The sequence below is a fragment of the Achroia grisella genome, unplaced genomic scaffold, assembly GCF_030625045.1.
Source record: "Achroia grisella isolate CSIRO2021 unplaced genomic scaffold, CSIRO_AGI_Agris_v1 utg483, whole genome shotgun sequence".
NCBI classification, from domain to species: Eukaryota; Metazoa; Arthropoda; class Insecta; order Lepidoptera; family Pyralidae; genus Achroia; species Achroia grisella.
The window spans coordinates 2,324,674-2,396,762 of NW_026712886.1; the positions used below are offsets into that span (position 1 = coordinate 2,324,674).

Genomic DNA, 72,089 nt, shown 5'->3' on the forward strand with positions numbered 1-72,089 from the left:
CTGATTTCCTAACTAACTTTCAATAGAATGAATTGGGTGCCTTTAACACAGGATGGAATGCAAATCATCTATCTATATATATATAAAAATGAATTGCTGTTCGTTAGTCTCGCTAAAACTCGAGAACGACTGAACCGATTTGGCTAATTTTAGTCTTAAAATATTCGTGGAAGTCCAGGGAAGGTTTAAACGATGATCAAATATGAAGGAATTGCATAGAGGATAGTATAAATTTTTTTTTCCCATAATAAATGTCAAATGGGGTGCTATCATAAATTTAATGCGTCACCAAACTTCAAAATTTAATTCTAGTTATCCAAAAAGATCTATTTCAGGACACTAAAGTCTTGCTGCTTGCGTCTGGTAGTCATGGAAGCTAGACTTTAGTGTCCTGAAATAGAAACTAAACACGAAATATAATGTGTCTCTACATTTCGTGATTAATTTTAACGAAAATACCGACTTATTTTTTACTTATAAATAAGCATGAGATCAGGTATCAGACCTATTTCAAGTCGATTTCACGTCTTCGCTTCGCTACTTGGAAAAAAAACAATCTCAAATAACGACTTTCGAGATATCCCTAAACTCCTATCGAATATCACTAGACGAATAAAAAACCACGCGTAATTCTATAGCTATTTGTTTTGCCTTTTGTTTTATAACGAGGGTGTCAGCTGAGCCCACGTCACGTCGTCGCGTCGCGCCCACTGAGGCTGAGCGAGGGCGACCACCTTAATATATATTAGGAAATAAGACGATTTATAATAATAGAAGCAGTAATTGCACATACCACATACATCAATGAGTAATATTAATATTGATTAAGTAATTATCTATTAAAAAACAAATTATTCAAACACGAGTTTCTTGGTTTTTCTTCTTGTAATGAGTGAATCAAATTATATTATTTATTAATTTAATTATTATATAATTACAATTTAAAGATTATAATGATATACTTTGTATTTCTAGGAGGTAATGTCTAGTAAAGTCTACACTTGATAATCTTAAATATATAGTTAAAACTAATTTTGTAATGCCAAACATAAATATGTTATTACTTTATGATACGATGTCATTCTGTGAACTGAATATTTGAGAGTGAGTGAAATGAACTGTCAAGTCACGGTATTCAGAAATTTCAATATAACCATTATATCATATTTTCTGTTACAAATATATTAATCTGCATTCAGTATTTGGCGGTAGAATAATAAAAATAGGCAACTCAAAAATGCTTATAATCTATTTGTTAGAACCTAAACTCAGACATTACTCTCAATAATAATAATAATCTCAGGACAATTCACACAGCGCCATCTAGATCCAAGTCAAGCTAGCTGTAGCTTGTGTTGTATGGGTACTAGACAACTGATACAAATACATAAATTTTTTTTTCGTAAATACATACATAATATGCATAAAAAAATAAATAGAGTTAAATAAACGATTTCTACATGTCATTGTTATATTTAGATAATCAATTCATGAATAAAGTGCGAAATGTCACAGTAAACGCGAGGTGAGAGAGACTAGACAGACGAGGAGGCAGCGACATCCTGCCGGCTCGTGTTTCAATCTCCGCGGACCACGCCGACAGATAAATAGCCCTGATACCGCCGAGGAGGCTCCTCCATTAATTACGGCTGGATTAACGAGCTCTAAAATAGTTGGTAAAAAGTGCTAACTCGTGAGATCGGCGCAAAGATGGCGCGCCCACCTTCGGACGGGGCTCGAACCGACGAGTGTTAAGTGTGCAACCGCGGCGCTGTCTCTTAGCGCCCACGGCCTAACAACGATAAGTAACTTTACATACACGCTCGCCGGCAAACATACACTAACATCGTGATACGAACAATGGACCGTGCAATGCAAATGCTATTCACAAATATTAACATGAACGTGACAATATTGTTGAGGTTCTAAGAAAAAAACCTCGACGGCCATCTAAAAAAGTGCACGCTAAAAGCTCTTGACGTTATTTGATACTTAGTTAAGTAAATGTAGGCACGTCGCGTCGCATGGCGTAGGAAGCGGGCCCTCCAGTGTGACTGTATACTAGTTGTGACCGTATAAACGTGTCAGATGCGGACGTGCTAAATTGAATTCTTGAACATGGCAGCATTTCTAGATTTATGCAAGGATCCCCGGGGGCTGCGGCAGGGTTGCAACATCGATTGGCCCCTATAAATGCTTTAGAAATAGATGCGTTGGATATTTCTACTATATTTTCTGTAATCTATACATATAAATATAACTGGAGTGTCTGTTTGTAATATTGAAATAACTGTTTTTTACTACATGCATATGAATATAAATACGGTACATACACCAAAATAACATTTTTTTTTTTTTATTTTTATTTGTCTGTTTGTTCCGGCTAATCTCTGAAATGGCTGGACCGATTTTGATGGGACTTTTTTTGGCAGATAGCTGATATAATAAAGAGTAACTTAGGCTACTTTTATTATATATATTTTTTTATTTTAGAAAAATAAAGTTAAATTCCACGCGGACGAAGTCGCGGTAACAACTAGTGTCACATAAAAGTGCGATAATAAACTTTCATGTATTACATTAATATTGTTGATATACTTTCGCATTTATAATATTATGTCATCTGTGACATTAGTAAGGATAGTAATATTAGTGATTATTACCATTTTGCTTAATTGTTTGTGTTACATATATGTTTGGTGGATTGCGAACCCTTCGTTCACTACCAGCGGCGCGCTGTACGCGCTGTACGCGCTGTACGCGCTGTACACGAGGGCGTTATCTACTGCGATGTATGCATGAGCGACCATTGCAGCTCCGGCGCCGACTGGCGCCCGCCTACCCTACGCTACGGTTACCAATCTATACATATAAATAAAATTGTAGTGTCTGGTTGTAACATTGAAATAACTGTGTTTTACTACATGCATATGAATATAAATACGGTACATACACCAAAATAACATTTTTTACAATTTTTGTCTGTCTGTCTGTCTGTTTGTTCTGGCTAATCTCTAAAATGAGTTGACCGATTTTGACGGACTTTTTTTGGCAGGTAGCTGATGTAATAAGGAGTAACTTAGGCTTTTATAGAAAAAAGTTAAATTCCACGCGGACGAAGTCGCGTGTACTTAGATAAACCAGGACAACTCAGTTTAAAAACAGGACGCAGTAATAAAGTTGCAGTAGTTAAAAGTAAATCAACATGTAGTGAATTTTCACTTCATGTTAATTTAACTACTGAAAGATTATTTAGTATTTTAAAGACTAATATTTTTATTACTTAAATTTCATGTCTTAAGGAAAGTGTATAACATGAACGTGGGTGAATGGAGAGGGATGTGGGAAAGATCATATGAATAAAAGGAGAGTGAGCTCAGATATGACGGCCGATAGAGAGCAGTGGAAGAGAAGGAACACAAATACAGATACAGACCACAGACACTCCAATTTTATTTATATGTATAGATGGTAATAGAATATGTACATAAAAATATTGATCTTATATACTAAATAACAATAGGAAAATGTAAGGTGGGGTGACACAGTTTAAACACGGCAGTGCTTATTAGACAATATTGAGTTTGTCTTACTAGACATTATTAAATGCAATCATTCAATCATTGATCTATCTAGGTAACTGTATCCCACGCGGTACACATGCAGACAAACGAAAAGTCTATCTAATTCACAACATATACCAACGTACTTTAATTTCCCTGTCACATGCAAAACTAGTTGATACTACGTCAGAAACAAGTTTAGTACTTAGTTTAGTTAGTACTCAAGTACTCATATATACGCTCAAATTTCGGCTAAACGTTAACATTTCAACCAGAGCTTCAAAAGTTATTAGGTAAGTATACTAAGACGTCGGTTTTTTTAATGGATGATACTGAAATGGTGCATCCGTATGCTCTAACAGTTTAAGCTGGCAAGGCACCAGTGGAGGCTGATAAGATGAGCATAGTGACGTCAGTTAACCCTTCCTGATATATTCACCAGGAATTTATCACAAGGAACCGCCTGAAGAATAATGTCACATAGTACTTTGCTAGCAATAGTACACAGTACTAACAATCCCCCATAAGGTCTCCCCTCCGATCGATCCCCAGTCCAATTCAAATGGAGATCGATATTACGACGGCCTGAGCCGAAGTTCGAACGCGTAGCGGTGCCTCCGTAAGGTTTAATATGACTAAATTTATTGACATTTCAAAGCTTGAAAGTGGAATTTTATTATATACTAGCTACACACCCCGGCTTCGCACGGGTACATGTATTTATATAAATAAACTTTCCTCTACAATCACTCTATCTATTAAAAAAACCGCTTCAAAATCCGTTACGTAGTTTAAAAGATTTAAGCATACATAGGGACAGACAGCGACAGAGACTTCATTTTATTATGTAATGATGAAACTCACGAGGCCATCTGTGAGTTAAATCCTTTCTATTCTGTCCCTTGAAACTAATGTACGGTGTTCATATTACTTCTCTGTCTCAGAAAGTGGAATTTGCGAGATCGAGGACAAAAGATATTTATATCTCACTACTCCTTCGGGAAGGACCCGCGCATGTACGTATGTACTACAAAAAGCTTCAGTAATAATAAAGCAATGATATTTTACTTCGGTGCAAAGTGACTTCCTGTGTCGGTCTGCTGGCTGCCGCCTGCTGGCTGCTGGCTGCTGGCGTCCTTACAATGACCATTTGTCATCACTATCGCTAAGTTACATCGCGTTTCGAGTTGAATGACAAACAGTCTTTTATTGAGAGTTTCGAGGTTGTTAAGTAATATTTGCCAGTATTAGATAATCAATCTTTATTTGTTGAATCGATGACCTCGGCGGTGTAGCTATTTAAAACCTTCCAAAGGTTGCCGTTCGATTCTCCGGAATACAAACATTGTATTCATAAGTAAGATTCTTTGTAATGGTTTGGGTGGTATTCTTTGTAAATTATGTATATTATAAACAAAACTACATCATTTTAGTTCGGTACTAAAATCATGTAGTTTGGTTTATACATAAATACTAATAGATGGCGCTGTGTGATGATCGGTTGTGATATACTATTATATAATATGGTATTTATACTTCTTACTTATTGCCTTTGTTATATATACGCGGTGTCAGGACTGTGGCATATCATTAATTAATCTACAACAGTTTGATTATAGAAAGAACCTGAAATTGACATGGCAACAACATACGTAATAATTAGCTATACCACAGATAACATAATATTACATAGCTATACCTACGTACCTGCGATGAATTGTATTTGTTAATCTAGACATCTATAAATAAAATTGGAGTGTCTGTTTGTAATATGGAAATAAGCGTTATTTACTACATGCATATAAATATATATACAGTACATATACCAAAATAACATTTTTTATAATTTCTGTCTGTCTCTCTTTCGGTTTGTTTGTTCCGGCTAATCTCGGAAATGGCTGGACCGATATTGACGGGACTTTTTTTGGCAGGTTACTGTTGGAATAAGGAGTAACTTAGGCTACTTTTATTTTAGAAAACAACAAGAGGGAACAGCTAGTTTTAAATAAAAATGACAATTAAATAAGTAATTAATTTTTTCATTACTTTCAAATCGTTACTTAGTCTTTTAAACTACTCTTTTAAGCTTTTAGGAATAAATAGAGTAATTCATGATAAAGGTTTATATGTACAATACATGTACACCCGTGCGAAGCCAGGGCGGGTTTTTTTTTATTAAATTTATTTGTTTCTCTACTGTTTTTATTATCCCATTTTTTTTGTATTATAAATATATTATGTAGTACATCAGCCGCGATTTGATACGGCCAAAGTTTTAATTGTATAATGTGTTCCTCTGGAGGGGATGTTAAATTATCGAAATAAATACATATATATTATAGTTATATACATACGTAAATGAATAAATATATAGCCGGGGCGGGTAGGTAGTATGGTAATAAATTGAAAGAATTCTTATTGTTTTGGAGTTATTAATCAATTTGTGCGGTTGTGAGCAGCACGTGGGGAGACGCCCTCGAGTGTTGCCTGTACACTACGTTATACTGCCGTCGCGGCGGCGCAGCGGTGCTGCCGGTGTAAATAAACGGCAAGGGTTGCCGTCTGGCCGTCATTATGTCACCGTAGCAACATAACACCATATAATCTCTCTCAACTACATTTAAATTCATAACAGCGACCCACATCATCGTTTACTTAACAACTGGCCGCGGTCTCGCTCATGCGTCTCATTAGTCAACACAGTTCAATATTTATTTAGATATTTCACCTAAATTATTTTTATATTTATATAAATTTACATTTAATACTCTCTCGTAAGTAGTTAGGTAGGTAAAACGTACTGATGGCCACGGTGGTCCAGCGATTTAGCACGCTGCTGCGGGTTTGATTCCTTGCACAATGCAAATATTTTGTATTCATGATGTGTCTGGGTCTTTTCTATGTATTTAGTTTAAAATGTACTCATAACACATGCTCTGCTTAACTTGGGACTATATGACTGTGTGTGAATTGTTCAGAGTTATTATTATCATTATTAATTATTATGCTCTTGCACGAACAGATGACTTTTATGCCATGATTAGAAAAACAACTGCATCTCTATTTATCAGAATGCGTTGTAACTCCAACAACATTCTTCTTTTTTTACTATTAATGGGTTTGCGCTTGGCTTGCGATAGATCCCCCATCCAATTCAAACGGGGATCGACATTACGACGGCCTAAACAGAGGTTCGAACCCCTAGCGGTGGTGCCCTCAGACTAAAATCGTATCCGTCAGGCAGGAGCTGGCCTTCAGCCGCTCCATAAGTCCTTCCTTTGGTTTGGAGTGACATCTGCACTCGCCCCTAACGTCCGGTGAAGCTGTAAAGGCCAGCTGCGGCCAACAGCATAAGAGTAGTCCGAAAAAAAAAATAGATTAGAAAAATAAACTAAAAAATGGGCCATTGATGCCAAAATAAACATCTTATTATTATTTATTTTATTTACTTATTTATAAAAACTTCATGCACAAATATAAAACAAAATAAAGGTGCACATGGCGGACTTAACACCATAAGGCATTTTCTCCCAGTCGACCATAGGGCAAACAGAGATTAGTGGGCGGTGCATTTAAGTAAATAATAACATGAAATAAATAATAAAAGGAGAAAGGTACAATTATAATAAAATACATATATATATACATATACATTCAAGTACATAATAAAATACATTTAAAATTTATACATATATACAAATAATCATAACAAATCAAGAGTGAAAGCGGGAGATAAATTAACACTATATTAATGTATTCATTTAATTACAAAAGTCGTTGGAAAGATGTTTTCTTAACTTGGATTTGAAGGTAAATTTGGTAGTACTCGATTTAATGTCAAGGGGCAAAGCATTCCAGTGTTTAATAGCCTGAAGCATGAAAGATTTAGAGACGAAGCTCGTACGATGAGCTCCTGCTCATGCAAGAGTAGATTCCTAGACGGACGAAGATTACGGTGAGAGATGTGTGTGAGAGATAATGTTTGGATCGTATAGGACTGAATACAATGTACACAAGAGGCGAACAATTCTGCGTTGGCGGATCGGAAGCCATTTACGCTTAGAACGATAAAGAGAGATATGGTCGTACTTGCGAAGACCGAAAATGAAACGGATAGCATTATTAAGAAGACGATCCAATTTATTTAAGAGGTCCTCATTCATGTCAGAGCAGCACACATCAGCATAATCAATAATGGGGAGCACGAGGGTTATTATTATTATATTACAGGTTTAGAGATCAACACATTGGAACCGAAACAAAGTGTAATAACTAAGTTGTATCTATTGACACGCTGTGGTACTTACAGCTAGTACTAATAATGTAAAAGCATTTGACTGGTCCGTGTTAGAGTCGAGTGAGCGTGGAGAGGTAAATAAGAACTAGAGATAACGTTTTTGTACTACGCACAGCAAACGACCTGATAACAAAATCAATATTATAATTTGTGAGCTCCTCGTATTCTCTGGTTCGCACTCGCAAACATCTATACACACAGACAGCACATTGGTATTTAGAATAGACTGCGCTCCGGACACATTCTATTAAATAAATTTGCTTATTTCATGAAAAAAGTGACATCCCCTAATTGTGAAGCTGTGGGAACAATCTGCACCATATTTTAATGGAACGTGTTCGTAATGCATCTAAAAGAGAATATATCATCCATGCTCTAAAGTTAAATAGGTTGAACATTCATGTCAGTATTCTATGAAATATTGGTACAACCAACTTCCGATGAAGTTGTTATTCTGAATTGTATCATATTCTATCTGTAATAGTTAACAATCATCTGGCAATTCTTTTGTGGACTCCCGCGATACAGGTTCGCCTAGTGATAATTCGCTCCAAGGATAATCAATTTTTCTAAGTTTTCATACGGTTTTATGGGTACTAGCTAACAGATATAAAAATTTAGATACAGTTTTTTAGTAAATACATACATACATAACATTCATAGGAAACACCAAGACCGATACAAACAATCATACTCAATAGTATAAATGTTTAAATCGTGCGACGAATCGAACCCGCGACCATCGGAAGTAAAGCGGTATGATAATCCGCTACACCGAGGAAGTCATTAGAAATAATACAGAGAGATAATTTTCGTATGAATTATATATTAATATACAAAAGTATATATTAAAATACTGTAAATGAAGCGTGATTTATCTATAAGTATATAGGCTTTCGCGTCTACATAGTATATTAAGCTCTTTTCTATATGAATAGTTAGAGACGAAAGGTGTACTGTACTGAACACATGGAGGTGTCTTCTGCAAGTCATCATAAATATCAGAAGTTAGTTATTGGACGGTAAGCCATCGGTAACTAGGGTTGCCGACCATAGGTTTATATTAGGTTTCTATGTTGATTGTCGCATGCCTAATCCTATTTATTTTAAATCTAATTTATTTATTTAAAAGAACAACACACAAGTTTCTTGCTCTTTTGTCTTGTGATAAGTCTGCATTCCGAATGAGCGGTAGATTAAATAAAATGTGACTATTAAAAGTGCTTATATTATGTTTATTTGAATAAAGATTATTTATATTTCTATTTATGTTTCAACCTTTACTGTGATGCAAAATACTCATTATGGCTACTTAACGATTTATAATTACTGAACGAAATGTTGAAAAGGGATAATGGAAACGATTTATAATTACTGAAATGTTAGATGTCAATTGTGAGTTGTGACATTTGTCACAGCTCTAATGTTAAAACAACACAAAAATACGTTTTTAAAGCAATAAAAACATGTAATTTGAAAAATAAAGTATTTTTTTGTAAAAAAAAAGTTGGCAACCCTATCGGTAACAGTAGCTTGAGTTTTACGACTGTCCTTCGCCGTTGTAGCGGCTACTGAGAAAACTCGACCGCCTCTTTACCACCAAATTTTTATTCCACCAATAAAAAGAGTCGTCAACTTTTATTTTGGATTCCTGTAACTTTTTTATGTATTTAATAATATATATGATATGTTAGACACTTATATAATAAAAAATATCAAAACAAACTTTTTTTTATAGAACAGGGGACAGACGAGCATGTGGCTCACCTGATGGTAAGTGATTACCGCCGCACATGTGCACCCACAACATCCAGGAGTTGCAAGTACGTTTTGGGCCTTTTAAGGAATAAGCCCTTTTCTTGAAGGTTTCAATATCGTATCGTTTCGGAAATACCATTGCTGGAAGGTGATTCCACAATGTGGTTGTGCGTGGCAAAAAGTTTCTAGAAAACCGCACTGTGGAGGACCGCCAAAACAAACTAATGAGAAAGAAAAGACTTCAATAATCGTCTTTAAATAATATAATATTACCAGCTGTACCCGTGTTTCCGCCCGTGTTATTTCAATAAAAAATGAAGCCTATATGTTATACTGATGCCTAAGCTATATTACTATAAAGTTTCATCAGAATCTGTTGAGAAGTTTTTGCGTGAAAGAGTAACAAACATCCGTACTCACAAATTTTTGCATTTATAATATTATATTAGGATTAATGTGTTTTTTGGTTACTTTTTCTAAACCCTAGTGGATTACAATTTGGGTTATACGACTACTTTTTAAATATATAAATATACATTCTAATACAACATGCTGTTTATGTTCAACCTGGCCAAAGTCAGAACGGCCCGCTGTTGTCAATTTAGATATAAAAACCTAGCTAGTTGTATTCTGTGCTACAGACATCATCATATGCCTAGCTACAACTACTCTACCATTATCCATTATCTTGGCCGCTGCCCATTCATTAAAATAAACGAGACTCGGAGATATCGCATTTTTATGAGCACTTCATCAGACCACGGGTCATTTCACTTTAATGTATCAAGATCTATTCTCTGAATACAGAAATTGAGCAGCAACATTAAATACAATTTACAAGAACAAAAAAAGGACTTGAAATAATTTATACATTTAGTTATACAAGGCACAATACGGTACATAGACCAAATTTTTTTTTTTTTACAATTTTTGTCTGTCTGTCTGTATGTTTGTTCCGGCTAATCTTTGAAATGGATGGACCGATTTTGACGGGACTTTTTTTGGCAGGTAGCTGATGTAATAAGGAGTAACTAAGGATACTTTTATTTTAGAAAATTAAAATTAACTCCACGCGGACGAAGTCGCGAGCACAGCTAGTTTGAAATAAAATGGGAAGATATTTAAATGTTTGTTTTATCTCATTTTATTTATATCTCATCTTGTTAAAGGACTGGTTCAAAGTGTTTCTTGAATTTTAATAAATGAGTTTCATTTGAGGATTAAGATAATTTAAGTGCCGTGCACAGGTTCCAAGTTTGTTGTGAATAAACATGGTTAGTAGTTTGTAGACAAATTAACTGATAGGATTAACTACTTTGTCTCTTGACAGTGCTTGAATTTGTAAATATAAGAAAATAAGGTTCATTGAAATCATATTATTTATACAAATATTAATTATGTTTGTTAATGGTGTATACTATAACTAGAGAGATTATTTTGGACTTCCATTTGATAGCATTGACTCTTGTCACCTATCATCTAGCCAAATTACTGGCATATATCGATTTTGAGGGGAAATGTTACAGTTACCGGGTACATGCGGATACTTTTAGTATTAGCACCACATTAGAGACACTCACTATGGGTATATAGTATATTGCGACCTCTGATACTGTTTACATCTACAGGCGACTGCGTTTAGAAAATAGTGCTCGTTAATAGTGTCCTGGGGTGTCCTGGATAGTTTTTAAGTTAAGTTAAGTTATAAGTTACTAATTATTTAGTGATCTAACTTTTACTGTATACAGTTACATTTTACAACTATTAGTAACTTCCTAGTCCTATGCAATAAAACAAAATAATATTCTAGTAATTTTTAATAATAATAAGCAGTTTTTATGGCAATAATATTACACAACACCAACATTAACAGAATTCAAACTAATAATTTCCAACCGCTTCAAATTCCGTTGCGTAGTTTTAAAGATTTAATCGCACATAGGGACGGACAGACAGCGACAGCGACTTTGTTTTGTACTGTGTAATGATATTCTACAATAGGTAGCTTGACTTGTTATAATATTTATTATACGTATACTAAATTTAATATATAGAATTCTCGTGTCACAGGTTTCGTGTATATGCTCCTCCGAAACGTCTTGATCGATTTTGACGAAATTTTATATGTATATTCAGTAGGTCTGAGAATAGGTCTATAACTAATTTTTTAACTAACACAATTTTCACAAAAACATTTTTTTTATTTATACATTTTTATTATGTGGCATTAAAAATACATACAACCCCATAGAACCATCCGTTTACCCGTGATGATTGTAAAATAGAAATAGAAATGGAAATAATCTTTATTCAAATAAACTCATTACAAGCACTTTTGAATAGTCATATTTTGATTCTACCACTCATTCGGAATGCAGATTCATCACAAGAAGAATGAGAAAGAAACTTGTGTGTTGCTCTTTTTAATAGATGTTTCTTTTTTATATAAATAATTACAGTAAGAGGCATGCGATAATCAACATAGAAGTCGCAACGCACTCATTATTAATGTAATCAGATAATATTGTCAGTGCTATAGATTTAAAGTTTTTCTATAAAAACATTATTATCGTTAACGAATTCTTCAATTTTATAGTAAGCTTTTTTGCAAAGGAACTGTTTTATTTGACATTTAAATCTTTTTTCTGGCAGATTTATAACAGACTCTGGTATTTTATTGTAAAACCTTACGCAATTGCCATAAAACGAATTACTAACTTTAGCCAAACGACATTTAGGTAAAATCAGATTGTTATTGTTACGTAAGTTTTTATTAGTGCAATCACTAACTCTTTTGAAACTGTCTATGTTCCTTCTGGCATAGATGATATTTTCATAAATGTATGAAAGCAACGGTGAGGATATTTGATTCCTTAAAACACTCTCGCAATGACTCCCTGGAACCCATACCATAAATGGAGCGAATGGCCCTCTTTTGTAAAGTAAATATTGTATTTCGACATAATGCTATGGAAATAGCTAAAATAGACAAGTTTAGCCGTTGCCACGTCTGTTAATTGTCTAATTCTTCTTACCGCATAAGCGGCAGAACTAAGTCGACTCGCCAATTTAGTAATATGAGCACCCCATTGCAACTTGGAATCTAATGTGATACCTAGAAATACAGTATCGTCAACAAAATTAATAGATTTATTGTCCAATACGATTTTTGAATCTACCGGCCTTACATTGGGGAGAGTAAATTTGATACATTTAGTTTTATTTGCATTTAATAGCATATTATTTGCCGTAAACCATTTTAAAACATAAGAGAGAGAACCATTTACTTCGTCCATATCATCAATATGTCGATTGACTTTGAATACTAATGAAGTATCATCAGCAAACAGAACTATGTCAGCTATCTTTTCTACCATATAAGGAAGACCGTTTATGTAAACTAAAAATAAGAGAGGACCTAGAATAGAGCCCTGAGGAACACCCATTTTAATACTAGTTCCCTCAGACTTTACACCATTTATTTCAACAACTTGCATTCTATTATTTAGATAGGATTTCATCATGCATAGTGCTTCATATCTAATACCGTAATGTTCTAATTTGAGTAAGAGTGTTTCATGATCAACGCAATCAAATGCTTTTGAGAGGTCACAGAATACACCGATAGCATCCTGAGACCTCTCCCAACAGTCAAAAATGTGTTTCATTAAAGCTACACCAGCGTCAGTAGTTGATTTACCGGCCGTGAAACCAAATTGCCGACTGTGAAGCAGTCTATTTATTTTAAAGTGTTGAAGCTTCTGATTGAGCATAATTTTTTCAAACACTTTACTTAGTACTGGTAAGATAGAAATGGGCCTATAATTACCTACTTCAGTTTTATCCCCTAACTTAAAAAGTGGAGTTATTTTGCTGTTTCATTAAATTGGGAAAAACACCGTCAAAAATACATTTATTGAAGATAGTATTGGTGGTTGAAACACTGCCGAAATATCGAGAACTCAGCAAATAAATATAAAACGTGGTAAGATCCCGTGATTTTTACTAATTATACGTATAAACCCTATATTTTCACCCTTCTATCATCAACCCCTATTTTTTATAGCGACCGCTAGTGTATTTATAAATTCCCAGCAGTCTTCAATGTAGTTATACTTGTAATATAAATGGTCGGCGGCCGGGTTCAGATAGCGGCGCGGCGCGGCGCGCTAAAACAATACACGATCGTTACACCCCGAGGGCTTTAACCCCATCTCACATGGATCTCACTCCAGATACGCACTGATACTGTGTGATAACGACCTACTACCCATTTATTGTAGACTAGCCCTGCCAGCGGTTTCACCCGCATCAAACTTATAGCCCATGTGTTATTCTGATGTGTACCTAGTCATCAAAATCCGTTCAGTAGTTTTTGTGTGAAAGAGTAACAAATATCCATCCATCCAGATCCCTCCATACTCACAAACTTTCGCGTTTATAATATTATTTTTACTTATACGCTTATACCAATGAAACAACTGACAGCCTCGGTGGTCTAGCGGTTTAGTTACCGCCTTACTTCCAATGGATTCATGACCACGGTACAAATATATTCATGACTACGATTGTTATTATATTGTTCTGGGTGTTTTCTATGCATACAATGTTTATATTTAAAAAAAATATCAGTAGTCTAGTACTTATAACACAGACTCTGCTTAGCCTGAGACTAGATGTCGCTGTGTGAGTTGTCCTGAGATATTATAATTATTTTTACATACACAATGCAAAAAGATGAAACTTGAGAGACAAACTTTTTCCTCTATTTGTGTGTACTATTTTTATTTTTTTATTTCATTTACATTTTTAGTAAAAAAAAATATAATATTTACTGGTTACACATTATGTTCATTGATATTGTGTAAAATCAAATAATTGTAAAATTTGGTTAGTCATAGGCGTCTGTAATGTTATAAAAAGATGTGATTGTGATATACACGATCGTTATTCAGCTTCAGGTATATAATGATGAGACGGTGAGAGTATCAGACTGTCCACACACTGCACACACCCTTCACGACGCGGGCGACGTCCTGTAACGCGTGCCTTTTAACTGAATTTCATCTTACCAGCTCGGTTTCATTTCAGGGATATTAAAGCAACAATTTTGCTACCTTTTATGACCTTTACTTTCGTTTTAATTTCATGTTTACGACATTTTTTATAACCTCCGCATTTCGAGCGGATCATACACGGCAATATTGGTTTTATACCTATATTTCAAAGCGGTATGTACTGCAATAATCCATACCGAGCCGTTCGGGATTCGTTTTATGCGAGTCGTAAACGGTACGTATAGGAATCGAACCGGGTACCTCGTCGGATCGATAGCTGGGCTCGGGGCGGCCGCGGCGCGGCGGCAGATAAGGATCTCCGCATCGCTCGTTCAGATAGCGCATTAACCTTTTTGCTAATGTTTCTGCGGGTTTTGTGACTGGAGGCGTGTTGTGTCGTGCAGGGCTGCGCCGGCGCCGCGCCGCCGCGGCCGCCTCGCATTGTTCACTAATATAAGGAGCCACGTCCGTCCCAGCTGCTGTGGTAACGTGTTCACCGTAGGTATACTCTTAACGTAGAAATGAAAGTTGAAAATACAGTGCAATACAACGTTATGTTACAATGTCTTGTGTCCTTATGTCCCTGGTTTTAGGTACTATTTAGTATTATACTCGTGGGCGATATAACAAGTAGACTGTATTTCATAAAATAAAAAATTGTAAATACTTGCAAAGGTAACAACAACATTAAAAACTAAATAAACAGACATTCGTAATGATACAAAAATAAAAATACATACCAATAAATTTCGGTACCTACTTATTTCGATGGTCGCGGGTTCGATTCCTAGCAACGATGCAAACATTTGTATTCATGCTTATGATTGTATCGATCTGGGTGTTTTCTATATATAGTATGTATGTATTTATAAAAGAGTATTTAGGTATATCAGTTGTCTAGTACCCATAATACCAGCTCGGATTATCTTGGATCCAGATGGCGCTGTATAAAATCGTCCTGGTTATTATTATGAATTATATTCTAATCTATACGTCACAAGAAACCTCGACAGAATTATAAAACTCATTAGAGGTGTACACTCTGCCTCTGGTTGTTATCGTAGGGTAATTGATTATTATATTACTGCAATATATACGACGGCACACGGTGCGGCGCGGCGCGGCGCGGCGGCCAACGAGACCACCCATCGGAAAATATACGCTGCGAATACTCAAACAGATGTTGCATATTAGCTACGTAGTTCATTACAAACAGATTTATAATGTACTAGTAATATAATAGCTGTACCCGCGACTTCGTCCGCGTGGAATTTTGGAACATTACTTTATTTTTCCAAAATAAAAGTAGCCTGAGTTACCTCTTTATTACATCAGCTACCTGCCAAAACAGTGCAGTCAAAATCGGTCCAGCCATTTCAGACATTAGTCGGAACAAACAGACAGATAGATAAAAATTAAAAAAAATATATTAGTGTATGTACCGTATTTATATATATATTATTAATATGCATATAGTAAAAACGGTTATTTCAATATTACTCCAGTTTAATTTATATGTGTTCATGTAGATGTTTTCTCATTGATTTGTTGTCCAGGTGCCATTGGCATGGCTCCTGATAAGATCAAGATAACAAACTGTGAGTAAGTGAAAAACGCTTCGTTTTAGTTCTTATCTTCACATTAACATTAACAATTTTATGCAAATTGACCTCTGATTCGCTAAACAGCTGCTATCTAAGTAATTCCTTCGAAGGATTACAGTTTCTCCATTTTGCGTGAATCTAAAATTTATAAATACACTAGCTGACCCGCGCTGACTTCGTCTGCACCACACTTGTCATTATACATCACCCAATTTACATAATATATTTTTAAATTATGGCCTATATGTTATTCTGATGTAAAAATCTTCATCCACTGTTTTCTTTTACCCCCTTGAGGGTAAAATTTATACAAACTTTGAATGTTATATTTATTCATATTTAATCAACAGCCTCACAAACAAGTTTCAAGCTTTTAGCTTCAAAAATGACGATTCTTCCTTACAATATTTCATCCCCACTTTCAACCTCTTTTTTCACCCATCACTACAACCCTTTTTCGCATTCAAAAGTAGCCCATGTCCTATGTCAGACTGTCTACCATCTGTGTACCAAATTTCATTTAAATCTGTTCAGTAGTTTTGACGTGAAAGAGACAGACAGAGTTAGTTTCGCATTAATAACATTAGTAAGGATAAGGATTTGTAGGGATACAAGTTGATACAAGCCATGTTAGATGTAACGATGTAGACAGAACTGTTTATAAAAAGTTAATTACGGCTCCAAACCGTAAAAGGAACAAATTAAAAGCTCCGTACTAAATGTTTATCGCTGCAACTGGGTATTAAGTTCCCAACAGGTACTAATTAGATTTTTATGGAAACATTACACATTTTTCAAACAAAATGTATTTTACCGAATATAAGCTTAGGATTATACGTAGAGGATATTTTAAAATCAGTACAAACACAAAACAGATGTGTTTTGTTATCTATTGATGTATCTATGCCTGACAATATCTACCAGACCGGTACTCAACGACATTCTACAGAATTAATATGAAAACTAGCTGTACCCGCGACTTCGTCCGCGTGGAATTTAACTTTAAAATACAAGTTTCTTTTTAAATACAGACAGAAAAAATTGGAAAAAATGTTATTTTGGTGTATATAATTTATGTGTATTTATTTATTTATATGTATGTATTTTCATATGAATCTAGTAAAAAACGGTTATTTCAAAATTACAAACAGACACTTCAATATTATTTATATGTATAGATGTATAAACTAGCGGTTCCCGCGACGTCGTCCGCGTCGAAGTTACGTTATTTTAAATAAAATTTACTTCTTATTACATCAACTACCTGCCAAAAAAGGTACCATCAAAATCGGTCCAGCCATTTCAGAGATTAGCCGGAATAAACAGACAGACAGCAGACAACGGTTAATTCAAAATTAAAAACAGACACTCCAATTTTATTTACGAGTATATATAAGTATAGATTGACACAGCGCCATAAAGTTGTAAAACTAAGCTGAGCTTGTGTTATGGATACTAGACAACTAACATAATATACATAAAAAACCAGACCAGACTCAATATTAACTACCACAGCTCATAAATACAAATATTTGTATCGTGCGAAGAATTGAACACGCGACCATTGGACACGATGTGCGAAACCGCTAGACTATCGAGGTGGTATTGTTAATTTGTAATTCATAGTCCGCCACAGCATATCACTGGAACGTCTCCATCAGCTTGTACTTGTACCGGGCGCGGGCGTGCAGAAACCCTCGTCACTCAACGGGATTCCAAGAATATCTGTAACATTTAATGATTTTGTCAATATCCCAAAATTCTTAGGGCCTGTTAAGTATCGTAACGTTCACCGTCAACCGCCCGCCGCCGCGCCGGTTCGCTCTCAATCTATTTAACAAAAGTTGATAATCCTACAAATGGGTGCGGTGACGGTCTCCCCCGCACCCTCAGCCTCGAGACTCCCACCCCTGGGCTGACCGATTTAATTACAGTTACTGCGAAATAAATTGGACATTTGTATTGCAAATGTCAAGTTTTTTCGCTTGTTTCCACTGCGGGGGCCGCCGCCGCGCCGCCACGCATTTGAGTTAATCAAATGTTACTGTTGACATTTTAATATGGAAATTCTCATTCGTTTGCGTGCCGTCAACTTTCGCTGTCTAAGTAATCTTATGGATCTATGTAAATTGTAATATATTCTTGATTATTTAAATTAGGGCTCGCAGTTTCGGTTCTTCATTGACGCAGTTCAGCTCTAAGTTTGTTTACCGCGCCGGGTATGAATTTCTTATATACCGTATTTTCTTTTCATTCTTATAAAGTTAAAGATATTGCCGGCGCTAATGAGCGGTAATGAAATTAAACGAGCCCATCAATTATTATCAGAGGGGAACTGTACGACGTCTGCCAGCTACCTGCCTCACCTATTAAATCCGGCGCCAAGCACCTTGCCTCCGTGCTGTTATGATTGGAACACATCCAATAGCATTTAAATTCAGTAATTCCCGGAGTGGTCTGTATCGACCTCCGGGGCTCTATGACAGCGGTTTACTTAACTTTACTACAGTTAGAAATTTACAAAAAATCAATACCAGCTTAGAATGGGGGGTCTACCCAAAAAATATGGAAACGGGTCTACGGCACAAAAAAGTTTGGGAACATCTGATTTAAACGATACCGCTATGTTTGTAAAATACCAAGAGTAGTTCATAGGTTTCCATGTACGTAAGGTGGGTCGTCATATTGATTGTCATTCCAATTTCCATGTAATTTAAAATCTACCAGTGTGTGAGGTACGACACGATACGATCATTATACGATGTGATTCAAAACCCAAATACCAGCTACATTTGGCTTCAATTGCGATGTCAGGCGTGTGTGCGGCCTCCGTACGTCAATATAGTATTATATGATATGCATATTGTCAAATCTTGATATTGGCATATGTGCTATTGACAATCCGGTGCCAACATCGGAGTAGATTCCTTTGATGATCGTCCTATACAAACTATATGAAGTTGATAGTATGTATATATTTCCACAGTGAATTCCATAATTAAGTATTATTATACTTTTGTGTATCGAAAAAGTAATGACATTAGATCTTATATCTATTCTATTATTGTTTTAATGTATATGTGTAATAATATAGTATGCAGAATGTAATACAGATTATATATAGTAGTAGTAGCCTATTATATAATTTAAATTAACGAAACGGTTTCTTCCCATTTCAGAAAATCTTTCCCAAACTGTGTGTTGCTTGAGTATTTAAATTCCACGCTTCTAATTTTATGATTGCATGCACAGAGACTGCAAATAAAAATCTTGGAAAGTATCAGGTACCAATTATGTCCCATCATGTTAACGAGTCTTACATTTACATTTTATATTCAGTTTACTCAGACATCAGGACTCTCAGGACGTAAGCGACCACCGCTTACAGGGTTGTGGGTGGCGACACAAAGCGTCCTGGAAGGCAGATATCGCAACTACCAAGTTAGAGAACAATGGATTCCTGGTTGGATTGTACGATAGCTGATGTTCTGTTGGCTGATCCATAAATTTGAAAATGGGTTCAAATAGTTGTAATTGTAATTAGACAGCTACTTTTAGTATCGACGTAAGTCACGCATCATCACATGTACGGTCCCACGTAGGCTCAGTATTAGCATGGTGCAACTGTAATACGCTATAAATATGTATCGCGTATGGTCCCCGGTCGAGTCGTCACCAAATTTAGAAAGTCCTCAGGCGAGGGCGGAACGAATTCCGCGCGAGAACACTTGGACGCATTGAATTTTTACAAGCACTTTGTTTGCTGGGCGTCGCTCGAGTCGCGTCGCGTCGCGTCGCGTCGCGTCGCGTCGCGTCGCGTCGCGTCGCTCGCACTGCGGCCTCGTTCCACTACTTTCGACCCGGTGACAGGCTACAACCACGTACGTGATTAAGTAGAACTGACACGTACTATTTGTCGGTGACGTCTGCCAGTAACGCTACATCTACATGGGTGCAGCTCTATCATTATGAGCGTTTGAATTTTTATCTCTGTTCCAAAAATCTAATATACCCACATATCGACGGCAATTACAGGGTAAGTAGGTATGACGTCTTAGTCTCTTCCAACCTCACATAATGGTATTGCCAAGATTGTGAGTTTATTTATTTATAAAAAAACAATAGCATACAATCCAATACACAAAATCAATAGTACATGTCTAGAGAAATCGAATGACAGGTTTTCAGAGACTTACAGAGATTAGAGATTACAGTGTGAAAATCAGGTTTAGTACATTATATATAAATTGTAGGACAGGAAAGTAAATAAGCCACCTGATATCATCTTTTGGGTAGCGGTAGCGTTACCAGACCAGATCCTAAAATACGGGACATTTTAGGATTATTTTAAAATTTTCCTTCCGGGACTGACTCTCTCCCGTATTCGAACCGTACTGCTCCTATAGTTTTATTATTGAATCGATCGATCTACACTAGACAAAAATTCTCACGCACGCATAGTTCGTACCCCTAATTAAAATAAAGCGAGTTGCTGGCCGTTCTTAATTACGATTATAACTGTATTCATTTCTATAAATATGTTAAAACCAATAAAAAATGTTAAAGCTGACTTGCTCCTCAGAAATATGTATAAAAAAATAAAGAATATCACTATATAATTTTACTAGCTACTTGCCCCGGCTTGGCACGAGTGTACATGTATTACATATATAAACCTTTCTCTTGAATTACTTTATCTATGAAAAAATCCGCTTCAAAATCCGTTGCATAGTTTTAAAGATTTCAACACACGTAGAGACAGACAGCGATAGCGACTTCGTTGTATACTATGTATATGTATGTCTATGTAATGATGATGATATACAAATTTAAGGACAGGAAACTAAATAAGTCACATGTTATTGTCCTATGGATGGGTGTATATATCTCCTCTAGTGTGGTGGTGTGGGTGGCCGGCTGACAGACTATTACAATGTATCGACGCGACTCGCTGGTCGATGACTCGCTTCTTTTCTGAAACGTACTCGTACGATATTTACATTTCTCGCGGCCGCTGTTTGCCGTTCTCTCGTTTTGGCAGTCAACGCATACAAATATTATGTTTATGTACCAATTTCTACTGACTGAGAAACTATACATAGTGTTGAATGATTGATAGCGCTGATTGATTTGCCCAAAGCAAATAGACAATATTTATTTGTGTTGATGAATTACATTGAACGTAACGTATACTCATCCCTCGACTATAGACTAAATACTCATTATATTACTATATATATTTGTAGTTATTGGTATCTGAATCGTCTAGTAGAATATTAGTTCTACATATATCTGCTTCTGTTTATTATATCTTTTTTTTTACTAGCTGTTCCCGTGATTTGGAACGTAGCTTAAGTTACTCCTTATTACATCAGCTACCTAAAATAAAAGTCCCGTCAAAATCGGTCCAGTCATTTCATAGATTAGGCGGAACAAACGGACGGAGAGACAAAGATTGTAAAAAATGTGATTTTGGTGTATGTACCGTATTTAAATTCATATGCATGTAGTAAAAAACGGTTATTTCAATATTACAAACAGACACTCCAATTTTATTTATATGTATAGATGTAGACTATATAACGATTTTACTGCCTAATCTGCATTCAAAAACTGAAAAACAGCTTACAAAGCTAGCTGCTTGATAGTTAAAATAGGTGAGACTGAGGTATCATACACACGAATGTTTTCAGTCTACTTAATAATAATATACAAAGATTTGAAACAAACAAACAAGTGATTGTGTTGCCATATTTTTGCGTCACTGCAACAACTACACGTGTTACATATGTATCGAGATGTATTTAAATAAGTCTCATGTTTTTTTAAAACGTTTCTATTTTTTGCTATATTAGCAGTGTCGTATTGTAGGTGTATCTTGTTATGCGACTAAAGTGTTTATCTAGATATCCGTCATAGTGTTTCGAAACTCTTGTAGTTGCGTGTAATATTTATACTTACCTTCAGTAACGTGTCACTGAGTTTTAGTCTTGTATGTACACAGAATAATAATAAAACATTGGAGGCACTAAACATGATTACGAGCTGAGTTTCTTGTCAGTTCTTCTCATCTCGAAATCATTCCGAAACTGACGGTAGATTTGATATATCATAAGAGTCTGTAATAGACCTACATGAATTAAGATATTTTGCATTATGAATTTGATTTGGATTATTTTTTCAATTGTAAATTTAAATAGATATTAAATTCTTACAACTATAATTTAAAATGTACTGTTATCTGAATTGTCAATAGATTGTAAATTATGTGACAAGGGTGAGCCGCCCGTCATCTGTTAGATTCATTGGTTTGTTGTGATTAGTTATCGCCACCGCATGGTAGTTAGAAATAGGGACGTAGTATGAATCTATTTCATATTGTCTATAAGTCGATGTACTAAACCACAGAAACATGTGGCCCTCTTGAATTTAAAAAGAATTCAATGAATTACTATTCAATTCTAATTCAGATTCTAAAATCAGTTATTCATGTAGGATATTTTAGCCGCTTATGAGCGCCATTTTTTTGTTATATATTATAATTTTGCCCTACCGTCCAGTCCAGTTTATGGATCCAATTAATTAGTAAGTTCAACGTTTTCAAATTAGATAGGCCGGCTCCATTTTCTGAGGCGTTTCTTCATTAATTATTACGTACCCTAAACCGTTCACATCTGCGATTTTTCCCATATACAATGACCGGTCTCCCGCGCCATTAAATTTAATATACATACACAGAAATGGATTCCCTTGCGAAGTACCCGCCGTATATTACCCATATTTGATGGTTTACGAGTACAGAAATTAGTTATTATTGAATAAATTGTATTATTAACGAAGTATTAAATGTACTACAATATAATGCTACCTCATGAGTCCTCCCGCGTACACTTACACTCTGGATACTGAACTACCTGCCGAGGTTTTCTCGAGAGACTACAGCGTGGGGTTTTTAAAGAAGGGGTATATTAAGATTTCTTAAGGATTGCCAACGATCACATGACACCCCTGATGTTTCAGGCGTCCATAGGCTACGGTAACCGTTTACCATCAGATGGGCAGTATACTTGTTTGCCACCTACGTGGTAGAAAAAAATCTCCTAAGTTCTTTATTTAAAACTTATTTATAATCGAAAGGGTTAAGGAATAATAATATAAGTTGAATCTGAAATATGTTTTTAAAATGATTAATCGTCCTCAGAAAAAAGAAAAAAAAATTGTAATGCGTTAGACATGACTTTTTTTTTCATTTTATTTTGATTTCTCCGTTTATTTTATTTAATTTGATGTAATCAACAATTGATCTGCTATGTTTGTATGAAATCAAACTAAAATATCTTAGTTCATCTGATATGTTTTTTTTATAGAACAGGGGACAAACGAGCATGCGGCTCACCTGATGGTAAGTGATTTCCGCCACCCATGAGTACCCGCAACACCAGGGGAATTGCAAGTACGTTGTCGGCCTTTTAAAAAGGAATAATCTCTTTTCTTGAAGGTTTCAATATCGTATCGGCTCGGAAATACCATTGCTGGAAGGTGATTCCACAATGTGGTTGTGCGTGTGCATGTCAAATCTACTCTACTCGCTGATCTGTAATAGTTAATAATCATCTGGCAAATCTTTTGTGGACTCCCGCGATATAGGTTCGCTTAGTTCGGGTTCCAATGAATAATGAACTTTGTAATATTTGTATATTTAAAACGAATAAATAAACAAAAAAGAAAGTAGCACGGGTGAGTCAGTGGAGCGAGTCACTGGCGGCAGTGTTTAGTGCGAGTCGGCTGATGGTGGGCGTGTAATTACCAACTAATTACACGCACCGAGTCAACACTGTCCACCGACCGTCGACCGACGTTTAAAGAAAAACAGTCGTAATGACAAACACGACTACGGCTGTTTCTCAACTATTAATGACCTGTACAGCTTTTCTTTTAAACATAGTCACGTGACATTTATTTGAATGGTATACGAGCTGAGTTTCTTGTCAGTTCTTCTCATCCCGAAATCATTCCGAACTGACGGTAGATTTGACATATCATAAGAGTTTGTAATAGACCTACATGAATAAAGATATTTTAAATTTGAAAACATAGAAAACACACAGACCGATGCAAACAATCATACTCATGAATACAAATGTTTTCACATAACATCGTCATCAGACCACCGAGGCAAAGAAATAATATTAATAATCATTGAAGTACGCAGACCACTTTGGACAAAGTGAACCATATAAAATGCATTTAGGTTTGACTTACATACTTTTGGCAGCGCGGGAATGTCGCCGTACCTCGGCATCGCACACGAAATAATTGGCGAAGTTTTAAGTAGGAGTCGGTTGCGCCGCGCCGGGTCGCATGCAGATGAGATCGTGCAGCCTATTTAGAGGTCTTTTAAGCCACGACTGACTAATGAGGTGACGTCTTTACGACCATTTTAGCAAGTGAAATATGCTCTCAATCTGATAATTCGGCCAACACCAGGTTTTCGTGCATACCAAGTTTAGTCTTGAAAAGAACATTTAATCCTGCAATTCTGTACATTTCTACATATGGATTATGCTAACTTAGAATAGAAAATCATTTATTCAAATAAACTTAATTTAAGCACTTTTGAATAGTCATAACAATTTATTTTTATCTACCACTCGTTCGGAAAGCTGTCTCATCACAAGAAGAACGAGCAAGAAACTTGTGTGTTGCTCTTAGTTATTGTAATATTCTTGATCAGCCTTCCAAGTACTAACAAAGAAGAATGGTTTGTACTTTACATGTGCCAAAGAGCATATTTTTTGTGAAGTCATAATTATCGGATTTTACTGCTTTTAATTCCCGTGGGATTGTATCCCTTTTAAGGAATTCTATTCGTGTGTATACAGTGTTGTATTCAGTCGTTACTAATTTTGAGTCATGGCAAACCATTGAAGAGAATATGTCTGGCCACTGACATTATTATATTTACGTGTAATCAAAGCAGATGCTCGTAAGGCAGACAGTTCCGCCTAAACCGAGACGTATGTGTGACGATGGCGTGACGGATTTGAAGCCACGTCAGGTCACGTCAGGTAGGTCCTCACACTCACGCACCGAGCAATAAAACTAACTCCCATGGGCATCAGGCACGCCACGCCGGCTGTGAAATTACTAATGCGTTAGCGACTGCAGACTAATGTTGCCAGGCGTCCCGATTTGCGCGGGACGTCCCGATTTTAAGGGTCTGGGGACACGTCCCGATTTGTACCTGATCGGGACGCTAAATGTCTGATTAAGACTGATTACTTATTATATAAGTTTAAATACATGTTTAATTTTGGTAATTAATATAATACACGTGCACTAGTAGTTTAAAACGTAATAAATTAACCCCAGACTTAAAAATCCCCTAATTTTGTTTAACCCTAAGTTCCGATTTCTTTGACCTCATGTACCGATTTAATACAAATCGGTCCTGGTGTTGCCAGTGCAGACGCGCCCCGACGCCGCTCGCCGCTCGCCGCCGCGCTGCTATAGTTTTATGGCGTCACATTATTCATAAATTATGTACGCGCTATACATATATATATATGTACTTGACACACACCTGTATGTGCACGTAATTAAGCATGATATTTAGTAATCAGCGTTTTTTTCCACTGTACATGCGGACTATATAAAAAGGTAACCGTACCACGCATTGTAATCAATTCAATTAACGACCAACAATAGTGAAACTTGATAATGTATTGTTTATATTATTTTAATAATTTCCTGTTACAATTGTACATTGGATAATGATATATGAACTTATGTGACACAGTCACCTAGTACACACACATCAATATAATAGCTGCATTTAATAATGTCTAGTAAGACAAATTCAATATTGTGTCTAAACTGTGTCACCCACCTTACATTTTCCTATTGTTATTTAGTATATAAGAACAATATTTTTATTTACATATTGTCAGTCTATTATAATCTGTAATATACATCGCAACCCGCAACAAACTGATAATGAAGGCTCCGAGGTATTTTGCACATGGCGTCACTTTTCGATGGTCATGGGTTCGATCCTCATAAATTCAATGTTTTTACAGAAACACTACCTGAGAGTGACGGATGGTATTGGTTTGTGAGTTTCAATGTATACATACATATATATATACAATTGCGAAGTTACATTTTTAACAGCAAATATGCAGATAAATAGACAAAATGGGTAGGTACATTTTTTCTAAATATTCGTGTTGAGATTGACGTCAGCATGTAAAGTCTAAACATTATTCTTTCACTTGAAAAGTAACATCCCCAGAGACGTCGCGGCCTGTTCAAACACAACTTGTTTATGTTAGACGCTTTGTTTGTGTTGCTAGCGAAACCTCCTAATGTACCAAACGTACCTTATCCTACCAGCCTATTACTCACTAAACGATTACTTGAACGAAGAGCGTGCATGGCAATATGCACTGCATGCACTGGATTTCAATTAAATGTTAGACATAGACACCTATATAAATATACATTGTAAATAAACTCGCGTTTAAAAATAAAAAAATATTCAATCGAGTTTCTTGTCAGTTCTTCTGAATTGGATCTATACTGAACTGGACGGTAGGGGAAAAAATATCATATAAAAAAATTTACGTTCATAAGCGGCTAAAATGTCCTACATGAGTAAATGTTTTTTGAATTGAATATCTCGATACAGACATCGCTTCGCTAGCACTTGACTGTGTACACTTAAATGAGGCTATTTAGTTACTGGCATTGACTCCGAGGCAACAATTAGGTAAGCACTAAATCTTACTTATCTCGGAGCCGTGCAGCCGAGTCGGTAGCATCTCGTGTTGCCGCATCCATTGAACCATAACTTCTCATTATGTTGATGCAGAGCACTGAAATGTGATCCATGTACACGCATTACAAACGAGGGATCATTTTATGAATGTAACCGATACATTCGATGCGTAGGTTAATGTTTTAGAAGTGTAACTCTTTATTCAGCGCGGAATCTGTTTACACTTTCACGAGAATGTTTTTATTCTAAGTGCCTTGCGTCATAAATGTACAGAAAGCATATCCTTGTAACTGGTAATTAAAAATTCGAATAACTATTTAGATATTTATTTAGTAGTAATTTGTAAGTGAGTAGTTGGACGAAGTTATCATTGGTACTTATTGTTTTATTTCTGATTCTCTAACAACTGACTATCAACTGAAATATTATCTAAGATTGCTAAGGGTGGTATAGTTAAAAGTTAAAATAACTTTACAACTTTGCATGCATAAGTTATAAACGTGCACATGATAAACGCTTCCGATCGGATCTATCGGATCATGAAAGTTATAAGTCTACAATGTCAATATACTGATAATACTTTAGTTTAAATTTATAATAGTAATATAAGTTAGAATGATATTTCGAAATCACTATGTAATTATACATCAATGCTTCGATCTCCATATATATTAACTATGTAGTTTCAAGTCACTAGGCAACATATATGATAATACTAGCTGTACCCGCGACTTCATGTGGATGTGGAACTTCATTTTTCTAAAATAAAGCCTAAATTACTCCTTATTACATCAGCTACCTGCCAAAAAAAAGTCTTGTCAAAATCGGCCCAGCCATTTCAAAGATTCGCCGGAACAAACAGACAGACAGACAAAAATTGTAAACCATGTTATTTGACTACTGCATATCTATTTATATGTATAGATGTATAGATTAACAGATACAATTCATCGTACGTACGTAGGTATAGCTAATTATTACGTATGTTGTTGCCATGTCAATTGCAGGTTCTTGCACCATTATTCATTATTCAGTTGTTGTTATATTTATATCGCTTCTTAATTTAAACAATTCTATGTAAATATCGTTTACCCTCGCTTACCCTTTTAACCTGCATTGTATACTAACGATGCAGGTCTGTATAGGACACAACACACATACAGACACACACACTGGGTTTCATAGTGTACGGGCGCTCTCCGTACAATGGTATTTCAACTATCATTATAATAAATTAGGCAAATTTTGAGTGTGGCATGGCATGTCCCCCGTACGTTATGTTTGTATGTGTGCACAGGGGTACGGAACCCGGCGCGGCGCGGCGCGGCGGACTGCGGATGTGCGGTATTAAGAGCCGCTCCCATGTTATTACCCGTGCAACGTTTCCCATGCACGCCTGTTATGCAATTTTGAACTTTAAACAGATAGCAGTGAAGGAGGAATTGCGGATAGTGTTATTGGGTGTAGCGGCTGAGTTGCCTGCGGTTTTGATGTCGAATATGCGTTTAAAAGCAGCCCAAGTCCCGACTATGAAATTGTTCGCAGGGATAATGCCGCTCGCGTTGTTTCAATACACAATACAACAAAGTACAGCCAGTACGACCCTATACGCCTCTCTAACTGCACCCGGTTTCCTTGCATTAAGTGGGAAAAAACGGAGAGAAAGCTTATAGAGGAAAATACAACGGGGCAAATACAATAAACTCATTACAAGCATTTTTGAATAGTATAATCATATTTTGATTCTACCACTCATTCGCAACGCAGATTCCTCACAAGAAGAATGAGCAAGAAACTTGTGTGTTGCTCTTTTGAATATTTTTTTTATATAATGAGAATCAGCATTCATTTATAGTAGCTGTTAATAATAATATTGAAATAACCGTTTTTTACTACACGCATATGAATATAAATACGGTACATACGCCGAAATAACATTCTTTACAATATATGTTTCTCTGTCTGTTTGTTCCGGCTAATCTCTGAAATGGCTAGACTAGATTCTGACGCGGCTTTTTTTGGCAGGTAGCTGATGTAATAAGGAGTAACTTGGCTACTTTTATTTTAGAAAAAATAGAGTTAAATTCCACGTGTACGAAGTCGCGGGTACAGCTAGTCGCAAATAAATTTCATTTCAATTAATTTTACGACGCTACAGTACAAACTACAACCGAGCACTAAAGTATTTTCATATTAGTTGGAAGGTGCCTGCACGAGCGGCCCCATGCACTCGCGCCGCGCCGCATATTTGAAGCAGTATATTAATCATAATACGAAGCTTTCACTCTGTTCGTTTAATCTGTGGCCGTGCGTGCTCCATGGACGGAGCCTGGAGCCGACACGACATCTGGCGCGGCCTCTACTATGTATTTAAGCTTATTTTTCAAAGCATTTTATTATAAACGTCATCTTTGTTTATGTTTACAGATCCTTTTAAACTAGGGTTGCCAACCCTACATTTAAAAATCAGGATGTGAACCATAAAAACCGGGACAATACAGCTCAAAAACTGGAAGCAGTAATAGATTTGCAAATATTAAATTACGATAGTGTACGGTACATGCTGCCTGTTTTGGAAATTGTAACATATGTTCTCAATTTACTACCAAGTACTCAATCAAATACATATAAGAGACGGTTGCGTAAAAAATCATATTCATTTGTTTCATACATTTGTATGGTTACTTTGAGAATTAAGTTTGTAGCTTGTAGTAGGTCGCGTTACAATTGTCTGAGTCGTCATCCGGCCCCGCAGTACCCAGCACTACATAACAATCGAGAAAGAATTCGCAATCATCGACCAGTTTTCTATGAGCGCCATTACAAAAATAAACATGACGAAACATTTCGGGGAGCGTTCGATGGTTCTGTATTTCAGTTCAAAAATACATTTCAATTTTGAAATCCCGGGAGTCAACAAAGAGAGCTAAATTAAACGAAGCGTACAACAACAGGGAGCCGGATAGCGCAATACATTCGTAATACACAGATATATAATACAAAGTAAATATTGCGGCCGACGACGCGGCGCGGCGCTGGTGACCCTGCAGTGACGGCTGGAGCTGCCGTCGTGTGATGGTAACAGTCGCGGCCCGCGCTCAACACCACAGCGGACGCAACTAATCGCGTTACGTTATCGGCTCCATGAATCCTTCCCGCTCCAGATGACCCGCCTCGTTATAACTAACAGTGCAATTAAAATGTAAAGCACGCGCGCCCCGGCCGCGGCGCCCCGGCCGCGACGCCCCGGCCGCGGCGCCCCGCCGGCCGCCGCTCGCTAACTCCATCATCAAAACTCGATTCGCACGACGCGACGCCACGCGTGCACTCGAATGCATTGATTTGACGCTCGATACCAGCCGACACGGCGCGGCGCGGCGCGGCACGGCGCGGCACGGCGCGGCGCGGCGCGGCACGGCGCGGCGCGGCGCGGCACGGCGCGGCACGGGGCGGCACGGCGCGGCACGGCGCGGCGGCGGGTGCAACGTGCACGGCCAGTCCCCATGAATACCTAGCTTAATACTATTTGTACGCCGCTCCCCAGTAGGTAATCCCTCGAACAAACGATGATCTGCGGAAACGAATAGTAATTGAAAATAATATATTCGTTTAATGTTTAATTCTATAATAATTAACAACCTAATATTACTGACATCATTCTATAATAGCTCCGTTTAATCAACACTGCAACGGGTATTTGCTACATCGAATTTATCTATAATAGTATAAATTGTCTGCATATGTCTGCATGGTGGACATTATGCGTGGAACGGCCATCGAGCCATCGATTACCAGTTTATATCGATGACAATTGACAACAGTGCCCCGTGTGCGGCAGACGACGCCGCGCGACGCACCGTGTCCGTAACATTTTAAAATTATCTATTTTTACTATTTCTTACTTCTTCATATCTCTAAGGTTATATTCTTCTGATTGTATTATTTGTTCCTGCACTGAATCAATAGTCACAACAGACAACACCTGCATCTGCTATCGTCTATCTCGAAGCGCTCCAGACCACCACACGCTGACATCACAAACCATTAACTTAGCAGAGAGCAGCCAAATTGGAAAATAGTCGCTATTTGCCAAAAACTTAATCGAATGTGGACCGCATGCCAGACCTAAGTTTTTTTCTACGTCTTTCAACGGGCGGGAGGGGGGCGGCGGGGCGGCGGGGCGTGCGAGGGGTCGAGGTACTACTAACTACTATAGAATAGAAGAGCGGCAGCTAGATTCAACTCTTGAACACGTGCACGTGTACTCGCGGCGGACTATAGTTCTCCATCTCTAGATACCTATTACATTTTCTGTTACTATATTCACTAGGCACTTTCAAAAACTTTTGTATTTTATTATTAGCGTCGTAAAACTCCTAACGCCTCTACTAAGTGGCAACATTAAGCATACAGTATTTGGACATGATTTGCTTTGTTCCCTTCAACCGACGTGACCCAATCACGAGGAGTGAGCGCCGGTAAAACTAGTAAAACTACTTTTTCACCTGGTTTATCATTAAATGAACACTAAACTGGATACTTAAGCCATAAGAAATGCTGGAATGATTGATACGATGGTTAAAAACGTCCTCAGTAAGGATGGCATGTCGCAGTATTTAGTAGGTACGTACTAGTGCGGTGACGGTGACGGTGACGGCTGATCGCCGCCGCGCCGCGCCGCTGCGCTTTAGTAATATCGCTTGGAAACTAATTTTCAAACGACATCCGACTTCTCGTGTCCTGTTACGTATTCTCCGATAAATTATAGACAACGAGGAACGCTCTGAGAGCCCGCGGACCGAGAAGCTCCTTACATTGGCTTGTGTGGTCCCGGCCGCAGACACAACTCACTACCAAGTCTCTCCTCCAACATAATGACAGGATTTTTTATTGAATTTCACAAATATAATTATTATTAACATCATAAATGCAAAAGTAGCTCTATATGTTTATCTCAGTTTCACGTCAAAACTACAGATCCGATTTAAATGAATATTTGCACACAGTTTGGTTATAGTCTAGAAACTGAAAAAGGCTATTTTTTACAGATCAGATAGATCAGTTAGACACAGGCCAAGTGTATGTATCGTGCCCGCTCTTCGTCAACAAGCAGCGCCGCGGTGTACGAGTAAGTGTGCTCCGATGCATTGCGTCGCGCCTGCAGGCTTCGGAATCGATGTACCTACTGAGTACGTAGGCAGCGTTCGCCGGATTAATGCACGCATTACTGTCACAAACAACTACAAAATGTAATAAAAATGCGATAAAAACCGCCCATTCGAGTCGAGCGTAAGCCGGATCGACGTCAGTTAAGATAAAATTATACCAAACCTGGCTACGTGCTGTCGCCCGGGTGTACTCGAGTATGAGTATGTACACACGAGTGACACAGTACCTACAGTCGCCCGCAGCCACTCGCAGCGCCACCACTGTGTGTACCTACTACGATACGACCGACTGAAATACTTCATTTACGTTGTTCGTGTTTTTTATGGCTGATAATGGAATGCTGCACCCCACCCGCCTGCGCTAACTAAGCTAAACTAAGCTAAATTCACCAAGAATTTATGACGATGGTTTCCAGGGAGAACCGCGTAGAAGTCAACCTGACAAGGTACATAGCTAGCAATATGATCATCAGTTCATATTACCACACATTGTTCGTGTTATTAGTTTTGTAATTAAACAAACACGACACGCAGTGCCAAAGTTGGGAGGCGGCCGCGGCCGCGGCGCCGGGGCGCGCGGCTGCGAGCGATTAGATCGCGGCCACCACATTCCTACTAACAATGTTTCAACATATATAAAAAACACATAGGGTACAAGTGTCGGAACAATGTGAAGCCACGGCACCTGCACAAACCCAAACAATAATATGTCATACAGTTGGTGCGTATTATATAGCTACCAGACTGAAAACATATTAGTTTACTATCTACTACTACTACTATAAGATCTTAAACAAGACGGACAGATTGTGTGAATAGATGACAGCCAAGTAGGCAGTGAATACTGACATGTATAGTAATTAGATATAGTTGTATTGTACAAAATATGACAACATCCACACAGAGCACCAGAACACAGGAATCGTGTGACGATACTTATAACATACCGTTACTGTTTTATTTACATTTCTCATTATTTTCAGAATACTGCAGGTGTCCACTGTATCCGGTAGCATACTGAGATGGATACGGACACCTTCAGATCGGCTCGGCTCAGGAGTCAGGACCCGGAGTTGTAGAGTCGCCAGCCCCGACAAAATAGAGTTCTACTCTACTTGTCCATAAAAACTTTAACTGTAACAAATTACATACTTCGTAAAAAGGGGTAAATAGTGTTCGTTTGGTTTAACAATATACCTATATAAGAACTATATAAATATAATATATAATTATAGATAAATTGAACGTTAATATGACGTTGTAGCGTTTATACATTTATATAACGTTGAATTCGTCACACAGAGTTCTGCGACAATGTGCAAAATTTATACCGTAATATCATAAACTTACTGAGACTGCATACTACACTTTCTGTATAATACTGCATGGGTTTCTTTATGATTAGTTTTAATCTTTACAGTTTCTTTTTTTTTTTTTCAGTACAGTGCCTCACGAGTAGAGGATATATATGTGGCGGCGGTCGAGGCGCCTGGTGCACAATAACAATTGATATTCGTCGAATTATTCAATAACTGATTTACTTACATCGTAGATACACAATGTAGGCATGTACCGGAATACATCACTACTGAAATGGAGGGCGAGCAAACAACAGCCGGCGCTTTGAAGAACTCTCAATGAATATGTTGATCAGCGCTGTGTTCCATTTGAGTCGCACATGAGCTGCCAGCGCGGACATTCAATGGCTCATTTGATACTGAGCCCAGTACCAACCAGTACCAACCAGTACCAACATCGGGCACTCCGGCCGCCGTCGGTGGCGTGCCACACTCTCTACGCCGGACTCAGGACGGTAGCCACCGACCACCGACCACCGACCACCGGCTTCCTATTGTGGCCATTGATAACAGACTGCTGCCACAACAAATCTCATGCTGCTAAATTCGTGTCTTGAGCATTTTTAGCTACTGTGAGCATAATAATTATTTTTATTGTCCTTGTTTAGTTTCAGGAAAGTTTTTGAAAACATTCAAACTGTATTGTAATGCTAGAAAAGCCTTACAATACACTACAACAGACAAAGCGACAGAAACAGTCGTCGCGCGTCGTGAGGCGAGGCCGCCGCCGGCCGCCACTCTACTCCCAGCGACTTCCCGTTTAGTCAGTTTTATCCAACATGGCAGGCATCCATTTCTATGCACACGAGTCCCACTTTGAAAACAGTTGAAGACATCTACTGCGATACTAACATAATTTCCTGTTTACTATCGCATTTCGGCGTATATTTATATTAATATCAGTAGCCCTGTTGGAAATTGATCTATTCACAATACACGGAAGCAAATTATTTTAATTTATACACAATCACCTAGTTTTATTACAATCACCATAATAACCAACTGACAAATCCATAATACTACCCAACAATCCCTTTGTAACTCCATCTATATACATATATAATATATTCTGCAGTTAACATCAAATTTCTAATTAGATTTATCGAACAAAATGGCCAAGTAACTAAAAAAGAAGCGAAACAAGAGCAATCGAAGGACAATGAATTTATCGCTAGTTTTAAGTTTCCGGACGTTTCTTCTTATTAAGCTCCATCCATTTTTAACACTTTAGCTTCTTTTAGCTGACTTGACATATCGCCTGGCTCAAGTACAGATAACCGATCGCTCCTCCAAATATAGACGTTTCGTGACCTGCACAAATATAATCTTATAATATCGACAAGTGCAAGAACTTTTTAAAAACACTTTATCGATGGTAACTTAATAAATATTGCCTTCTACGTGTAATTGTGTGTCGTGTAGTGTAGTGTGTAGTGTGTAGTGTGTAGTGCCGGCGTCCGGTGTCCGGCGATGGATGCGACCGCCGCGCCGACAGTCGTCTGTCGTAGTGGACGTGTTGCGATAGTTTTCCCATGCGCCTGCCAAGGAATGCAACACGCTGATATACAACATTGCCGCACTTTGTACTAACGTGGATGGCACTCTATACACATACACAGCTATCTACACCTACCCGCCTCGCACTCGCCTCGAGTCGTTCTGGTCGCTCTAATAGCGACGTTGTAAGCTTCAGATTGGCACGTTCCGTGTGCGCGGGCAAAATCCCACTTCACTGTAGTTGGCAATCGATCAGACGGGGTTCGGTTCCGGCTGACGCTGCTGTGGACTCCGCGGAACGTTATCAATAACAAGAATCCGTGTTATGAAATTTATAATGACAGCTTGTGGCGGTTTTATAGCGCTCATATCCCGCCGCGCCGTCTCGGCAGCGACGTAAACAAACCAACTCGGAAAATCATTATAAATACAGATATATTTCAGACTCTAATGAAATGTCAAATCTACCGTCAGTTCGGAGTCGGAGTGATAACCAGCTAAGAAGAAATGACAAGAAACTCAACTCTTATTCATTCCAAATGAGCTTCTACATGATTATAAAAAATGCAGATTCCTGTATAAATTAAATAGGAACATTACAGTGACCAGACAATTATAGTGCATTTGCAAAACTATACAAACATGAACTAGAGCTCATGAAAACGATTTATATATGGATTTTAGAAAATAATACATGTTTACGTGCACATGTCACGCACAGTAGTTATCGTCTAGTCTCACACTAAACTGGAGTCTAGTTAACTCGGAAACAGCGTCGACGGTCATGTGTTTTTTATGGATATAGCTACACGCTGGCGTGACACCACCCGTGTGTCATGGAATAAACATGAAGTCCGTTGAAGTAGCTCATTGTGGCGAAATTACCAGGAATTAACTAGAGGGGTGACCGCGTGGAGGCCGCTGTTTCCTAACAATGTTTAAACTACAACGGCGCTATTATCATGCTGCATTTACTGTGTGGAACGTGTCATTGTTTGTGATCGGACGCACTCGGGAGCCTGAGAAATTGTTTGTTTTATGATCGTTGCGCCGCGGCGCCGCGCCGCGCCTACATGTAAACTCGTGTATACCACATGCACAGGGCAGAGTGAACACGACACGACACGACACGACACGTCACTAGACGCTAGATGAGTTGCCGGCACTGTGCACGGGTCAAACCGCGACCCCGCACTGACCTCAATCGTTTATAAAACATCAGCTAAAGCTAAAGGTAATGACGCTGAGCAACGGCGGCTACTTCACTGAGGCTGCCCTTAGATAGATGTCATCTGCTCATGTGTGTCAGTTTAGTGTGGAACTAAACTAGAGTGTGCGTCTCACGTGCCCGTAAAACAAGTATTATTTTATAAAATCAACAAATAAATATTTTTCGCGAGCTCTAGTTTGTCTTTGTTACCTACCTATACCTAGTTGACTGACATTATTTGTAAATTTTGTGCCCCTAAATACACTACTGCTGCCATCTGTTGGCACGGTCGTGATATTGTAGCCGTTCGTACGCATTGCCTTTAGCACTCACTGGGATCGAGTATGTTTTTAACAAAGCCAGTAGGTGGCGCTGTCCACTATAATGTAGAAATAGACATAGATAAATTGATAAGTATTCTGCAACACTGTACATTTATTAGAGATGAAACGGATATCCGGTAACTATTCGGTATCCAGCCTATCCGGCGGCCTTAACACTATCCGACCGAATACCGCATAACTACTATTCGGTCGGATAGGTATCCGGCCGAATTAAAAAAAATATCTAACTAGGGTAACTAATTTTTTTTTAAGTAATTATTTGCTTTATTTAGTTAGTCTTAATATTACTTAAGGAATAAAATTTGTTTTAGTTTTAAATTTTTAATCACTCAATGGTAAATGACTGTTATAGAAAGAAAATAGATTTATTAGTTAGATAAGTTCCACCGGATATCCGGCTGCCGGATATTGGGCTATTCGGCCACATGGTTGACCGAATATCCGGTATCCGGTTTCCGGTCAAACTGCTATCCGTTTCATCTCTAACATTATTACATTTTCTGATAGGTTATTTAATTAAGACTAATATATATTAAACATATTTTATTTACGTACTAAATGACTACAAACAACAATAACATTACTCTAACAAACTAAGCAATGCACTGATGGACATACGCACACGCACCCACGTCAATGTTTAGTTCTTAGCAGCGATCACACTCTGTTAATGGAACAACAACAACAATGGAATCATTTATTTGCCATCATCACCGCGGCGAGACGGAGAACTAGTGGCAGATCAGAGTAGATGGAATAATGTAACGTTTGAGAAATGCATCTTTCATATTAAAAACGAACCAATTTAATTTCTATTTGTAAACTATATTATTTTGTTTAAAAAATTCGACATCACCCACATAAATTATAAACTGATCGACCATTTGACCTATTTGAATTACTCATAGCAGAGAAATTGACACAGGGTATATAGAACGGCGCGTGGTACTACTAGAGCACACCATCAAACAGTTTCAGTCGGCCCGCGACTGTGACGATACGGAGTAGAAATTCTGGACCTCATAATGTTGTCACGGTGAGCGTCCCGTGTATATAGAGCGTGCAACATGTCTCAAGGTGACGAGTCGGTACGGCAGCATCGTGGACAATTATTCAACTGCCATTCTTCGTTGTTCTCAGTATAAAATGATGTGGGTGTTGACACGTTAGTGTGACGAAGACGCGGCGGCGGCCGGGGAGGCGTCCGCGGGGTGTGCGGGGTGCGAGGGGGGCGGGGGGGGCGCGGGGGTCGAGGGGGTCGAGGGCGGCGCGGGGTCATTGGCCGAGGACTCGAGCGCGGCGGCGAGGTCGTCGTCGTCGTCCTTCCCGTACAGCTCGGGGTACCGCGCCATGCAGTCCTGCATCACGCTGAACTTCTCGTAGCAGTCGCTGCCCTTCGGATCCGCCTCGCTGAAACGTCATATCAAAAGTATACGTAAGCGTACAGGCCTGCACGACGTTTTCGAAATGAACCGGATCGAAACGGAACTGGAAAATTTAAACTGATGTTCCGGTTTTTATTTTTAAAATTAACCCTAATAATCCTATCGCATAAAAATCAGAAGTGAACCAGACAATGTGATCTCTATAAAAAAAATAGTCACCTGTAATGGAAACATGAGAATGCGTCTCGAAACTGCGTCCCGCAAGGTCCGGTGGCCATGCCGCCGAGGCAGGGACAGCCCCAGTTGATGGAGCCGTCGGGCAGGATGAGGCCGGGCGCCGCCTGCGGCTCGGGCAGCACTACAGAGCTGGGCGCCGACAGCGCCTCGCGGCTCGCCACGATCACCGTGTCCTTTCCTTCGGGGCCGGATTTTAATATTGTCTGGGATGACATCTCGCTGGAAAAAACGCAAACATAAAACTCATAAGATGATTAACGCGACGCCATCAACGTACAATGGAGACTAAAAATCTGATAGAAATAGTCCCATTTTTGTTTTTGTTTATCATTTTTGTTTGTAAATACATACATCGAATAAAAATGTTTGTACAGAGCGAGTAATTATAACCGTGACCATTTTTAGCTAGATAGTCAGCCAGGCTCAGGGTCGGGGCGCGATCTAAAATATTATGTAACTAGCAAACTATCCCTGCAGTCTTACCCCACTTAAATTTTTCATACAAAACGGTCACACCCTATAGCACCCTGTATCTCTATGTTATATTTTGTGTCAACTGTTGAGGATGAATTTTCTTATGGATATTAAGTATCCTAGTTAGTGCTTAGACAATTAATTTTTTTAGGTTTGGTTAGGTACCTTACAGGTCAGCCAGGATGAGGCAAGCGCCCCACCCTGCCCCACCGTGGCTACACCCATGATACTAAACTACTAAACCAATGGAACCGTCAAATCAAAATATTCTAGAAAACTAAATTTTAAACACTGTTTAACAAATGTGATGAGATCTGATTAATTGTAAGTAAAAAGATTAAAAAAATTGTCTACATAGTAATAATATATTCCAATAAAAAAAAATGGGAAATATAACAGATTACATTAGTGTGGCCGGTCCTCGCCAGGGCGGCAGACTAGTAATAAACATGCAACAGTAGGATGATGACAACATTACTGTAGGTTATAAAACATTTATACAAATAATCTTTAGTTTTTAATTAAATAGTTAATTGAGTTAAAGGACAAATTAAGAATTTTGAATTCAGTCCTATTTTAAGATTTAAAGAGGATGATGGCACATTGTGGAAAGTTAATGGCCATAGTCTGCTGCATAGTTAATCTCAAAAACTAAATTGACTGTTAAATGATAAATTTTTCAATAATGTTGATAAATGTTTAGTATTGTTTTAGAGTTTTATACAAAGTTATCACAATATATTTTCAATAGTACAAGACAAATATAATTTTTTGTAGTTTCCATACATACAGTATTTTTTAACAGTATTAAGCTACAAACAGACAATATTTTTCTTTCAAATAAAAAAATAGGGTTAAGTTTTATGAAGTAGACAATATCGGTCCGGGAATAAAAAAAACAGACCATAGTCATATCGGTCCACTCACAGTAGTAGCGGTGGTGCTCGAGTGGAGTGAGGAGACTAGAGGAGAGCTTGCAGCGAGGGAGACTGCCGCAGCACCGAGGCGGCTGCGGGCGACAGCGCCAGCGCGGCGCGCACCCGGCGCAGCTCCGCGCCGCGCACCCGCACCAGCGCGCGCGCGCCGCCCACGCTCACCACGTCCACCGCCGCCGCCGCCGCCCCGCACTCGCCGAACAACGACTGCACACACTCCTCCACGAATCTGCGCGCTCTCAATCTGCTCTCCGCGGCCTCTCCCCTGTGAGTCGGATATCCATTGCAGTGGTTACGTAAAAATTTATCTCACGGGAACTCTACGAAACACGCACCCGACGATCGCGACCGAGTCCGTACGAGACACCATTTAATAGGTTATATATTTTCTGTACTATTAGTAATAAAAAATTACCGTATTGATTTAAACTTACAATTCTACGTCCAAGTAGAAATTTCTAGTTTTCATCCGAAACTGTAGTTATTTGTACCTCGCCACTGTTCAAGCGAGTATTGATCGACCTCAGCCAGATATGAAAACCGTATAAAATTGAAACCGAATATATGAAGTACCAAAAAGAAATTATATTTAATTAATTGTTTCGATAAGATTTAGTGCAAATTCACGCGAACACTCGGAATTTTTTTATTTTTGTTGAGGTTATGTTATCACTTGACATGAACTATTCAAATATGACAGTGAAATCAGTGTATTACTGACATCTGTTTTGTGTCAGTCAGAAAGTCAGTAGCATTGAAGAGGTGAATTAAACCACGCCACAGATAAGGTAACCAAAATTAATTATTTTACAAGAAAGTGATTTTGAACATAATACTATGTAATATTATATTATCTGTGATAATACTCTAAAGAGATCTCGAATGACAAGTTTGTTATTTTATTCGTTTGTCGTAACTAGGCAACGGTGTTGCCAACGGTGTAACCAAAATTTTTTTCTTTGCCTATGAAATATTTAGAAAAACAAAACTGCTGCTAAATTACGACACCTAAAGCTACATACTGAACATGTAAAACAATATTTATTTTCTTCGACAATATCGTGAATCTCCTAAGTAATGACGTAGTAAGTAACTTAAACAATATAAGGTTTTATTTAAACCTATAAATTGTTTTTTTTATTATTATTTGATTATCTAAAACGGCTTTTTCGGTTTTTGTCTACATTCATTCATCATAATATTCAATAATATTCTTTATTCAATAATAATCAGTACATGTACGACAGGAACTAACAACGACTAGAAAACTTGTATTGCTTGGCATTTGATGAAACAGTTGTCACAATAAATGAAGTTGATACGTGACATATTATAGCTGATATAGCACACCTTGAATATTCAAATGGAATGATATTACCGACGTTTTGGTGAACATATATGTTTATTTTGTTTATTAATAATAAATGTATTAGAAATGTTATAAAAAAAAATTACTGAATCCTTATCCTTACTCCTTACTAATATTATAAATACGAAAGTAACTCTGTCTGTCTGTCTCGTTTTCATGTCAAAACTACTAACCCGATTTAAAATAATATAATAATTTGTACACAGATATTCTAGAGCCTGAGGAAGGACATTGAATGCGAAAAAATGGTTGTAAGGGGTCGAAAGGGGAGATGAAAGGTTGTATGGAAGTATCATTTTTAAAGTTAGAAGCTTGAAACTTATTTTTTAGGCTGTTGATTAAAATTTAGATAAATATGATATTCAAAGTTTGTAAAAAAAAATACATTTAAAAACTTTTATGCCCTATTTTATTTTACCGGGGGTATGTAAATTCCTCATTTTTTAAATTAGAAGATTGAAACTTATTTTTGAGGCTAAGTATATATTATGCATTCAAAGTTTATAAAAAAACTAGCTGACCTCACGAACTTTGTTCCGCCTCAGAATTAAATTAGATAGTATGTCATGGCTTTTTTTAAATTTAATCTATACATCTATACATATTTTAATGACTACATATGTATTATTATAAACATGTTCCACTATTATTTGAAAAAAATACGAGCTGAGTTTCTTGTCAGTTCTTCTCATCTCGATATCATTCCGAACTGACGGTAGATTTGACATATCATAAGAGTCTGTAATAGACCTACATGAATATAGATATTTTGAATTTGAATTTGAATTTGAATATAAATAAAATTGGAGTGTCTGTTTGTAATATTGAAAAAACCGTTTTTTTACTACATGCATATGAATATAAATACAGTAGATACACCAAAATAACATTTTTTACAAATTTTATCTGTCTGTATGTCTGTTTGTTCCGGCTAATCTCTGAAATGACTGGACCGATTTTGATGGGACTTTTATTGACAGGTAGCTGATGTAATAAGGAATAACTTAGGTTACTTTTATTTTAAAAAATAAAGTTAAATTCCACGCGCACGAAGTCGCGGGTACAAGTAGTTATGCTATAAATTTCTGAACGAACCCTATGTTCGAACCCGTTGTTTGACAGGTATGAGCAGTTTGTATGGGAAAATAAAAAATGCTGTTTTTATTATTTTCTAAGCAATTCCCTGGACTTTCATGAATATTTCAAGACTAAAATTATCCAAATCGGTTCAGCCGTTCTCGAGTTTTAGCGAGACTAACGAACAGCAATTCCTTTTTTTATATATATAGATTACCCTTAAAGGTGTAAAATAAAATAGGAATAATTTCTTTTTTTTTTACGTTAATTTATCATTTTAGCAGGTTGAAGCTTGAAACTTATTTTTGAGGCTGATGACTAAATATAAATAAGACATTCAAAGATTGTAAAAATTTTGCTTTTAAGGGTGTAAAATAAAATAGGGACATAAAAGTTTTTATGTAAATTCGTCATTTTTGAAGCTAGAACGATGAAACATTTTTACTGGCTTTTTTGGATTAGTGTATTAAATACCTCACTAATATTATAACTGTGACAGTAATTTTGTCTGTCTTTCTATCAGTCTTACAGGCCAAAATTACTAAACCAATTTAACTGTAATTTCGTACACAGTTAGCCTACAACTCTACACCCGGAGAAAGGACATAGGCTACTTTTGAATGCGAAAAGAGGGCTGTAACCCCTTACAGCTCTTTTTTAACCTACCCCCGTAGGTGCAAGGTTGTATGGGAGAAGCGTCCTTTTTAAAGCTAGCAGCTTGAAACTTATTTTTAGACTGTTGTATGAACTGTATGGAATTCTGTATCGTCATTATTGAAGGTAAAACGATAAACATTTTTTATTTGCCTTTTATTGGGTTAGTTCATTCAATATTGTTGTTGTTGGCAGATTATTTCCCATCGAAAATTTACCAAAGTATACATAATGAACGATTCTAATTTTTACGCCACGCAATGTTTTTTAAAAAACAGTTCAAAGGATTCGCTAATTTAGCTATAACGCCATCTAGTGGTACACGTGCATATCTGATCAAAGGTCAATTTCATAAAAAAACATCTAACTTTGTTGTTACCTGTGGAGCTTGCGGTAAATTCCTCTCACCGACAGGTGGGGCTATGTTTAGACATTAAGTAAACTTTGGAAAACTTATACTAGCTGCTCTATTCTGAAAATGCGATTTCAGCATATATTATGTGACAATAATTATTAGTGAAATAATATATGACAGTATAAAATAGCCTCTATAATAAAAACAGTGATTTACATTTAGATTTAGTGATTCATCGATGTTATGTTAGGACATCAAACTAAAAGATTTATTAACTAATGGTTAGTTAATAAATCTTTTAGTTTGATAAGTAGGTAATGTTGATCTATTTTTGTTTGTTTGTAAACATATTATATCATGAGAACAATAAATAACAACAACCCTATTTATATAAAAGGCCACCTCTATTGGTCCGGCGCTCAGTTCTATTTCTAAATTCACATTAGAACCACATACTCGTACTATTTCTGTGTCTATACATATATTATGTATATTTTAAAATAACAATTCTAATCCTTCGCCACGTAGCAACGTGCAGTTTCGCTGACGATGCAGCACTTTCCTATTAAATATTCAACAGTATTTCAACGTAATTATAAGAACCGCCCTCCGTCTAAAAATAGGTATATTATTAATCAATTAAATATATTATAATCAATAAATAAATATATATCATCATCATCATCATCATCGCAGCCCGGAAGACGTCCACTGCTGGACATAGGCCTCCCCCAAAGATCTCCACGACGATCGGTCCTGCGCTGCTCGCATCCAATGCCTTCCAGCGATCTTGACCAGATCGTCGGTCCACCTTGCTGGAGGTCTTCCCACGCTGCGTCTTCCGGTCCGTGGTCGCCACTCGAGGACTTTACTGTACATATATATAGGACTATATAATCAATATATATATATATATATTGATTATATAGGTATACATAGAGGATGTCCCGTAAATAGTGGACCAACGGGTTTGGGGGGGAGGGGGTGTAGTGAGACCTATTATCCCATCAAAAACATAAATGTGAAATGATAGCCGAGTTCGATATGATATATAATCTCAGGGCAATTCACACAGCGCCATCTAGTCCCAAGTTAAGCTATCTAAAGCTTGTATTATGGGTACTAGATAACTGATACAAGTACATAGATATTTTGTTCTCGTAAATACATACATATCATACATAGAAAACACCCAGACCGATACAAACAATCATACTCATGAATACAAATGTTTGTGAATCGAACCCGCGACCATCAGACGTAAAGCGATGTGCTAGACCGCTAGACCACCGAGGTCGTCGATATATGCCTTTATTGTTGACTTCTACGACAAAAGAGGTGAGATCTAAATGGGTGCCAAGTTCAATGGTCTGTCCTGAAATGTATTTATAACAATATAAAAATCATTTCTTCTTATGACTTAGGATAATATAATGTAGCCTAAGGTCTGACTTGGTTAGTTCGATGACTAGTTACTACTAATAATAAAATAGGAACCGACAAGTAACATGTTTAGAACTTGCGAAGGCTACAGTATATTTCGTATATGAATACTAGCCAAGTCAGTCAAACAGTACAGGTGAGTGAACTGTCCCGCTTGGCAGATGCGATTTATACTCTAGCCAATAAAAATAGTAGGCCCTCAACCGTGGACCTTACCACGTTCAGTAGTACTAGTAACGTAAACGAGTGGCTACTATTTAAAGAAATATGACGATACAAAATCGTCCTATATGCCTGCCGAGAATATGGCCAGGTTGCGTAAGTCACTCACTCACTACGCGGTATCACAGATAACATAATGGCGGTATCAACGCAGCTCAAGAAGCAGTGTCAGTACTGTTACTTATCTCTTCCTGTCCTGAGGATGTACTGCAAATCCTCGAGCTTCGTTTTGCTCGACCTGAGCAGATTGTTTTATCAGAGGTAGCAGCATTTAAAACTAACCCTAGACTTGGTAGAAACCCTAGTGATATTTTTTATTATATCTACAAAAGTAAAAACCTGTGTAGAAGTAATGAATTTATTATGTCAACGAGAATACATTTATTCACCTGAATTATTACATAATGTCATTTCCAAATTAAACCATTGTTATACGATATGTAGTGTCATTTTGCTACAATACACTACACACCCAGGCAACCACAACTCGAGTTGCTTGGGGAATTTTTATAGCAGGAGTCTAGTAAACAAGCATGCTTTGAACTGCCATGTGCATGGGCAGTTAATAGGACGAGGGCGACATCCACGTCTGCGGCCCGCGCATTGATTGTGTGCAGACTGCGTACCCGAAGCATCAAGATCAACATGGGCGAACACTACCACTGCGTCTGTGCCCCTTCAAATTAATAAAAATTTGTCCAAACTCATTTCTTGTGCATTTTGTTCTGGCCCACATAGCAATAAGACTTGTTTTAAATTCATAGCCCTCTCAGATGAGGACTGTCTCAGTTGTGTAAAGAATAGAATAGAATAAAAAATCATTTATTCAAATAAACTTAATTTATGCACTTTTGAATAGTCGTAGTTGTCATTCATTTAATCTACCGCTTATTCGGAAAGTTGTATCATCACAAGAAGAACGAGCAAGAAACTTGCGTGTTGTTCTTTTTAATAATACTTTTAACTTTACATTTCCAATTCCAAACGTGCCAATACAAACTACCAACTAGCACTAATGTATTAGCTCGTCTAGGATATAACGGTCGTAGTGATTAGAGCTGACCACTGACCAGTCCCTACAAGCAGCACTCGTTTACGAGTATGATGTATTAGCCAGCCGTCACTGCGCTCGACCATATTTTCGGGAGCCCAATGACCCGGCCCATAACGCCACCACATGTCTGGATATTTTAGTGAGCATGACTACTCAATCCACTCGACCACGTCATAACTACTAAAAATTACCATATATGGTAGTTATAGTATTTGCACTTTACACAAGAATGCATGTGACAATCAATACGAAGCCGGTATGCAATTATATTTTGAGAAAATAATTATTATCATTATTTCAAGAAAATAAGAAAAAGAAATTATAACGTTGTCCGCAAAAAAGGACTTATTTTTGCTAGATGTTGCTGTCATCTATGAATTCATCTATCCTATAATAGGCTTTCTTACATAAAAATTGTCTAATATAAGACTTGAAATTCTTCTTTCAAGAAGGAAAAACTCTGTCCGAAATGCCCGAAAAGGGGCAAGTACAGCTGGAAATTTTGTAGAGCTAAACTGTGCGATGTTTTTAAACAAAATCATCATAAATTATTACACGTTGAAAATAAATCGGAAAATTCTTTTTCACATAGTACAAATATTGCCACTGTAATTTATCAGAAGGATAATATGAATTTTTCTTCTGATAAAATATGTAGTTCAGAGTACTAGTAGTAATAATATATCTTTTTCAAAAACAAAAATGCGCAAAGAGAATACTTTTGAAAGTTTTACCTGTTATTTTGTATGGTCCGATTGCCAATATTGAAACTTTTGCACTTTTAGATGATGGGTCTTTGGTCTCAATGATCGATGCTCACTTAGCGAAGCAGTTAGGTCACAGTGGTACGGAAGAGTGGCAATGTCACCACTGGCTAGTAGATTTTAATGTTAAGGGTAAGGGTATCACTGCTCGGAGATTCATACCATTAAGAAAGCCCGTACTGTACCAAATTTAAAGTTAGAATCGAAATCTGTTGAGACTAATGAATTAGTTTTAGAACATTCGCATAATTTTTGAAACTTGAAATTTAAACTAGTCTTGATATAAATAAAGCTATTATGAGGTTTGTTGTTGATATACACGGAACGTTTGGAGATGTATTTCAACGTGAACGGAATATAACGCGACTTGTGGTTGCCGACACTGATAGAGTCACGGGCGATGCGGCGTATGAACTATTAAGTAACTTGATCAGCCCACGGAAGCCGGAACATACGAAGCAGTGGTAAATTTATTAAGAAATGATTTGCAACCAAAACGTTCGGTAGTGGCGCAAAGATATTATTTCAGACTACGAAGACAATTAAAAAGTGAAAGTGTACTAATGGCGATCGAACAAGCTGTGGGTGGTGACCGTAACGGTGGCAGTCAGCGGCAGAATAATTACTTACATACCGGTTCAGAGTGGAAATAATGCTCGGGAATGCTATGCATATGGTGGCACAGATCACTGGAAGAGATCAAGGAGGTCAGAATTAACGGGACAGAATTTTCCACGTCCAGGAAGCGAAACGAAACGAAACGAAACGAAACGAAACGAAACGAAACGAAACGAAACGAAACGAAACGAAACGAAACGAAACGAAACGAAACGAAACGAAACGAAACGAAACGAAACGAAACGAAACGAAACGAAACGAAACGAAACGAAACGAAACGAAACGAAACGAAACGAAACGAAACGAAACGAAACGAAACGAAACGAAACGAAACGAAACGAAACGAAACGAAACGAAACGAAACGAAACGAAACGAAACGAAACGAAACGAAACGAAACGAAACGAAACGAAACGAAACGAAACGAAACGAAACGAAACGAAACGAAACGAAACGAAACGAAACGAAACGAAACGAAACGAAACGAAACGAAACGAAACGAAACGAAACGAAACGAAACGAAACGAAACGAAACGAAACGAAACGAAACGAAACGAAACGAAACGAAACGAAACGAAACGAAACGAAACGAAACGAAACGAAACGAAACGAAACGAAACGAAACGAAACGAAACGAAACGAAACGAAACGAAACGAAACGAAACGAAACGAAACGAAACGAAACGAAACGAAACGAAACGAAACGAAACGAAACGAAACGAAACGAAACGAAACGAAACGAAAAGAAGACGTGACCATCCCCGCCCCCCCCTCTCCGCATCGAGAGAAGTACAAAATCAGACCACCCAGCACCCAGAACAATATCAGAACATTACCACACTTCCATAGAATGGTTGGCATAAGCACATACAGCACGACAGCTCTATTGTATAACAGATGGCGCCACTAGCAACTTTAGAAGGCGATGTAATTTCGTTGTAACAATTCTATTTGATACCGAGAGAACAAATTAAACCTCCGGTTAGGTTAGGTTAGGTTAGGTTAGGTTAGGTTAGGTTAGGTTAGGTTAGGTTAGGTTAGGTTAGGTTAGGTTATGTTAGGTTAGGTTAGGTTAGGTTAGGTTAGGTTAGGTTAGGTTAGGTTAGGTTAGGTTAGGTTAGGTTAGGTTAGGTTAGGTTAGGTTAGGTTAGGTTAGGTTAGGTTAGGTTAGGTTTGGTTAGGTTAGGTTAGGTTAGGTTAGGTTAGGTTAGGTTAGGTTAGGTTAGGTTAGGTTAGGTTAGGTTAGGTTAGGTTAGGTTAGGTTAGGTTAGGTTAGGTTAGGTTAGGTTAGGTTAGGTTAGGTTAGGTTAGGTTAGGTTAGGTTAGGTTAGGTTAGGTTAGGTTAGGTTAGGTTAGGTTAGGTTAGGTTAGGGTAGGTTAGGTTAGGTTAGGTTAGGTTAGGTTAGGTTAGGTTAGGTTAGGTTAGGTTAGGTTAGGTTAGGTTGGAGTCGCGTTCGAGACGCGGTGGCAAGCGGACGTGTTTTCGTTGCTCCGTGTGCCGCTGGGACCGCGCGCACCGCCGACCCCGGACCGCGTCGCCCGCCTAACTAGCGGCGCCGTAGTGACGTCACGTCTCCGATAACGCCGTGTAAACAGGTTCTAACCTGTTTCACGGCGCGAGAGTTATTGTGTGTACAGTGAGTGTTGGTGAAAACCACTAAGATGGATGCATCGGAAGAAGGTAAGCTCCTAGATAAACTGCGACTCCTGTCTAGTGTTGAGCAGCGGCTTCAAGCTGCAGGGACGGAAACACAGGTTAGTGGGACATATAAGTCGTTACTAGACCATGTAATAAGTGAGGTGAAGTTGTGTGAGGACAAAGTGATGAGTGTCTGGCGTAGGATGGACTCTGAAACCAGTACCATCGAGAGGAATGCATCGGCGCCAGAAACCGTTACTCATGTTTCGGAAAGTATGGCTGAACTGATGACAGGGATTTTAGATCTCTTTGCGAGCGTAAAGAAAGTCTCGATAGGGATGAAAATAGCGAGGAAGAAACGCGCTATAAAAGTGCGTTTATGTGAGGTGGAGTCGCGTGGTAGCATGGCGGCCCCGGAGCGAGCGTCGGATGACGTCACGCACCGGGTTGCGGCCTGCTTATCGCCCGACCCCCCGTACTATGAGGACGATGTGTTATCGAGAAGAATCGAGGTCGCTCTTGATGCCCGCCTCGCGGTGCTCGAGCGACTCGCTTCAGAGAGGAAAGCCTGCTCGGCGGGCGCGGCGGTCGGCACCGCGACCGACGCGGCGGGCCTCGCGCCCGCCGCGACGGCGCCGTGCCAGGCTCCGTGCCAGGCACCGGGCAAGGTCAACGCAGCGGCCGGGGCGACGCCATCGGAGCCCGCCCCGCGGGCGCCACGTAAGAAGAGGCAGACTTCTAGGCGGCGTGCCCGCTCCCCGGCCGACGAGTCCCCCCCCCGCCTCGGCGGCCGCGGCGGCCTCGAAGGACTCGGGTGCTCGGGTGCCCGCTGAGAGTGAATGGACGGTAGTGACCCGGCGTCGCGCTCGACGTCCGGGCCCATGTGAAGGAACGCCTACCGTTATACGGGATAGTGCTGTTACCGGGACTTATGGAGGTAAGCCGCCCATTTGGGACAGTGTTGTTAAGTGCTACCGCTGCCTGCGGCCTGGCCACGTGGCGCGGGTGTGCACGATGAAGGTGGACTATGGTGGCCGGTGCTTCCGCTGCGGCCGGAGAAGGCATAAAGCCTCTTCCTGTGTTGCGGCGGCGCGCTGCCTCCATTGTGTGGAGTATGGCTACAACCATACGAACCACATCGTGTGGGACGCGAAGTGTCGCGCCAAGAGAGACCGCGCTACTGTGCGGAACAATGTGACGCTTGCAGAGAAGGGCACTACGTGTCCGCCTGCCAGCGAAGGGGCTGTCTAGTCGTCGCACGACTGGAGCTCCCTGTGCTCCGCTCTTGCCTGGCGTCCGCAAGGATGATCGGCAGAGCGGTGTAGTGGCTCCTTATGAGCACCGGGCTGAGGCCCGATGAGTGTGTGTTGCCCCCCCTTAAAAAGGGGAGCCCCCGGGCGCGGTGGTGGCGACGCCGCTGTGTCCGGAGTGAGAGAAGGTACGATCCCGGGGAACGCATGGCGACCCGGGGTATGTATGTTTGTTGGGGTGTGTTTAAACAACCCCTAGTGAGTAAGCCACGAGCCGTTCCCTAAGGCGGCCCGGTGGCCAGACCACCAACGGCTGAATCTGGTCGCTGTTGGTGTGTCTGTGAGAGAGTCCCCGACCCGTGTCGGGGCACCGGGCGGCAGGCGGTGTTGCTGTTCCACCGCCTTGCGCCCGGCGTGGAGGGGGGCGGAGGGTGCTTGCACCCGAAGTCCCAACCTAGACACTCGGGGCGGCGGATGTAGGGGCATCCTAAGCTCCAGGGAGGAGAGTGATCAGAGGAGGGTGGGCGCGGAGTGGTCCCCGCGCCCGCATCCGAGCGGCTCCTTCAATGGAGACCCGCGGCCGGCATGCGGACGAATGCTTCGGCGGACCCGCATGACGGCGCTTTCACGCGGTTGTAAAGGAGGAACACCGGGGGGTTTTGGTGGGTCGGATTCGTCCAGTCCCACAGTATTCGTCCGCTCCCCTTCATAAAGGCGGACGTTTCGGTACTGAAACCTTTCCCTCGAAAAAAAAAAAAAAAAAAAAAAAAAGGTTAGGTTAGGTTAGGTTAGGTTAGGGTGGGTTAGGGTAGGGTAGGTTAGGTTAGGTTAGGTTAGGTTAGGTTAGGTTAGGTTAGGTTAGGTTAGGTTAGGTTTCCATGACGGACTCCGTCACATTGGCGGACGCCGACACGGTGCGGTCGGCGGCGAGGTCGCGGCCCGTCTCGCGAGCAAGGTCGCGGGCATCTCGGCCTCTTCAGCGTCGTCGACGCGCTCCACGCGCTCGACGCGCTCGATGCTGGTAGAGGACGATTTGTCCGGCTGCCTTGTGTCGAGCGAGGACGGGCTGGCGAAGGCGGCCGTGCCGAAGCGGCCGCACGTGGATGGACCGGGCCCTTCCGGGGCGGCGGGCAAGCCGTCCAAAATCCCCTGCCCGTCGTCCGGGAATGGGATTGTCCTGGCGGTGCCCGTGGGCCGTGGCACAAAGAGTCCGGCAACGTCGCCGAAGTCCCGGCGGCAGGAAAAACGAGGGGACGACGGGTTGTTCGTCCGACCCTCGGAGGTCCCTGCGGGAAAGGAGAAGGTCCCCCCAATGGATGACTCGCAGCCTGTGGCCGTCTTCAGGGCGGAGGCCCAGAGAAAGCTCGGGGCTGCCCTGGACACGGTGCACAGGTGCGGAAACCTAAAGGGGACCGACCAGAAGCGGCTGAAGGAGAGCATCAGCTCCGTGATGCTGATGGCGGAGGAACTGGACGGGAGTGCCGTCATCGACAGCGAGTTCACCGCGAGCGCCGTCAAACGGCGAATGCTGGAGGCGCAGGTGGAGGAGCTCCGTAAGGAGAACAAGGAGCTCCGAAACCAGCTCCTGGCGCTCCAAGCCGAGATGCGGCAGCTCGCGGCGAACTCGGGGTCGCAACCTCCTTCGGCCGCTTCCCAGGCGCCGCAGGGGCCTGCGAGGGTAAGGGCACCTGCCCCGACCCCTGAGCTAGATGAGGTCGGGGCCTTCAGGGCGGAAATAATGAGGGCCACCGGGGAGTTGATAGATGCCCGAATAGGGATCCAAATTGAGAAGGGCATCAGGGAGATAAAGGCCGCCCTGGGTCTCAACTCCCCGGCGACATCAATCCGCCCTGAGCACCGCCCGCCGCTGCAAAGCGACGGGCAATACGAGGTGTTGTCCCGGCTCCCCGGCGCAGGGGGACCGGGCTTCAGGGACGCTCCCCATCTGCGGGGGGCGCGAGGCGCAGAATTCCCGCCGCTTCAACCCGCCAACCGGCCTGCCTCTGGCAGCCAACAGCCGGGGCCGTCGGGCGCGGGGCGCGCAACCGAGGGCTGGAGCACAGTGGTACGACGGGGCGGCAAAAACCGCAACGTCCCTGAGAGGCAGACCCAGAGTACTCAGAGTACTCAGAGGACCTCTGGGGCTCCTTCTCAGGGGAAGAAGGGAAAGCCGGCCCCGCCGTCGCCATCAAAGTTGCGTGCCCCGCGATCGGCGGCGGTGGTGGTTACACTGTGCCCGGAGGCAGAAGCGGCGGGAGTGACTTACTCCGCCGTCCTCAAGGAGGCGAAGGATAAGATCGACCTCGCCTCCTTGGGGATAGGAAGCCTGCGCTTCAAGACCGCGGCTACTGGGGCCCGGATCCTGGAGATCCCAGGGTCCCAGACGGGAGACCAGGCCGACGCGCTCGCGTCGAAGTTCCGGGACGTGTTCCCGGACGGTACGGTCCGTATCGCCAGGCCCACCAAGACCGCGGAGATGAGGGTCATGGGCCTGGATGACGGTACCGACCGGGAGGAGGTGGCGGCCGCCGTGGCACAGCACGGCGAGTGCACGGCGGACGCCGTCAACGTCGGGGTGATTCGGCGCGGCGCGTCGGGCCTGGGCACCTGCTGGGTGCGGGCCCCATTGGCCGCGGTCAAGAAAGTGACGACGGCAGGGCGGATCCGGATCGGCTGGGTCTCGGCCACTGTGGAGCTGCTGCGGCAGAAGCCACTCCGGTGTTTCCGGTGCCTCGAAAGCGGGCACGTGGTGGCACGGTGCTCGCACGAGGAGGACCGGAGTGGCCTTTGCTACCGGTGTGGGGCTCCCGGCCACAAAGCGGCCGGATGTTCGGCGGCCCCACACTGCGTGGTCTGCGCAGCGGCGGGTCGCCCAGCTGATCACCGGGTGGGGGCCAAAAAGTGCCCCCAGTCCCGCAACAAAAAGACGGGATCCGCACTGTCGTCGGCCCGCGGCAATGGCCGCCGGGGAGAGGCTGAGGTGATGGACACCGGTCAATAATGGCAGTCCATCGCCTCCTGCAGGGGAATCTCAACCACTGCGCGCGCGCCCAAGATCTGCTTCTGCAGAGCACGGCGCAGTGGGGAGTTGACCTTGCAGTGGTCGCCGAACCATATCGTGTCCCACGTAGTGACCATTGGTTCGGCGACCCCTCTGGCCTGGTGGCCATTGTCGGTGCGGGCAATTCCGCAACCCCGCTCGTCAGCCGCCTATTCGGCGGAGCGGGGTACATAGGTGTGAGTTGGGGGGAAACCGTCGTTGTCGGGACATACTTCTCTCCGAACAGGACTCTCGCCGAGTTCGAGCAGTTCATGGACGGGCTGGGGGCCGCTCTTGAGCTATACTCGGCCCGTCCAATGATGGTGATGGGGGACTTCAATGCCAAATCCACGGCATGGGGCTCCCCCATCACCGACTCTCGAGGCAGGGTCCTGGAAGACTGGGCGGCCGCGGCCGGCCTGGTGGTGTTAAACCGAGGGTCGGCCGCCACGTGCGTGAGACAGCAGGGGGAGTCGCATGTCGACGTATCCCTCTGCAGTCCAGCGATCGCACAGAGGGTGCGGAGCTGGCAGGTGTTGGATGAGGTGGAGACGCTATCCGATCATCGTTACATTCGGATAGACGTTCTCCCCTCACCCGTAGCTCCGCACCCCGGTCGCCAGGAGAGAAATGTCCCACAACTCCCCAGATGGGTGTTGAAACGTCTGAATAAAGACGTGCTGATGGAGGCTTCCATCGTCCAGGCCTGGGTTCCCATACCGGAGGGGCCTGTGGAGGTCGACGCAGAGGTGGGCTGGTTCGGTGAGGCTCTGTCGCACATTTGCGACGCGGCGATGCCCCGAGCCGGCCCTCGACCTCCTAGGCGTCAGGTGTACTGGTGGTCGGAGGAGATAGCGGCGTTGAGGGAGGAGTGCTCCGCCGCCCGCCGCCGGTACACCAGGCACCGCCGACTCAGGCGGGGCCGCGACGCCGACGAGGAAGCACAGCTGTACGAGCAGTACAAAGAGAGGAAGAAAGCTCTGCAGCTGTCCATCAGCAGGGCCAAGGAGACAGCCAGGGAAGAACTCCTGGAGACCCTGGACAGGGATCCATGGGGGCGTCCTTATAGGTTCGTCAGGGGCAAATTACGCCCCTGGGCGCCCCCCGTGGCAGAGGGTCTCCAGCCGCAGCAGTTGGAGGAGGTGTTGGAGGAGCTGTTCCCGAGACAGCCTCCCTTCACACCTCCTCCGATGATGCCGCGTGGCAGTGATGGAGAGGCCAGCGGCGTCAGCGCTGCTGCGGTTCCTGCCATCACCGTGGAGGAGTTCGCCGCGGCCGTGGATAAACTCCGGGGCAAGAATGTCGCCCCGGGTCCGGATGGCATCCACGGCCGCGTCCTGGCCTTGGCCCTAAACACCCTAGGGGACCGACTCCGGCGCTTGTTCAATGCGTGTCTGGAGTCGGGACGGTTTCCCAATCAGTGGAAAGCGGGTAGAGTGGTCCTGCTCCGCAAAGCGGAGCACCCCGCAGGTTCGGTGGTTCCCTCGGCGTTCCGCCCCATAGTGCTGTTGGACGAGATCGGCAAGCTCTTCGAGAGAATCTTGGCGGGCCGACTCGTCCAACACCTGTCTCAGGTAGGTCCCGATCTCAGCCCGAAGCAGTTCGGGTTCCGAGAGGGGCGCTCGACGATAGACGCGATCTCGCGTGTGCGCTCCCTCTCGGAAGAGGCGACGTCCCAGGGTGGGGTGTTGTTGGCGGTCTCGTTGGACATAAAGAACGCCTTCAACACCCTGCCCTTTGCGACTATTAGGGAGGCGCTGCAGTACCATCGCGCGCCTCCCTACATTCGGGACGTGATCGGGGCCTATCTCGAAGACAGGTCTGTGCTCTGCACGGGGCGGAACGGCGTTGTAGTGCCGAGGGACATGCAACGCGGTGTTCCACAGGGGTCGGTTCTGGGCCCGATCCTGTGGAACATCGGGTATGATTGGAACCTGCGGGGCGCCCTTTTAACGGGCACTGACCTCGTGTGTTACGCGGATGACACCTTGGTCACTGCCCGGGGGCGGGACCTACGGGAGGCTACCCGCTTTGCCACGGCAAGCGTGGCACTGGTCGTCGGCCGAATAAGGAGGCTTGGGCTCCAGGTGGCGCTGGAGAAGACCGAGGTCCTATGTTTTCATGGGCCTCGGCGCGCGCCACCTCCGGATGCCCAGCTGGTCGTCAGTGGCCAGAGGGTGGGGGTCAAGCCCTGTATTAGGTATTTGGGGCTTGACCTGGACAGTCGTTGGAGCTTCCGCGCTCACTTTCGGAACCTGGTCCCTCGCCTTATGGCAGCCGCCGGCGCTCTTAGCTGGCTGCTGCCAAATGTGAGGGGCCCGGGAGAAGGTTCCCGCCGCCTATACCTCGGCGTGGTGCGGTCCATGGCCCTGTACGGGGCCCCCATCTGGGTGGGGGCCCTAGGTAGGGAAAATGTGGCCTGCCTTAACAGGCCACACAGGGTCATGGCCATACGGGCCATAAGAGGCTACCGCACCATATCCGGGGAAGCGGCGGGTCTGCTGGCGGGGTCTCCTCCGTGGGACTTGGTAGCGGAGCTCCACGCGTCAGTGTATCACTGGCGCGCGGAGCGACGTTCCATGGGGGAGGCACCCGCTGGCCATGAGATTGGAGCGCGGAGGTCCGACTTTCGGCGGATCCTCAGGATCAGGTGGAGAGAAAGGCTGGCCAGTCCATCGGCCGGCCTGAGGACCGTCGAGGCTGTCCGTCCCATCCTCAAAAGATGGATGAATAGGAGATGGCCACTGACGTACCGCATGACACAGATACTGTCCGGGCACGGGTGCTTCGGGCGGTATCTGTGTCATGTGGCGAGGAAGGAGCCGACGACCGGCTGCCACGAGTGCGGAGGTGTGGAGGACACGGCGCAACACACGCTGGACGAATGTCCAGCGTTCGAGAGTGAGCGCCGTGTCCTCACACGAATAGTGGGGGACGATCTCTCGCTGCCGAATTTAGTTCGGAGGATGATCAGTAGCGAGAGATCGTGGCTGGCGGTGAGCTCCTTCTGCGAGGAAGTTATCTCGCGGAAGGAGGCGGCGGAAAGGGAGCGGGAGTCAGATCGTCCCGCTTCCCTCCGCCGCAGAAGAGCCAGGCCTAGAGGTGGGGGCGTACCCAACTCCGCCCCCCTCTATCCCCCACTGGGGCCGGGGTGACTGCCTTGAGGGAGGCAGTCCCCCAATCCAAAGGCCCCGGAGGTGTGCGCGTGTACCCACACGCCTCCACAATGGAGTAGGGCGAAATAGGTCGCCCTAACCACAAAACGAGATGGGGCCTGCCCTACAACATCTACAGGGCGGGCCGTCGCCGTCGGAGCTGGGGTAGAATGCACTTGCGAATCCCCTGGCTCCGGCATAGGCGCTCGTAGGTACACCGTGTGGTTTTTAGTGAGTCAAGTCTCACACACCACCTCGCCATCCCTCCGGCGAGGTGACGGTCTTTTGAAGATTTTCCACACGTTAAAAAAAAAAAAAAAAAAAAAAAAAAAAAAAAAAAAAAAAAAAAAAAAAAGGTTAGGTTAGGTTAGGTTAGGTTAGGTTAGGTTAGGGGCGTGTGGTCGGGCAACCTCCTAGTATGGGCCTGCCATTGGGAGGCTTCCCCATCCTCGTGGATACGTCCGCGGGGAACGGTGGCCGAGCAATGGTTTGGTTCTGGTACGCCCCGGGCGGGATAGTAGTCGTTCCTTCGGGATACGGCTACTATGTCGGCCAAAGTCGCAGGTTGGGCGTGTTCGCGGTTTCCCATGCCTCGACAAAGTCGAGGCTGCCGGAGCCGGCGAACCCCCCCAACTTTCTCTTCGTTTTTATTTTTGGTTGTTGTTCGTCTTCATTGTTTGGTTTGTTCATCTTCTTTTATTTTTGGTTTTATTTATTTTGGTTTTATTTATTTTTGGTTGTCCTCTGTCTTTTTCTATCTTTGTTCTTTTCTGTCTTTTTGTTTTGTTTTCGTTTTCGTTTCGTTCGTGGGAGACCGGGACCACACCCGTAAAAAGGAACAACATGGACCATGGCTGCTCGCAAAGAGAAATTACCCCAGGGAGGTACCGGTCGCTCAGCGACCGGAGAATCCTCCTCCACCGCACCGGATTTGCCGGGGGTGGACTGTCCCACGTATTCTGGGGGGGACACGACCAGCTATGACGAAATGTGCAGGCGGGAGATGACGCGCAGGGTCGAGATCCTGGAAGAGCTGGAGGCTCTCGAAGCTCTCGACAGGGAGGCGCATATGGACTCCGAACGGACAGGGTCATCGCTGTCCATAAGATCGGAGGACAGCCTTGGGCCGGCGAGAGGGAGTACCTCGCCGCCCAAGAAACACCGCAAACGGCGGATTGTAGAGAGGCGCCGGGAGTTGGACTCCGACGACGACGAGGTAGACCTGGTGGAGGTTGCCTCGACCGGGTCCAGGTCGAGTCGGGCCAGGGGAGCCAAGAGAGGAGCGCGGACGGCCACGCCTGCATCCCGGATGGAGACAGGGGCTTCGGCGTCCGAAGCCGAGTCCTCCGGGTCTGCAGCTGCCGCTGCCCGCAAAGCGTCCGAGGAGGACATCTTGTTAGGCTCCGATGAGCTGGGAGCCAAGATAGGGAGCAGTGCCCAACAGGTGCTCGCCGCTGTCAGGAAGTCGAGCAACCTGAAGGGCACAGTGATTCGGGAGATCAAGACCGCCGTGCATTCCATCTGCGCGGCCACGGATATCCTGAAGGCGAGGTCCGGGTCCTCCGACGAAGACTCCCTTAGGCGAGAGGTCCACAAGTTGCGCGCCGAACTTGAGGCCGTGCAGGAGGTGAAGAAGGCCATGCTCAAGGAGGCCGTGGAGGAGCGGAAGAAATTCCGCGAACTCCGCATGGCGTCGCAGTCCTCCGCCGCAATGGCCGAGGAACTAGCCCTGCTCAAGGCGGAGCGAGAGGGGTGGGAGCGGCAGACGCGGGAGAGCGTTCAGAAGCTTGAGGAGCTAAAGCAACTGAACGCTCTAGACCGTCGCGCCCTACAAAAGGCCCTCCAAGAGGTCGAGCGGCTAAAGACTGCAGCTGAACTTCCTGCAGTCGTAGTCGGCGGAAAGACGGCGACTGTGCCGGAAAGTGCCCCGCCCCGGGTTCTAAGAGAGGACGCCGAAGACCGGATCATCCGGCGAGTAGGCGAGATGATGGAGAGCCGTTTCGCCGAGATGGAGGAACGAATCTCGGCGAAACGAAGACGGCCAACAAAGGCCAAGAGTGCGCCTACTGCCGGATCATCCGGTACAGGGAACATCAGGGCCCAGCAGACCCGGGACCCTAGTGGTGGACGCGTCCCACAGCCGTCGACATCGACAGCAAACGCTGAGAGCTGGTCGACGGTTGTGCGACGAGGGAAGCGAAAAGGCGCTGGCGCAAGCCAGGCAGCTTCCGCCAAAACGCAGCCTGCGAAGGGGCCACGCGGCGGCCACACGGAGGAACCCCAGAGGTCCAAACGGAGGAGAAAGGTGAAAGTACGCCCCCTCGGTCATCGGCAGTGGTATTGACCATGACGCCGGGAGCCGAGGAGAGGGGCGTCACCTACAGGTCGGTGCTCACCGAGGCGAAGGCCAAAATATCTTTGGCGCCGCTCGGTATCACCGACCTGAGGTTCAGAGTCGGACGGACCGGGGCCCGTATCCTCGAGATTCCCGGCACCAATACAGGCGAGGCAGCGGACGCGTTGGCTGCCAAAATTGAGGAGGTCCTACACGAGGACGTCCGGGTCACGAGACCAGTCAAGTCGGCTGAGCTGCGGATCGTTGACCTGGACGACTCGGTGTCGGTAGCCGACGTCGTCGTCGCTGTCATGCGCGAAGGGGAGTGCAGGGAATCCGCGGTGAAAACCGGCGAGATTAGGCGCAATGCGCAGGGTACGGGTTCCATCTGGGTGCGGTGTCCGGTAGCCGCCGCGAAGAAGTTGGTCGAGGCCGGCCGACTGAGAATAGGGTGGATGGTGGCGCGGGTGCAGTCCTTGGACCCGAGGCCGCAGCGGTGCTATCGCTGCTTGCTCACAGGGCATGTGGGCCTGCGATGCACCGCCGAGCAAGATAGCAGCGGAATATGTTTCCGCTGCAGCGAGCCCGGCCACAAGGCCGCACGGTGCGCCGCGCCATCACCGAACTGTCGGTACTGTGCCGCGGCGGGTCGCAAGTCCGACCATAGAGTGGGCGTCACAAAGCAGTGTCGCCCGCCCAAAGCCCGCGCCGCGGCGCAGGCCACAGGTGGGGGGGGGGAGTCGATGGACACCTGAGTAAAATCAGGTGGGCATCGACTCCATATTTGACCCTAGGGTGGAGGATTGTTAGGGCAATCCGAAGCTCACCGGGGAGGCATTAGGGTCTGGAGGTGGCGTGCAGAGACTGTTCCCTGCACGCCTAGATGGAAAGGTCCCTTCGATGGGAACCATGCCGGTGGTCTTGGTGAATGCTTTGCGTATCCCATGGCCACGGCGATTATGTCGAGGAGGAACAGTCGTCAGGTTTTTAGCAGGTAGGAGTCCGGCAGTATCCATTCTTCCCTAAGGGAATGGTTCTCCATGATGGATTTTCCTGACAAAAAAAAAAAAAAAAAAAAAAAAAAAAAAAAAAAAAAGGTTAGGTTAGGTTAGGTTAGGTTAGGTTAGGTTGAGTCGCGTTCGAGCCGCCGTGGCGTGCGGACGTGCGCACGGTGGCTCCGGAGCGGTGCCGGGTCGCTCCGCGGCCGCCGCCGTCCGCTCCGCGGGCGCCCGGCGTCCGTCGGCGGGGCCCGGCGCCGCTCTGGCGGCTCCGGGAGTCGCGCTGCGAACACGTCGAGACTTGTTCTCCGTGTTTCGTACGCCATCGCGAGTGAGGTCACGGAAGTAGGTCAAATGATGTGTCATTTGGCGGTCGTGTCTGTGACCCTGTCAGATGGCACACCGTGTGACTGAAAAAGTGACTTTGTGCGAAGTGAGTGACAGTGACACTATAGCAACAGCGGGCAGGTGGCCCCTGTTGCTACCGGAGTGGACTTATTGTGCGAACGGCGGGTGTGGCTCGGCCCCCGCCCACGCGCAATACACGGACTGAGGTGAGTCGCCATAGCAATAGTGAGGCAGTGCCCTGTTGCTATGCGAGACGGACTGTCGCGGCGCGCCGGGTACCGCCTCCGTGGCGCCTCGGGGCCGCTGCGGGGCCGCTCGGTGCCCGCGGGGCCGCTGGTGCCGCTCGGCGGGTCGGTGTGTCGCGGCGGACTGTGTGTGGTGGCGCCGGCGGGCGTGGCTCGTCCCCCGCCGGTGCGGGACCGCGGGACCCGGCGGAGCCGCGTGGGCACCGCCGGCGCGTCCCGCGGGACCATTTGGAGGACCGCGCGGCGCACCCGGTGTCGCTTCGATGCGTCGCTCGGCGTCGCGCCGCGCGGTACAATTGTGTGGACTGGCTTGCGGCGGGTGTGGCCTGGCCCCCGCCGCCGCCGTCGGGACCGCGGAGACCCAGCGGAGCCGGGTGGGCGCCGCTGGTGTGTCCCGCGGGACTTGTTCTATGGAGAGGACTGGCATGCGGCGGGTGTGGCCTGCTCCCGCCGCCGCCGACAGGACTGTGGCCCCTGGCGGAGCCGTGTGGGCTCCGCAAGTGTGTGGACACGGGACTGTTTGTGTGTGGAGTGCCGAACCCGGACTTGACTGTGTGGCGCTGGAGGAGGCGAGCACTTAGTGCCCTCCTTCCGGCGATGGGGACTTGCTCCCCTGGTGGCTCGCTCCTGCCTGGCGTCCGCAAGGACGATCGGCGGAGCGGTGTAGTGGCTCTTCGGAGCGCCGGGCTTTTAAGCCCGATGAGAGTAGCTGCCCCCCCATTGCGGGGGCCGGGCGCGGTGATGGTGAATCCACCGCGTTCGTAGTAGAGCCGTACTACCCCGGGGAACGCCTTGCGACCCGGGGTATGTATGTTTGTGGGGTGCCTTGCACCCCGCGTGAGTGATGCCGTGGACCGTTCCCTAAGACGGTCAGCGGCCCAGACCACTGACGGCTGAATTGGTCGCTGTTGGTGGTCTGTGTGAGAGTCCCCGACCCGTGTCGGGGCACCGGGCGGGGCGGTGTTGCTATTCCGCCGCCTTCGTGCGCCCGGCGTGGAGGGGGGCGGACGGTGCGTGCACCCGAAGTCCCAACCTAGACACTCGGGGCGGCGGATGTAGGGGCATCCAAAGCTCCAAGGAGGCGAGTGGTCAGAGGAGGGCGGGCGCGGAGTGGTCCCCGCGCCCGCATCCGAGCGGCTCCTTCAGTGGAGACCCGCGGCCGGCATGCGGACGAATGCTTCGGCGGACCCGCATGACGGCGCTTTCACGCGGTTTTAAAGGAGGAACACCGGGGGGTTTTGGTGGGTCGGATTCGTCCAGTCCCACAGTATTCGTCCGCTCCCCTTCATAAAGGCGGACGTTTCGGTACTGAAACCTTTCCCCTCGAAAAAAAAAAAAAAAAAAAAAAAGGTTAGGTTAGGTTAGGTTAGGTTAGGTTAGGTTAGGTTAGGTTAGGTTAGGTTAGGTTAGGTTAGGTTAGGTTAGGTTAGGTTAGGGTTAGGTTAGGTTAGGTTAGGTTAGGTTAGGTTAGGTTGGGGCGTGGGTCGGGCAACCTCCTAGTATGGGCCTGCCATTGGGAGGCTTCCCCATCCTCGTGGATACGTCCGCGGGGAACGGTGGCCGAGCAATGGTTTGGTTCTGGTACGCCCCGGGCGGGATAGTAGTCGTTCCTTCGGGATATGGCTACTATGTCGGCCAGTAGCCCGGCAGGTTGGGCGGGTTTAGGATTCCTATGCCTCGACAAAAGTCGAGGATCCCGGAGTTAGGAACCCGCCCAACTTCTTGTTTTAGTCTTCTTTTTGTTCGTTTCTTCTTCTTTGTTTTGTTTGGGTTTTTACTTCTTTTATTGTTTTGTTTTAATTTATTTTTGGTTTTCGTTTGTCTTGGTTTTTGTCTATCTTTTTTCTGTCTTTTGTCTTTCTGTCTTTTTGGTTGTTTTTTTTTTTCTTTTTCTTCTTCGTCGATGTAGGCGGGAGTTCGGGACCACACCCGTAAAAAGGAAACTAATGGAAATGGCTGAACGGAAAAATAAGATACCCCAGGGAGGTACCGGTCGCTCTGCGGCCGGAGAATCCTCCTCCACCGCACCAGATCAGCTGGGGGTGGACTGTCCCGCGTCTTCTGGGGGGGACACGCTCAGTCGCAGGAGGGAGTTGAAGGCGATATGTCGGACCGTGGCGGACATATCGGACTACGAGGTTCACGTGGCCAACATGGACTCCGAGTTTACGGGGTCCTCGTTGTCACTGGGATCGGAGGAACAGTGCTTGAGGGTGAGCACCTCGCCCAAAAGGTTCCGCAGAAAGAGGCGCGTCGTCGAGAGGCCGCAAGATCTGGACTCCGACGACGACGTCGATCTGGTGGAGGTGTCCACTAGGACAGAACGGGCCATGAGCCCGTCACAGAGAAGGAAAGGGGCGAGAACCGCCCGAATGGAGACAGAGGGCTCGGCGTCTGACGCCGGCCCCTCCAGATCCGTCTCCGTTCCGGCGACTGCCGCCCGTGGAACATTCGGCGGAGAGGTGCGATATGCCGAGGACATGGGCGCCGAGGAGCTAGGCGCATCGATTGAGGAGAGTGCCCTTCAGGTTCTCTCCGCGGTGAGGGTGTCCGGTAACCTGAAGGGCACTATCGTCAAGGCGATAAAGGACTCCATCGCCAGTATTCGGTCGGCGTCGGAGGTCCTAAAGAGAAGGACGGTCGATTCCGAAGTCGCGACTCTCAGTAGGGAGAATGAGCGACTGAGGAACGACCTTGCGCACGCGAAGGAGATGTCCGCGGGAGCACTGGACGAGGCGTTGGCTGACAAGAAGGAGATTCTTGCCCTTCGCAAAGCGGCACGCTCCTCCACCAACCTGGCCGAGGAGATAGCTCAGCTCAAGGCTGAAAGAGAGGAGCTGAGGCGGGAGACGCAGGAGAGCAGACGCCTTCTGGAGGAGTTGAAGAAGGCGAATGCTCTGGACCGCGCCACCCTGCGTAAAGTCCAGGCTGAGCTGGAGGAGGCGAGGAATGCCATCGAGCTCCCCGCCGTGACCATCACGGGAATGACTGCGGAAGCCCCGGAAGGTGCCGCGCCCCGGACCCTATCGGAAGACGCCGAAGACCGGATCATCCGGCGAGTAGGCGAGATGATGAACGCCCGCTTCGCCGAGATGGAGGAGCGGATCTCGGCGAAGCGTCAGCGGCCATCAAAGGCCGAGAAGAGTACGCCTACTGCCGGATCATCCGGCCCGGCGACCGATGGGGTCCCGCAGAACGGGAAACCCAGCGTAGGAGGAGACCCGCAGCCGTCGACCTCAAACAACAAGGAGGGATGGTCGACGGTGGTACGGCGCGGGAAACGCAAGGGTGCTGGCACCAGCCAGGCGACTCCTGCCCATGCGCGCCCAAAGAAGGGGCCAAGCGGCGGCCACAAAGAGGAACCGCAGCGGAAGCCTTCCGCGCGGAAAGTGAAAGCGCGCCCCCTCGGTCGTCGGCGGTCGTCCTGACCATGAGGCCGGGAGCCGAGGAGAGGGGCGTCACCTACAGGTCGGTGCTCACCGAAGCGAAGGCCAAGATTTCCTTGGCCCAGCTCGGTATCACCGACCTGAGGTTCCGCGTGGGGAGGACCGGAGCCCGTATTCTCGAAATACCCGGCGCCAACACAGGCGAGGCGGCAGACGCCTTAGCCGCCAGGATCGAGGAGGTCCTGCCCGAGGACGTCGTCCGGGTCTCCAGGCCAGTTAAGTCGGCCGAACTGAGGATCGGAGACCTGGACGACTCGACACTGGTGGCTGACGTCGTCGTCGCCGTGATGCGCGAGGGGGGTTGCCTGGAGTCCTCGGTGAAAGCCGGGGAAATCCGGCGCAACTCCCAGGGTACGGGCTCCGTGTGGGTGCGGTGCCCTGTGGCTGCCGCCAAGAAGTTGGCCGAGGCCGGCCGGCTAAGGATAGGGTGGGTGATGGCGCGGGTGCAGTCGCTGGACCCGCGTCCTCAGCGGTGTTATCGCTGCCTGCTTACAGGCCACGTGGGAGTGCGATGCACCCCTACAGAGGACAGCAGCGGAATCTGTTTCCGCTGCAGCGAGCCTGGCCACAAGGCCGCGCGGTGCGCCGCGCCATCGCCGATGTGCCGGTACTGTGCCGCGGCGGGTCGGAAATCCGACCATAGAGTGGGCGTCACGAATTTGTGTCGCCCGCCGAAGGCCCGAGCCGCGGCACGGGCCACAGGTGGGGGGGGGGAGTCGATGGACACTTGAGTAAAATCAGGTGTGCATCGACTCCAAAATTGACCCTAGGGTGGAGGATTGTTAGGGCAATCCGAAGCTCGCCGGGGAGGTTTTAGGGTCTGGAGGTGGCGTGCAGAGACTGTTCCCTGCACGCCTAGATGGAGGTCCCTTCGATGGGAACCATGCCGGTGGTCTTGGTGAATGCTTTGCGTATCCCATGGCCACGGCGATTATGTCGAGGAGGAACAGTCGTCAGGTTTTTAGCAGGTAGGAGTCCGGCAGTATCCATTCTTCCCTAAGGGAATGGTTCTCCATGATGGATTTTCCTGACGTAAAAAAAAAAAAAAAAAAAAAAAAAAAAAAAAAAAAAAAAAAAAAAAAAATTTAAAAAAAAAAAAAAAAAAAAAGGTTAGGTTAGGTAAGGTTAGGTTAGGTTAGGTTAGGTTAGGTTAGGTTAGGTTAGGTTAGGTTAGGTTAGGTTAGGTTGGGGCGTGGGTCGGGCAACCTCCTAGTATGGGCCTGCCATTGGGAGGCTTCCCCATCCTCGTGGATACGTCCGCGGGGAACGGTGGCCGAGCAATGGTTTGGTTCTGGTACGCCCCGGGCGGGATAGTAGTCGTTCCTTCGGGATACGGCTACTATGTCGGCCAGTAGCCCGGCAGGTTGGGCGTGTTCGCGGTTCCCATGCCTCGACAAAGTCGAGGCTGCCGGAGCCGGCGAACCCCCCCAACTTTCTCTTCGTTTTTATTTTTGGTTCGTTTCTTCTTTTGTTTTTGGTTTGTTTCGTCTTCCTTTTTGTTTTATTTCAATTATTTTGGTGTTTATTTGTTTTGGTTATTCTCTGTCTGTTTCTATCTTTTGTCTTTCTGTCTTTTGGTTTATTTTTCTCTTTCCTTTTCGTCGTCGTTGGCGGGAGTTCGGGACCACACCCGTAAAAAGGAACACAATGAAATGGCTGATCGAAAAAAGGAATTACCCCAGGGAGGTACCGGTCGTTCAGCGACCGGAGAATCCTCCTCCACCGCACCGGATTTGCCGGGGGTGGGCTGTCCCACGTCTTCTGGGGGGGACACGACCAGCGCACAAGTGCAGTATAGGGAGATGATGATGAGGAGAGTTGAGGCCTACGAACAGCTAGAGGCGCTCAAAGCCATAGAGATGGAAGCCCAGTTGGATTCCGAGCGGACTGGATCCTCGCTGTCCTTAAGATCCGAAGACAGCCTTGGGCCGGCTAGAGGGAGTACCTCGCCGCCCAAGAAACACAGGAAAAGGCGGATAGTGGAGAAGCGTCGGGAGTTAGACTCCGATGACGACGACGAAGTCGACCTGGTCGAGGTTTCCTCGGCTGGGTCTAAGACTAGTCGAGCTAGAGGCCTGCAAGCTGCCAAGGGAGGAATGCGAACGGCCACACCCGAATCGCGCATGGAGACAGAGGCTTCTGCGTCTGAAGCCGAGTCCTCCGGGTCTGGGGCTGTAGCAGCCATAAGAGCAACTGAGGACGATAACATGCTGGGTTCCGACGAGCTGGGAACTAAAGTTGGGAACTGTGCCCGGCAGGTACTCGAAGCGGTGAAGAAGTCGAGGAACCTGAAGGGCACTATTGTCCGGGAAATAAAGACCGCAGTCCATGCGATCTGTTCGGCGGCGGATGCTCTGAAGGCGAGATCGGGCCCCAACTCCGAAGAAGACTCCCTCAGGAGAGAGGTCCAGAAACTTCGCGCAGAGCTCCACACCGTACAGGAGATGAAGAGGGCCATGTTAAAAGAGGCCGTGGAGGAGCGGAAAAAATTCCGGGAGCTACGCATGGCGTCGCAATCCTCTGCCGCGCTGGCTGATGAGCTGGCAGCGCTAAAGGCAGAGAGAGAGGGGTGGGAGCGGCAGACACGGGAGAGCGTTCAGAAGCTGGAGGAGTTGAAGCAGCTGAACGCTCTGGACCGACGCGCTCTTCAAAAAGCCTTGCAGGAGGTGGAGAGCCTGAAGACTGCGGCTGAGCTTCCTGCAGTCGTAGTCGGCGGAACGACGGCGGCTGCGCCGGAAGGTGCCCCGCCCCGGGTCCTAAGGGAGGACGCCGAAGACCGGATCATCCGGCGAGTAGGCGAAATGATGGAGAGCCGCTTCGCCGAGATGGAAGAGCGGATCTCGGCGAAGAGGAGACGGCCTCCAAAGGTCAGAAGTGTGCCTACTGCTGGATCATCCGGTCCAGGGACTAACAGGGCCCCGCAACGGGAGCCCAGTGGCGGACGCGTCCCACAGCCGTCAACCTCGGCAACAAATGCGGAGGGCTGGTCGACGGTTGTGCGACGCGGGAAGCGGATAGGCGCTGGCGCAAGCCAGGCAGCTCCCGCCAAAACGCAGCCTGCGAAGGGGCCACGCGGCGGCCAAACCGCAGAGGAACCGCAGAGGTCCAAGAAGAGGAGGAAGGTGAAAGCACGCCCCCCTCGGTCATCGGCAGTGGTCCTGACCATGACGCCGGGAGCCGAGGCGAGGGGCGTCACCTACAGGTCGGTGCTCACCGAGGCGAAGGCCAAAATATCTTTGGTCCCGCTCGGTATCACCGACCTGAGGTTCAGAGTCGGAAGGACCGGGGCCCGTATCCTAGAGATTCCCGGCACCAACACAGGCGAGGCAGCGGACGCATTGGCTGCCAAAATTGAGGAGGTCCTGCACGAGGACGTCCGGGTCACGAGACCAGTCAAGTCGGCTGAGCTCCGGATCGTTGACCTGGACGACTCGGTGTCGGTAGCCGATGTCGTGGTCGCAGTCATACGCGAAGGGGAGTGCCGGGAATCCGCGGTGAAAACCGGGGAGATCCGACGCAACGCGCAGGGTACGGGCTCCATCTGGGTGCGGTGTCCGGTGGTCGCCGCGAAGAAGTTGGTCGAGGCCGGCCGACTGAGGATAGGGTGGATGGTGGCGCGGGTGCAGTCCTTGGACCCGAGGCCGCAGCGGTGCTATCGCTGCTTGCTCACAGGGCATGTGGGCCTGCGATGCACCGCCGAGCAAGATAGCAGCGGAATATGTTTCCGCTGCAGCGAGCCCGGCCACAAGGCCGCACGGTGCGCCGCGCCATCACCGAACTGTCGGTACTGTGCCGCGGCGGGTCGCAAGTCCGACCATAGAGTGGGCGTCACGAAGCAGTGTCGCCCGCCTAAGGCCCGCGCGCGGCGGCGCAGGCCACAGGTGGGGGGGGGGAGTCGATGGACACCTGAGTAAAATCAGGTGGGCATCGACTCCATATTTGACCCTAGGGTGGAGGATTGTTAGGGCAATCCGAAGCTCACCGGGGAGGCATTAGGGTCTGGAGGTGGCGTGCAGAGACTGTTCCCTGCACGCCTAGATGGAAAGGTCCCTTCGATGGGAACCATGCCGGTGGTCTTGGTGAATGCTTTGCGTATCCCATGGCCACGGCGATTATGTCGAGGAGGAACAGTCGTCAGGTTTTTAGCAGGTAGGAGTCCGGCAGTATCCATTCTTCCCTAAGGGAATGGTTCTCCATGATGGATTTTCCTGACGTGAAAAAAAAAAAAAAAAAAAAAAAAAAAGGTTAGGTTAGGTTAGGTTAGGTTAGGTTAGGTTAGGTTAGGTTAGGTTGGGGCGTGGGTCGGGCAACCTCCTAGTATGGGCCTGCCATTGGGAGGCTTCCCCATCCTCGTGGATACGTCCGCGGGGAACGGTGGCCGAGCAATGGTTTGGTTCTGGTACGCCCCGGGCGGGATAGTAGACGTTCCTTCGGGATACGGCTACTATGTCGGCCGATAGTCCGGCGAGTAGGGGATGGACAACACCATCGGCGTCCATCCAGGGAGAGGTGTCGACATGTTCGGGGCTCCCATACCTCGGGTTCAGCCGAGGACACCGGAGCTCCGAATGGCCGTTGAGTGGGGTGTGTGTCATCTCTGGCACATCTCCATATTTGTACATAACTATGTTGTACATAGACTCTGTTGTTTAATTTGTATATATATGTTATATAATGTTGTGTTGTAATAGTCTTGTATTTGTCCGTCGTCGTTGGCATCGTTCGTGTTGTTTTCGTCGTCATTTTATGTCGTCGTCTACGTCACGTTCTTGACCTCGTCGTTTTGTGTGTTCGTCGTCGCCGTTGGCGGCGTCGATTCTCTCTCCTCCCGTGCCCTCTACAAGTTAGAGGGACATCGTTGAGTGAGACATGGTCGGGCCCGGCGGGTGCTTCACTGCGCAGCCGGGCAGGCACAATCGTGCCCCCGATCGCAAACCGTAACCCTGACGCTAGGTGTTGGTGTCATGTCTATCAGCCTAGTTAGTCAGGAACGGGGGCCTTGGCTTAACCGCCCGGGCCGCGAGGAGACAACCTCTTTAAAAAATTCGTCCACTCTAAGGTCTACGTGCCGAGAGAGTGCCTAGTGGTGGCAGGGGCGTTAAACCTGTCGCTAGCGTAAAACCCGGGAGCACCTGTCGCCCTCCCGGCGTACAAGACCGTAGGCAGTAGCAGGGGGCTACGCTGTCTACGCAACCCATCCCCCCACTCGTGGGAACAAATGGAAAAATCAAAATCAACAAAACATCAGATGTTGGAGGAGGATTCGGATGATTCCGGATCAAGTTTGGTGTCGGCTCGCTCAGAGCCGGAATCGCCGATTCATGATTCGCAGCCAACAAGACCAGGCCGCTGCGCAGAGCGAGGGGTAGACCCCCAACAACAGGGGACTATGTAGGGTTGGCTAAGGCCAAAAAGGAACTGGCGGAAGTCCAACGCCAAATGCTCCAGAACGAAGCAGAGAAGGAGTTACTGGCTGAGACAAGGGCGGCCAGGCTGAGCAAAGTAACCTTGGACGGGGGAAACACCAACCCCAATGATGTAACCGTGGATGGCCTGCAGAGGCAGGTGTTACAAAACATCCAGGTGGTGCTCAGCGTGGCCTCCAAGTCGAAAAACTTGAAGGGCACGTTCGTCAATGCCCTGAAAGAGTCGGCGGCTTCCATTAGCGAGGCAGCCCAGGTCCTGGCCAAACGAACGGCCAACGAGGAGAACGAGCGCCTAAGGAATGTCAATTCCCGCCTGGAAGAGGAGGTGCAAGTTCTCCGCAAACAGTTGGAGGACCTGAGGACTGAAGTCGCTCACATGAGAGCCGAGAGCGAGCGGGCCTCCCAAGCGCTGCAGACCCAGACCCCGCAGACGAGCTCAAGCGGGTCTGAGGATCTCAAACGCACCATTGCGGAAGAGGTCACTCGGGTCATGCAGCTCAGGTTCGACGCTTGGGAGGCAAGACAGCCTACCATCAGGCAGTCGACCGCAACGGTAAGAGTGGTAGATGACAGGTGGATCCCGGCCTTAGAGGACCCTGAGATTCCTCTCGAACCACCGGAACCATCCGCCTTCATCTCTTCTGCGCCTGCAGTAAAGAAGACAAGGCCAAGAAAAACCAAGAAGGGGAAAAAGGCGGCCCAATCAGAACCTGCCGCCTCAAAGAAGCCAGGCCGGGGACTGGATCCCAAAATCCGCCCCACGGGACACAAGTGGGCGACCGTGGTAAAGAAGAACGGTCGCATCACGGGCCGACCTGAGACCAAAGCGGGCCCATCCGTGCCCGGGCCAAAGAAGCTGGCGGGTCCCAGAAGAAGAAGGGGGTTCCTCCCCCAGCAAACTTCGAGCTCCCCGCTCTGCGGCGGTAATACTCGCCCTCCCACCAGAAGCAGAAAAGTCAGGGGCAAGCTATGCCAACATCCTCAGGGAGGCCAAATCAAAATTGACCTCCCATCTCTGGGAATATCGGAGGTGCGGTTTAAATCCGCCGCAACCGGGGCCAGGATCTTGGATTCCTGGCTCCGAGAGCGGGGGAAAGCGGATGCCCTTGCAGCGAGGCTCCGCGAAGTTCTGGGGGACAATCCCGTACAGGTCTCCAGGCCCACTAAATCAGCAGAAATGCGAATCATGGGCCTGGACGACTCTGTTACAACAGAGGACGTGGTGGAGGCGGTCACCAGGGATGGACAATGCAGACCCGAGGACGTGAAAACAGGAGAAATTCGCGTTAACGCCTCGGGTCTCGGCACTTGCTGGGTGCGGGCTCCCATCCTGGTGATAAAGAAAATCACCACGGCAGCCCGCATCCGCATTGGCTGGGTGTCGGCCCCCGCTGAGCTCCTCAAGCAGAGGCCGCTACGTTGCTACAAGTGCCTCCAAAACGGGCACGTAAGAACTCGGTGCCCGCACGAGGGGGACCGTAGCGGCCTTTGCTACCGGTGCAGCAAGCCAGGTCATAAGGCTGCTGACTGCACTGCTGCACCGGGGTGTGCGATCTGCTCCGAAGCAGGAAAACCGGCGGGCCACTGGCTGGGGAGCAAAAGCTGCTCCTCACGGAAGCAGATCGCCAAGAAGGGGCCGGCACCCGCACCTCCTGCGACCGCCGCCGCCGTAACGACTAATAGTTACGCAGGGTTGGAAGAGGAGACGGCCGCTTAATGGCTCCCAGGTCCCTCCGTCTCCTTCAGGCAAACACGAACCACGCAGCCGCAGCTCAGGATCTTCTCCTCCAGAGTGCGGCTGAGTGGCTCGTGGATCTGGTCGTAGTCGCCGAACCATACAGAGTTCCGCCATCTGTAAATTGGTTCGGCGACTCCGACGGCCTGGTTGCCGTCATCCGAGTCGGGGGGAGTTCTGCCTCCCCTCCCTGTTCGCCCCTTTTCAGGGGCCGGGGCTACGTAGGTGTGAGTTGGGGGGAAATCGTCGTCGTCGGAGTGTACTTCTCTCCCAACAGGACCGTCGCCGAATTCGAACAGTATCTGAACGGGCTGGCCACCGTTATAAGTGTCCATTCGGCCCGTTCAGTGCTCGTCATGGGGGACCTCAATGCCAAATCCATGGCTTGGGGTTCCCCCAGTACTAGTGCGCGAGGCGCGGTCCTGGAGGATTGGGCGGTGGCGTCCGATCTCGCAGTTTTAAATGTGGGATCGGTCGCCACATGCGTGCGATGGCAGGGGAATCTATAGTGGATATCTCCCTTGCCACTCCATCCATCGCACGCCGGGTGCAGAGCTGGCAGGTGATGGACGAGGTGGAGACCCTGTCGGACCATCGTTATATCAGGTTCGACATTCTCCCCCCGTCCGGAGCTCCGCACCCGGATCGCCCGGAGAGAAACGCTCCGACGTTCCCCAAATGGGCACTGAAGCGTCTCAATAGAGACTTGCTGGTGGAGGCTTCTATAGTGCAGGCCTGGTCACCATCTCCATCCAGGCCTGTGGAGGTAGAGGAGGAAGCTAATTGGCTCGGGGAAGCCATGGCCCGCATCTGTGATGCGGCCATGCCCCCAGCCCCCCCACCCCCACCGAGACGTCAAGTGTAAAGGTGGGGCGGAGAGATAGCGGCCTTGCGAGTTGAAAGCATGGCCGCTAGACGCCAGTACACTAGGCACCGCCGTCTCAGGCGGGGCCGCGACGCCGCTATAGAAGCTGAGCTGCACGCGCAATACACGCAGAAGAAGAAGACGCTGCAGCTCGCCATCAGCAGGGCCAAAGAGAGAGCCAAGGAGGAACTCCTGGAGACTCTCAACAAAGATCCATGGGGGCGCCCATACAGGAGCGTAAGGGGCAAACTACGCCCCTGGACGCCCCCCGTGGCAGAGAGCCTCCAGCCCCAGCAATTGGAGGGGGTGTTGACAGCTCTGTTTCCAGAGCAGCCGGAGTTCACACCCCCCCCAATGGGGCCGCGCGGTCGTCAACAAGACGGCG

The 72,089-nt window shown here is 45.2% G+C and overlaps 2 protein-coding genes and 1 long non-coding RNA gene across 3 annotated transcripts; 2 read left to right on the forward strand and 1 right to left on the reverse strand.

Moving 5' to 3' along the window:
• Positions 1 to 32,581: 32,581 nt before the first annotated feature.
• On the forward strand, positions 32,582 to 33,756 carry LOC131845737 (uncharacterized). The gene is made up of 3 exons (XR_009357650.1): positions 32,582 to 32,673; positions 33,211 to 33,392; positions 33,668 to 33,756. It is a non-coding gene; the product is annotated as an uncharacterized LOC131845737 (long non-coding RNA).
• A 4,046-nt stretch (positions 33,757 to 37,802) lies between these two features.
• LOC131845756 (mitochondrial intermembrane space import and assembly protein 40-B-like) lies at positions 37,803 to 39,688 on the reverse strand. Its single transcript, XM_059194848.1, has 3 exons — positions 39,660 to 39,688; positions 38,241 to 38,477; positions 37,803 to 38,046 (listed from the first exon to the last, which is right to left on the reverse strand). Exons 2-3 carry the CDS (start codon positions 38,471 to 38,473, stop codon positions 37,803 to 37,805), a joined length of 477 nt encoding a protein of 158 aa, XP_059050831.1. The 5' UTR covers positions 38,474 to 38,477; positions 39,660 to 39,688.
• Positions 39,689 to 50,217: 10,529 nt separating this feature from the next.
• LOC131845757 (uncharacterized) lies at positions 50,218 to 56,575 on the forward strand. The gene is made up of 5 exons (XM_059194849.1): positions 50,218 to 50,331; positions 50,398 to 50,773; positions 50,984 to 52,593; positions 53,835 to 54,413; positions 54,462 to 56,575. The coding sequence occupies exons 1-5, from the start codon at positions 50,218 to 50,220 to the stop codon at positions 56,304 to 56,306; spliced, it is 4,524 nt and encodes a 1,507-aa protein (XP_059050832.1). The 3' UTR covers positions 56,307 to 56,575.
• Positions 56,576 to 72,089: the final 15,514 nt, after the last annotated feature.

Coding starts and splice junctions, on each gene's coding strand:
- LOC131845756 (XM_059194848.1), bottom strand. CDS start 38,473: ATGTCATCCCAGACAATATTAAAATCCGGCCCCGAAGGAAAGGACACG. Junction 38,047..38,240: donor TTCTCATGTTTCCATTACAG/GTGACTATTTTT, acceptor ATGACGTTTCAG/CGAGGCGGATCCGAAGGGCA.
- LOC131845757 (XM_059194849.1), top strand. CDS start 50,218: ATGAGTGTGTGTTGCCCCCCCTTAAAAAGGGGAGCCCCCGGGCGCGGT. Junction 50,332..50,397: donor GGAACGCATGGCGACCCGGG/GTATGTATGTTT, acceptor CCGTTCCCTAAG/GCGGCCCGGTGGCCAGACCA. Junction 52,594..53,834: donor CCAAGACCGCGGAGATGAGG/GTCATGGGCCTG, acceptor AAAGACGTGCTG/ATGGAGGCTTCCATCGTCCA.